Below are 60,948 nucleotides of genomic sequence, written 5' to 3' on the forward strand. Positions count from 1 at the left end.
TGTTCAATAAATGTATGAAAAGATGCTTAACCTCACAGGAGGCAGGAAAAGGCAAATTAAAATAACAATGAAATATTGCTTTTGGCCCATCGGTTTGGTAAAAATTAAACATTAATAATATTAAGTGCTTACACTGTGGGGGGAATGTAAATTAGTGAAGTATTTTTGGAAAGCATTTTGACAGTATCTATCAAAATAACAAATGTACATACACATTGACCCAGAAATTCTGCTTTTAGAAATCTTTTTCAAAACAGTGCTTGCATATGTGAGCAAAGATAGACTGGGTAGGCCTGGCATAGTGATTCATGCCTGTAATCCTAGCACTTGGTAGGAGGCTGAGGCAGGAGGATTGCTTGAGGCCAGGAGTTCAAGACCAGCCTGGGCAACACACGGAGACCCTGTCTCTACAAAATAAATAAATACCAATAAATAATAAAATAAAATTTAAAAAGACATACTGAATATACCTTGAAGCATTGTTTGTAATAGTAAAAAAAAATTAGAAACAACTTAAATGTTCATCAATAGAGGAAAGGTTAGAGGCACATGTAGATTATGCCTCCATTCAATGCCTCCATTTATCTTCAAGAAGAAGATAAATATCTACATGGTTTGTCCTGAAAATCTCTCTGAGCCACCTTGTTCGTGGTTGGAAAAAAAGTCAAATGTAATGACACACACACATACAAACACACAGGCATGCACTATACTGTATACATATATATACACACACATATACACACACACTTGAGGCCAGGAGTTCAAGACCAGCCTGGGCAACATAGTGAGACCCCGTCTCTACAACATACATATGTGTGTGTGTGTGTGTGAGAGAGAGAGAGAGAGAGAGAGAGAGAGAGAGAGAGAGTGAGAGAGACTGGCTATTTACATGTTTTTTGTAAATGCATAGAAAGAGCTGGAATGGTTATTCTTTTTTTTTTTTTTTTGAAACAGGGTCTTGCTCTGTCATCTAGGCTGGAGCACAGTGGCACAATCATGGCTCACTGCAGCCTTGACCTCCCTGGGATCAAGCAATCCTCTCACTTCAGCCTCCTGAGTAGCTGGGACTACAGGCATGCGCCAGCACGCCCAGCTAATTTTTGTGTTTTTTTTAGAGACAGGGTCTTGCTATGTTGCCCAGGCTGGTAACTCCTGGGCTCAAGTGATCCACCCACCTTGTCCTCCTAAAGTGCTGGGATTACAGGCATGAGCCACCGTGCCCGGCCAGAATGGTCATTCTTAACATTGGCTGCACAATGTAATCACTTAAGGACTTTTTAGAAATAGTGATACCTGGAACCCACTCTGGAGATTCTGAGGCTGTTGGTCTGGGGCACAACCTGGGCAACAGGAATTTAAAAATCTCTCCATGTGATTCTAATGTACAGCCCAGATGGGGAACCACTAGAAAAAAATGATGCTCTTTAAAACATGGTTAACTTAAAGAGGAGGAATAAGAGAAGGATGAAGAAAAAGGTTTTTTGTTTGTTTGCTTTGAGACGGAGTCTTGCTCTGTCGCCCAGGCTGGAGTTCAGTGGTGCGATCTCCACTCACTGCAAGCTCCGCCTCCCGGGCTCACCCCATTCTCCTGCCTCAGCCTCTCGAGCAGCTGGGACTACAGGCGCCCGCCACCACGCCCCGCTAATTTTTTGTATTTTTAGTAGAGACGGGGTTTCACCGTGTTAGCCAGGATGGTCTCGATCTCCTGACCTTGTGATCCGCCCGCCTCGGCCTCCCAAAGTGCTGGGATTACAGGCGTGAGCCACTGCGCCCAGCGGGTTTGTTTTTCAAACTTGTATAATGTTTGAATCTTCCACCTAGATAATTACTACTTGGTAATGATAGAAAAATATATATAAAAGAATCAGAAATATTTCCCTGTTTCTTTCTTTTCCTCTGCACACAGAGTTCATCATCCCTTGGTGGTAGCTCTAATTCATTCATTCAATCACTATTAATTGAAAACTACTCTGCGTCAGGCACGCAGTTCAGCGCTTGTGTTTTTCACGCTAGTTATCATTAATCTCATTCTTGGCCAGGTGCCCTGGCTCACACCTGTAATCCCAGCACTTTGGTTATCTCTGTGTCTCCTGCATCTAGTACCTTGTCAGTCATTCAGTAAATGTGAGTTCCCCGCCAGATTCTCCTCTGGCCTGAAGATCACCCCCAGCATCATGCAGGAGTGATGGTCAGGGACAAGGAATCTTATTTTTGTTTGTTTGTTTGTTTGTTTTGAGAGGGAGTCTCACTCTGTCACCCAGGCTGAAATGCAGTGGCCCGATCTCGGTTCACTGCATCCTCTGCCTCCCGGGTTCAAGTGATTCTCCTGCCTCAGTCTCCTGAGTAGCTGGGACTACAGGCACGCAAATATGCCCAGCTAATTGTTGTATTTTTAGTAGAGACGGGGTTTCACCATGCTGGCCAGGCTGGTCTTGAACTCCTGACCTTGTGATCTGCCTGCCTCGGGCACCCAAAGTGCTGGGATTACAAGGGTGAGCCATCGCGCCCGGCCTAGGGACAGAGTCTTTAACCTGTGCAGAGAGACCGTAAGAACACGTAGGTAGGTGAATGGGGATTTCACATTTTGCGTTTCAAATCCTCTTTCCCCCAAGCCCAGAGAAGCTACTTCTAGCACCAATCACCTCAGCCTCAGCAAGGGTCTTGTTACTGCGAGGCCACTGTCAGCCAGCAGGTGGCAGGCCTGGTCAGGAATTGGAAGAGCATCCCCACCCCACAGGCTTGAGGCTGTAGCTGAGGTTTCTAGGGTCAGGTGCAGTGTCTGGGTCTTGGCAGGGCAGATGCACAGGAGGGTGGTGGGGTTCTGTTTCTGGCTCAAAGGAAAGGGATTATTTCTGTAGATCAGCTTTAGCCAACCTGGATGGGTACTCCAAGTGTGAGGATTTTTTTTTTTTTTTTCAGAAGGAGTCTTGCTTAGTTGCCCAGGCTGCGGTGCAGTGGCACGATCTTGGTTCACTGCAACCTCTGCCTCCCAGGTTCAAGTGATTTTCCTGCCTCAGCCACCCGAGTACCCGGGATTACAGGCGTGAGCCACCACATCCGGCTTACCTTTGTATTTTTTTTTCTTTTTTTTGAGACAGAGTTTCATTCTTGTAGTCCAGGCTGGATGCAGTGATGCCGTCTTGGCTCACTGCAACCTCTGCCTCCAAGGTTCAAGCGATTCTTCTGTCTCAGCCTCCCGAGCAGGTGAGACTATAGGCATGTGCCACCAAACCTGGCTAATTTTTGTATTTTTAGTAGAGACATAGTTTTACCATGTTGGCCAGGCTGGTCTTGAACTGCTGACCTCAGGTGATCCGCCCATCTCAGCCTCCCAAAGTGCTGTGATTACAGGTGTGAGCCACGGTGCCTGGCCAAGTGTGAGGATTCTTCTACCTTCTACCTGCATTGATGCCCTGTCTTGAAGTGCCCTGTCCAGGCCTCCCTCCTCAAGAGGACTCCACAGGGATCCCTTCCCAGCCCCTGCCAAGTTCCCCAGGCCTGGTCTTGACCCTCTCTGTGTATGCCTTTGTTGATAGAAATGACTGTGGTAGTGGGGCGTGGAGTTGCTGGTTAATGTGTAAAATAATGGATAGCTCCTGGATGATACAGGTGCACTTCAGCCAGGGCCTTCCACAGTCTCAGGCTGTGGTCTTAAGGATTAAAAGCAAAGGCCCTTTATGGATTACCCTCCTTTGGACCTCTCAGCCACTGGGGTCTGACAGGAGTTCACAAGGATGTTCCTTTGCCTGCCGCTCCTATTTCTCAATCACTCTCTTCAGTGTCCTCTGCTGGTACTCCTCTTTCTGTCTGCCTGTCTTCCCCTTTTCTTCAGCTTGATCTTTCTCATCTCGCCATCTGGCTCTTTCCATCTCCGTCTCCCTCCGATGCTCTCTCTTAAGCCCTGATAACATACACTGCTTGCTCCCTAACTTGCTCTCTGACTGCCATATGTAATCTCCAGCCATCTAATCCTTTGGGCTGGATTTTTGCCCAGAGTCTTGACTTGCGGAATTCAATCAGAAGAGAAGGTGGTGGGGCAGGGGGGTGGGGGGGGCAGTGTGGGGGCAAATCTACAGAGAAGGAACTCAGGAAACTTTTGAGTCTGCTTTGGGAACCAAATATTGTGTCATCTCATCCCTTTCCTTTCTTCTGGGATCTTTTTCCAGCAGAAGCCCCTCTCCTCCCAGCCTCCAGGCTTGGTGGCAGTTACAGCTGGAGCCAGCAGTCAGTGGGGAAATGGCCCAGCCTAGCTGAAGGACTAGATGCAGGATGGGACCCAGCAGAGCAGGGCAGAGAATGGAGGAGGTGGCCCCTTCTAGGGGTCCTGTGTGACCTGCCACAGGTCATGCCCCCTACTCCCCAACCATGATCTACATCACAAAGACCACAGCTCGTAACTCAGAGCCAGCCAGGAAGGTCTGGGATTGATTTAGGGTCCACTCTGACCAGCTCGTCCTCACTGGACTATGACCCCTTGGGTGTGGGTGAGGACAAGGGTCATGGGTGAAGTTCAGGCAGGGGTGTCCTGACCACCACTACAGCATACCTGTTGCAAATCCTTCTGCACTCCTAGTGGACTGGAGGGGAGGTCTGGGTACATGAATTCAAGGTTCTCACTGAATAACCCATTCCCTCTGGCACAGCTCAGGGCCATGGTGAGGGAGCCATGGTGATTGCCTAGTGGGCGTTCAGGGACAGCATTCTCAGGAATCAGGCTCAAGGTATCTTACAAAGCAGAGACAGCTTCATTGCCCACCAAAAGGGCAGTCAGTTAAGTCCTAAGTAAGCCCTTCCACCCATCACCACCAACCGCAGTTACACTGAGCTGCTCAGAGCCAGTGTACATTTTTGTTTACAAAAATTTTTACATTTATGTTTAGCCTGGTATATTTCATGTTATCAGTTTCCATTCATCCACCATTCTCTTCTGGAGATATCACTGAAGAATATTCTCTACTCTGAGTATTTCACTTTTTTGACCGTCATCCACAGTAAATACATTTACTTCTGGACCCAGGACACATGAATGCACATGTAACTAAAAGCAGCGTTTCCTAAAACTGTAAAGTGCTGTGATGTTTTCTACTCTATTCTATTTTGTTGTAAGGAAAAAAAAGTTTTTAAAATGATTCCGTCAACAGTAGTGGGCTGGCACTGAGAGTTTCCAGTAAATAACCTCTTACATCTTTACACCTTTGCAAGTCTTTAAAGCCCATTTTTCAAACACAGAATCCATATAATCTTCATAAAAGCCAGTGAGGAAGATAAGGTAGGGTTTTTCACTGACCCATCTTACAGATGAGAAAACAGAGACTCTGTGAGATCTGCTGAAGATCACCCAGCTGGTGTGTGGCAGGGATGGGATTCTGAGTCAGGTCTTTTGTACACCTGTTCATGGTGCCCTAATGCCCCGTCGTTTCACTCTTTGCCTGTCCTCTGAAACCCTCCTGATTGAGGTCATTGTCCGTTTCCAGTCTGAAGGCCATCCCCTTCCATGGGGAAGATGGAGAGACATGGCAGCTGAGTAATTTTGTTTCCCGTCATCTGTTAACACCTCACCATCTGTCAATTCCACCCTCAGCCTCCCACCCACTACCCAGAGGCCAGCGTGGGGGAAGAGGCCATTTTCTTAGAGTCTGAGCCTTCAGGCCCCCTCCCACAAAGAGACTCAGAATACCCACAGAAAGCTCATTTTTCAGCTCAGAACCAACAGCTGTGGACTAGAATTACAGGGGGCAGCACAGGAACAAGATTAAGGACTTTCTGAGGTCAGAGGTATAAAGCAAGGTGAGTCACCCCTCCCTGACCACCAGGTCTTGTCTTCATGCCCCCCGCACCTCCACCCTCCATCTTGCTGAGGATCCAGAGCTGTGAGGAAGGTGAGCTGATCCCAGCAGCAGGAGCCCTGCAAGCTGCTTCAAGTGTGGCAAAGCGAGTCCATCTTACAGGGGCCTGGGCAGATTTATGGGGCCTTGGGTGTGGCTAGCTGTTGCTCAGCTTCTGCCTTTCTAATTCTCCCCTCTCCTTGCTCACCCTGCCCCCTCCTCAAGAAGGCCTTTGTGCAGGACAATGAGGAATCCATAAATTCCAGGGGACAGGGATGGGGGGAGGGGAACACTGGTCACTTCAGCTCCCCCCCGTCCACCCTGGGGGCCCTGCATAGATAGCAAGGAGGGGCTTCCATGGAGTGGCCCCCTCTCATCTGATTCACACTGGAGCCCAGAGACAGAAGTGGGCCAAGCCCCACCACTGGCTTTCACAGATGAAGAAACTGAGGCTCAGAAGCAGAGGGCGTCTCCAGACCCTGCTTCATTCACACTGCCTCTCGCTCATGTATTCATTCTCTTCCTCTTACCTATGCCCTGGTCCTTCCCTCACTCAGGCATTCACTCCACAAATACCTATGGAGTTCTAGATGAGCACCAGGCCAGGTACAGAGGGGGCAATGGTTGGTGAGACCCAGCCCCTCCACCAGCCCCCCACTCTGGAGGGTCATACAGCAGTGAGCTGTGGTCCCAGAAGAGCCAAAGCATAGCTCCATCCCCAGTTTTCCCAGCTGGCAACCTGTACTCTTTCATCAGCAAGCCCTACACGGCTTTCATGAGCATTTTGGAGTTTGATCCTGGTGGGGGCCCTGGGAGACGGGTATTATGTACGTCTCCCCCACCACTTTGCTAATGTGGTCTCAAGAGGGTTAATTGTCGCCCTCAAGAGGGTAAATGGTGGGCAAGATCACCCCTCTGGTGGGTAGCAGAACTGAACCAGGAACCACCCTCTGCACCACTCCAAGTGCTGTGGGGACCCAGAATATGGGCGTGGGCTGAGGCTCAACTTCCTCTTCTACCACTTCCCCAGCTGGCCCTGTGCCTGACCCCCATGCCGAGCTTTCCCTGGTGTTCTTCCCATCTTCCCGCAGTAGTTATTAAATGTCCCAGGCTCACCCTGATTTCTTTACCCCACTCATCTATCTGTTGGATAGTAATAATGAATTCAATGCTTATGCTGCCTGTGTGTTGTGGTGTGGATCTGTGTGTGTGGTATATCTGCTTGTAAACTGAGGCTATTAGTGTCTACTTCACAGGAGGATGGAATGAATTAAATTAAACTATGTAAAGGACTTAGAATGATGTCTGGCACAGTCAGCTGATTAGCTGTCAGCCAAGATTATTGTTCTAGTAAGCCACGGGTCTGCCCGTGTGTGCAAGGCATCTAGGTGTGTACCAGGTGAGTACAGGTGTTTGTAACTGGCCCCACCCAAAAAGAAGCCCTCTCGGAGGTGACCAGATGAACTAGCATCAAATTTGGTCCCAGGGACTCCTTTCCTGGAATGTATGGAGCATGTATTGAGTGCTTCTTGGTTTGCACCAGCCTTTGTACTAGAGAACAAGAAAGACAAATTCCCTGCGTTCATGAAGCTGACATTCTGGTAAGTGAAACAGACCACAAACCAAGTGAATAAGAAAGATAATTACAGAATGTGGTGAGTCCTGTGGAAGAAATATATAAGGTTAAGTGACAGACTGGATCGGGCAGATGGGGCTGCTTTATTATTGTGGTCAGGGATGATGGCGACGTTCCTGGGAAGGATCTGGGCAGAGCGATCCAGGTAAAGCACCAGCAAAGCCAAGGCCAGAGGTGGGGGAAAGCTTGTCAAGTTCAATGGACAGAAAGGCAGCCAGTGTAAGCAGCGTCTGGGCAGTGGGGAGAAGGATAGGAAGAGAGGTCTGTCTGTGCAGGTAGGGGCTTCCTTCGCAGGGAAGCTGTGGGTGGCTGTTAAGCGAGGAGGCACATGCCCTGGTGTTTTCCTGATTTGTATTTTTAAAGGTCTCTTTGCCTGCAGTGTGAACCGATTGTTGGGGACCCTGGAAGTGCGGACAGGAGTCTTTTCGATTGTGCAGGGTGAGGGTGGGAGAGGAATTAAAGAAGAAAGAAAGGCCCAGGGAGCCCAGTTGATCCTGTTGTTTCTACTCTGGGCCAGGAGAGTCCCCCTGTCCTCTTTGGCCCTGGCCCTCACCCACAGGGGCCAACCCTAGCCATTTGCTCTCCCGCTGTGTCCACCCTCAGCAGCCCTCAATCAAGGGCAAGCCAGGCTGGCTCATCCGAGACCTTTTTGAGAAACGGTGCCCCCTGCCCTCCTTCAGAACGAGTTGGCACCTGCCCAGGCCCAGCTTGGAATCCCGTTCACCCACAACCACGCCTCCCACCTCGTATAGGTCACAACCTGCACAACCGTACAGCTCCCCTCTCCCTAGCCTGGGCCACTGGCTCGACCTGAAAATCTTCAGAACTTTGAGGACCTGCAGGCCCGGAGCTGGTTGCAGCCGGCCCTGGCCTGAAACAACTCTGGGGGTGGGGGCGGCTGAAGACTCGGCCTTTCCAAAGGGAATCTCTCGGCCCTCGTCCCGGGAGAAGGAGGTGTCTCCACCGGGCCCTCACCTCACTCTCCCCTAGAAGCTGGGATGCCTGCGCCCCAGCGGCCACAGCCGCCCCTCCCGGACCCCCTCCCCGTCGGTTCCCGGCGAGGCCGCCGCCTCTCCCGCAGGAGCGAGCTGCGGAGCCGATCTTCCGGCCCCAGGCTACGGCGGGGGAGGGTCCGAGCCGTAATTGCTGCCATCTGCTCCCTCCTCCCTCCTCTTCCCCCACAGCCTGGGGGAGGCTCCGAGGCTCGCGCTCTGGCCCCGCGCCCCCGCTTCCGAGCGTCCGCCTTTTACGCGCAGCCACCGAGGGGCGGGAGCTCCAGGTGGCCCGCGAGCCCCCCTGGGGCGAGTGCGGGGGTGAACCGAGAGCACCCATCAGCGTCTCTGGTGGGGGGCGGGCCCTAGTCGGAGCCACACAGCATTGCGAGGCGGGATCCCACCGCTGGGGTTCTGCTCCTCGTGGAGCCAGGCCTTGGGAAGCACGGGGGTGTCCCTCGGCCACTCGCTCGGCCGGCGTGCACACGGGTGGGTAGCTCACGCCCGCCTCGGGATACGGATGCGTGGATCTGGATCTCGGATCTGGACAGACGCGTCCGGGATGTGTGTAGGAGGGAGGCGCAGAGCCGAGGCCCGAGCCTGAAGCCGGTGGGGAGGAGGCAGGACTCTGCTCTTCGGGCCCGGCGGGCTGGAGTTATCGTCGGCTGGGGAACCTTGGGCAGCGCTCAGAGCCGTGTCCTCATCTGTAAAATGAGGACCCAGTACCTGCTTCTTGGGTGCATCCAGAGGATTTGATTCCACAGTCTGGGAAGCAACACCTTCGGGTGGGAGAATGGTTAGGCCTGGGGAGACAGGGGCATCAGGACTGACCCTCGCCTTGGGAAGGTGCTGTGACAGAGCTGCGAACCCGGAGGCGGCAGGGACTGTGGGGGAAGAGGGAGTGTGGGCTGGGGATGAGAGGCTGGTATCAAGGCCATTTCCTGGGGTCTCCAGCAGCATGGGCTTCAGGGGGTGAAGATGTCTGATGACAGTGCTGGGGGGCATTGGAGGAGATCTGGAATGTTTATGGATCACCCTCAGAGCTATCAGAGTCTCAAATAATCTGTCGCATTTTTCTCATAAGAACACTTTTGCCTGGCACCCTGAGTTCTGATGTTTTGCTCCTCTTTTTTTCTTCTGGATTTCTGCTCACTAGAGTCCTCACAGGGTAGCAGAGAGCATCTGACTGCCCTGGTACAGGAAGCCACTCACCCCGGTCCCCTGGTGACAGACAGCCGTGCTGCCCAGGACCTAGAAAACCTCACCTTGTGGCACAGAAGGTGCCTGCTGCCTCCCTCTCCTGTAGCCTTGCTGACTCCAACAAACCTGTGTTTGTCTCAGAGGCCAGCTCCTGCAGGACTGAACTATATCTCCTTCCCCTAACCGTCACTGCCACCAGTCTGATGGCCTGACCCGTCAGCACAGTGAGCCTTGGGGTGCCAAGAGCAGGCCTCCTCAAAACCCTGGAGGGGCTGTCACTGTAGGGAGGGGATACATCGTGAGAATTCTGGAATCACAGGGACCATTGGACAACCCGAGGGTAACTGACTTCTGCAGGGGTCAGGAGGATGCCCCAGAGTCAGCGGCTTCTGGGCTGGGGTTGGAGGGAGGAATAAAATAAAAGTTCACCAGGGCGGGAAGGCTCGGCTCCAGGGAGGACTGTTTGAGGCCTGAAGTTCTGGACCAGCCCAGGCAACATAGTGAGATACCATCTCAAAAAAAAAAAAAAAATTAAAATATTAGCCAGCTGTGGTGGTACGTGTCTGTAGTCCCACCTACTCTGGAGGCTGAGGCAGAAAGATTGCTTCAGCCCAGGAGTTGGAAGCTGCAGTGAGCTATGATTGTGCCACTGCACTCCAGCCTGGGTGACAGACCGAGACTCCATCTCTAAAAAAGTTTAAAAGTTCACCAGAGAAGGAAGAGAAATGGTGCTCCAGGAAGAAGGAGCAGTGTATGCAAAGATGGGAGTGTGAAAGTGCAGCTTCCCCATGGGGAAGCACGGCAAGTGTGACGTATCTGCAGGAAGAGTGTTGGAGGGGAGCAGTTGACTGGGATATGGAGGGGAACCATGTGTGAAGGGAGTCTGAGGGACACAAATACCAGGTCAAGGAATTTCGACTTGAGTGTGTTATAACAAATTGAAGCATCTGCAGGAAGCGGTGGACAGGAACAAAAATGGCCAAAGACATGAAGCTGACAAGAAGTAAAATGAAAAGGCAAGGGCCAGCCTAAGTGATAAAAAGGCTATTCACTCATCTGGGCCTCACACCTGGGAGACAATAGGGATTGGCCAGGTTTCTAGAATTCCCTCAATGATGCATAGGTAAGCCCCAGGGATCCCTCCTAAAGGCCGCAGTTGTTACTCAGCCCCAGCCAGTTGTTGCCATCCAGGAATGCAAACATGTTGCCAGTGTTTTCAAGAAAATTTAAAAATAGAGCCATGTGCAGTGCCTGGAGCCTGTAATCTCAGCTACTCAGGAGGCTGAAGCGGGAGGATCATTTGGGCCCAGGAATTAAGGCTGCAGTGAGCTATGATTGCACCACAGCACTCCAGCCTGGGGGACAAAGCAAGACTCTGCCTTAAATTTTTTTTTTTTTTTTTGAAACAGGGTTTCACTCTGTCACCCAGGCTGGAGTACAATGGCACCACGCCACTCAGCTTAGTGCAGCTTCTGCCTGCTGGGCTCAAGCGATCCTCCCACCTTAGTCTCCTGAGTAGCTGGGACTACAAGCACGCACCACCACACCTGGCTATGTATTTTTTTTTTGTTTTCTTTCTTTCTTTTTTTTTTTTTTGTAGAGACGCAGTTTCGCCGTGTTGCTCAGGCTGGTCTCAAATTCCTGGGCTCAAGTAATCTGCCCACCTTGGCCTCCCAAAGTGCTCAGATTACAGGCGTGAGTCACTATGACCAGCCAAAAAAATTTTTTTAATAAATGTAGATTTTTGTGTTGCCTCCTGGCTTTTAAATCTTGACAACTATTTTTAAAAAAGTTTAATTATGTGAGTGCCTTAACTACACAGGACACAAACATAATGGGACTAGATTTGGCCCACTAGCCACCAGTCTTCAATGGCTTCAGAGTTGCTGGAAAGTTATTGGAAGTCTTGCAAGGAGGGAAATAATCTGAATAACAGGCCTGTTTTAGGACACTCGCTCAGGGGCAGTGTGGAGGAATGGACTGGTAGCAGAAGGTCAGTGGGGGCAGTTGCAGTTGTCCAGGCCAGAGGGGCTGAGGCCTGAACAAAAGTGGCTGACCGGGAGACGGGGAAGACTCCCCAGGCGCACTGTAGGGATCTTCAGGGATTAGCCCACCCTGGGAAGTTAAAGGTTTAAAGTCTCCTGTCCCTTTGTCCCCTCTGAGGGATTGCAAAACATCATCATCTAGTGGGTGGAGAGGCCTATTTAGAGTTGGATACCCCTGGAAATCCCCAAGGGTGGGTGCTGGCAGGCCACCCCATGGGGCTAGTAAGACATTCCAAACTGCCTGCAGAGGGAGGGGTTGTCCTGGGGGAGGGGCTCAGGAATCTGGCCTGGCCTTCAGGAAGACCCCAGCCAGCCCTAATGGGAACCACACGTGGGGTGAGTTTGGAATCCCGGATTGCCTGTGACGTTTGGCTTTGGAATCGGACACTTGGCTGGGGTCACTCCTGACCTGCTGAAGTCTGAGGCCTCCCAGCCCCAGCTCTCCTAATCGCTGCCAGACGCATTCTGCCCTGGGGCCTGCCTGGTTTCTGGAGAGAGGGTGCTTCTTGGACCCCACTTGCTGTAAGAAGATCATCATCTATGCCCTGGGGGAGTAGGGGTCCTCAGGCAGGAATTCCAGGCTTCCTGCACGGCCAAGGGTTGATGCCCTCAGAGATAGCTGACCAAGAAGTTCCTTCCAGTGTCCATCAAAACAGTATTCCCTGAATTTACAACCCTCTTGGAGTCCTGATGGCTTCTGGCCTTGTAGAGACCGGTACCCTCAGCCTCCACCCCTCCCCTGCAGCGTCTGCGAGTGCTCTGTGGCTCTGGCAGTCGGAGCCTCCTCCCCCCCATGCCCCACAGGGTTAATTCCTTGCACCATCCTCAGGCACTAGGAGCAGGGAGCAGTCCAAAGGGCAGGGGACAAGCCCTGTGAACAGGTGGTTTGCTCCTGAGGAGTCCCTGAAAAACAAGAGGAGGGAAATGAGTCTCTCCTAGCACACTTCCCAAGACTTTCTCTTCCTCCCAACTCAAATACCTCCTTGTCTGAGGACTAGAGCTGCCACGTGAAGAGATGTGTCAATACATCATAGAGGGTCTAGAAAAACTCTTGGTCTTTATTTGAGTGGCTCACCCAGTCCTTGAGCCATGGCTGTCATCACATCTGCTAAGCCCTCTTCATAACCCTCTGACTATTGTGTGTGTGTGTGTGTGGATGGAGGATGCACTTTCTGCTTAAGTCCCTGACACTCCCAAGGGCCCCCTCAGGCCCAGCCCCCTCCCCCTTGGTACCCTCTTTGAGAACTTCCAGGCAGCCTGCTCAGCATCAGGCCAGGGGCCCAGGAGCTTGGACAGGCTGCATTCCTGAGGGCAGGGAAGAGGAGGGGGGGACTGTACAAAGCCCACTCCTCCCTTCCAGCACAGACCCAGTGCTGCCCGGACTGATGCTCTCTCTAGCCACGCTGAGGATGGCCAGTGTAGCTTCATAAAAACCCGGCAGCAGGGCCGGGGAAGTAGGGGCTCTCCTAAAGATTAAGCCTTCTGTGCCCTGGAGCTCTTCCACTCCCGGTGGGACCTAAGGTTCCAGCATGAATAGGAGCTCATGGTGGGCACTGGGTAAAGGGTCGTGCGGTGAGGTGACCAGGCGTGGAGGTGACACAGCCCGCTTGGCATAACTTAACATTCCTTCTGCAGGGCAGCTCAGTCTCCCAAAAGTCTCTAGAGAGGGCGCAGGGACTTCCAGAGAGAAATCAGGCCCAGCCGAATGGAAGCTCGGCAGCCGCTGCAGAAGCTGAGAGCGCGCTGGGGAGGAGCGGCACCTCCTCTGGAGCTGAGGATTGGGGTAGTCCCTCCAACCCAGTCCGTCCCCATCCCCCAGCCCGATTTCGGGAAGCGCTCCCAGTGAATATTTAATAGCTCAGCGCTAGGCCTGATTGAATTTTAATGCTGGCGACCCGAGCCCGGAGCCCAAGTCCAGGCAATTAGTCAGGAGCCATTAACGCTGACGGAGCTGATTTACGGGCGGGACCGGGCCCCGGGCCGGGGGCGCCCAGGCTGGCGGGCGGCCGGGGATTGGGCGGACTGAGCCTTTGCGGCAGCCAATCTTCGCGGCTGCCTCAGCCTACTTTGCATCTCATTTGCATAGCGCTCCCAGGGGCAGCCCGGGGCACGGCTTGGGGAGGCCCTGGGCCGGGGGTCTGGGAGGCGGGCGGGTGATGGGGAGTGGGGCCCAGGCGTGGCCCTCCTCCCGGGGCCGGACTAGAATTTATGGCAAAACCTCTCTCGGTTTGCACGTGGACAATCCCGCTGTTCCCTGGTAGGGTCCAGGTCTGAGGGCAAATTCCAAAGGAAAAGGAGGGGAGCAGAGACCACGGCCGACCTGGAAGCCAGGCAGCTCCGCTGCGTCTCGGGACCTAACAAAGAGCTCCGCGGTTAGCAGAGGGAGGAGCCTTTCCCGCCCTCGCTGTGTGCCAGGCGCTGTGCCTGCCTAGATCTCCACCTTCCTGCCCTGCTGCCCACCCCCTCCCGGCCCCGCCCTCCTCCCCCGGCCTCTCAGAGGGGGCATCTACGCTGATGGGAATGGAGCTGGTGGTTTTCAGGGTTTTTGTGGTTTTTAGGTTGGATTATGCCCCAGAAGGCTGCCCCATAATCTCGGAGGAGACGGCCCTCCTCTCCGCCTTGCCCCTCATCCCTCTGACCTGTGTGAATGAGCTGGGACTCAGCCTGGAGTGCTCTATTGAACTATGCCCGACCCCTTAAATCATAGGTCAAGGATTTAGCTGGCCTGTCTGCTGCCACTCTGGCAGGTGGCCTCCTCCTCGCCAGCCCCACCCCTTTCCCAGCGGGTCCACGGAGCTGTGGTGGTGCCGCGGTGGACGGCGGCATCCTTCCCTTTGCAGGCAGGCGTCCCCATGGGTTCAGGCCTCCCTCGAGCTGGCACGGAGAAAGCCCACGGTTTGTATTGGGGGCATGGGCAATGGAGTGGGGTGGATAGAGCTCTGGGCTGGAAGGCCAGAACCTACACGGACGCAGTGGGGAGGTTGGCAGAGAATGGAGAGACATTAGTCAAGGAAGGCTTCCTGTTAGAGGCAGGGCAGAGTAGAGACTGGAAGGGAGGGAGGGAAGGGGTCAAGGAAAAAGGAAAGGAGAAGAAATCTTTCACAGGGGATCATCCTGTTTGAGGCAGGAGAGAGTAAGCTGAAAGCCCAAAAAGCCCCACGCTGAGTTTGGTATTCTAGTGCAGAGGTTCAGCAGGAGGCTGCCCTCCTAGGCCTAACCCAAAGACGCAGGCTGTGAAGGGATGAAGGGATGCTGACCTTATTATCACCGTTTAAGGAGTACCTGCTACGTGCCAGGCACTATGCTAAGCACTGCCAATATATTGTTTCATCTAATCTTGTTTTTTCTTTTTGTTATGTTTCATCTAAAGTTTTGTTTTGAGACGGAGTCTCGCTCTGTCGCCCAGGCTGGAGTGCAGTGGCTGATCTCAGCTCACTGCAACCTCTGCCTCCCGGGTTCGAGTGATTCTCCTGCCTCAACCTCCTGAGTAGCTGGGATTAAAGATGTGCGCAACCACGCTCAGCTAATTTTTGTACTTTTAGTAGAGACAGGGTTTCACCATGTTTGTCAGGCTGGTCCCAAATTCCTGAACTTGTGATCCACCAGCCTCAGGCTCCCAAAGTGCTGGGATTACAGACATGAGCCACTGTGCTCGACCTCATCTAATCTTTATAGCAACCCAATGAGCTAAGTATTTTTGGAATTCCCATTTTACAGATTAGGATACTGAGGCTCCGAGAAAGGTGGTAGTTTGACCCAGATCACTTAGCTAGTGGGTGGCAGAATGCTTGCTCTTGTCCACTACTCCACACTGCTCACAGATACCTCAAATTACACTTTTTTCACCCCCCTAACCTGTTTCTCCTACTGTGTCTCTTCTCTCCTTTTACCGGCACCTACCCGGTGATGAAAACAGATCCTGCATGTAATCTTTGCCAAAAGCCTGAGAAGTGATCCCATCCACATTGCCAGCCATGCCCGAGTGCTTGGTGTTATTGATCATTTACAGTCCCAAAGGTTTCTAAGTTCTGTTCCCTCCTCTCTGCCTGCCCCTGCTTGGTTCAGGCTCAGGTCATCCTTGCCAGGGCGAGGGGAGGTACACCACATTGAACTTCCGTCTGTGCCAGGCTCTGTGCTAAGAGCTTTCAGGCATTGTCTCTGCATCAGCCCTCTCCAGAAGCCTAACACTAGGTCCTTTGATTACCAGGGTCTCCATTTCACAGATGGGCTGGGGAAGGTGGGGAAACTGTGGGAAGAAATCCCCAGCTATACTGGGCCTGATGGTGGAGCAGCGAGCAGACCCCACCGGATCAAGCGCGCTTCAGAGTCTCTCGCCTTCTCAGCTGCTCCTCAAAACCCACTTCCCCAGGCTGGTTCTGGATGCCTCTCCTCCCCCTTGACATAAAGGTGTTTTGGGCTTCCAGCTACGAGAGACCCAACTTAAAAATGGCTTATACAGCATTTATGATGTCGCACAACAAGAAGTCCCAAGGCTGTTGGTGAAGTCAGTGGCTCAACAGTGTTATGAAGGACCTAGGTTACTTCTGTACTTCTTTGTTTCTTGTTTTTTTTTCTTTTTCTTTCCTTCTTTCGTCAGCTTTATTGAGATACAATTTATATGCAGTAGGATGCACAGATTTTATTTTATTGTTTATTTATTTATTAAGACAGTGTCTCCCTCTGTCACCCAGGCTCGAGTGCAGTAGCACAATCACAGCTTACTGCAGAATTGACCTCCTCGGGCTGAGGTGATCCTCCCACCTCATCCTCCTGAGTAGCTGGGACTACAGGCATGCACCATCATGTCTAGCTAATTTTTGTGGTTTTTGTAGAGACAGGGTGTCACCATGTTGTCCAGGTTGGTCTCGAACTCCTGGACTCAAGATACCTGCCTGCCTGGGCATCCCAAAGTGCTGGGATTATGGGGCATGAGCCACTGTACCTGGCCAGGATGCACAGATTTTAAAATTACAGTTTGATGAATTTTGACAAGTGTTTACCTGGTCACCACCATTCCAATCAAGATGTGGAATATTGACATCATGCAGCAAGTCCCCTCCTGTCCATAGGCAGTCAGTGCCCCCCACCCCCGGCCACCTCCTGCTACAGGTAATCTGATGTTTATCTCTAGATCAGTTTTGCATATTCTAGGCAAAATATTGTATGTACTCTTCTGTGTCCGGCCCTTTGGCTTCAGACAATGGTTTTGAGATTCACGCGTTTTATTGTATCAATAGTTTTTTTTTTCTTTTTTTTTTTTGAGATGGAGTCTCGCTCTGTCACCCAGCCTGGAGTGCAGTGGAGCGATCTCGGCTCACTGCAAGCTCCGCCTCCTGGGTTCACGCCATTCTCCTGCCTCAGCCTCCCAAGTAGCTGGGACTACAGGCGCCTGCCACCACGCCCGGCTAATTTTTTTGCATTTTTAGTAGAGATGGGGTTTCCCCATGTTAGCCAGGATGGTCTCGATCTCCTGACCTTGTGGTCTGCCTGCCTCGGCCTCCCAAAGTGCTGAGATTACAGGCGTGAGCCACCGCACCCGGCCTCTTTTTTTTTTTTTTTTTTAGATACAGGGTCTCGCTATGTTGCCCAGGCTAGTCTCAAACTCTTAGGCTCAAGCAATCCACCTGCCTCAGCTTCTCAAAGCGTTAGATTCCAGGCGTGAGCTCATGCCCGGCTCATTGTTATTGCTGAATAGGTTTCCGCTCAAAATATTCCACCACATTTCTTTCTCTTCTTTCTGCCATGCTTATCCTCTGGATTTTTGTCCTTGTATCCTGACTTCCTTCAAAGTCACAAGGTAGATGCTGCAGTTTCAGACACCACAGGCAGACAATGACATTCAGAGGCCAAGAAAAACTGTTTCTCTTTCAGCCTCTGTGAAATCTTTTTAGAAGCTCCCCACAAAACATCCCCTTATGTCTCATAGGCCAAATCATGCCACGTGTCCATTCTTAAATGGAATTTTAGAGACCAGCCTGGGCAACATAGGGAGACCTCGTCTCTACAGAAAACTAAAAAAATTAGCCAGGCATGGTGGCACACACCTGTAGTCCCAGCTACTCAGGAAGCTGAGGAAGGAGAATCACTAGAGCCCAGGAGGTTGAGCCTGCAGTGAGCGGAGATTGTGCCACTGCACTTCAGCCTGGGCAAGAGTAAGACCCTGTCTGAAAAAATAAATAAATAAATTCTGTGATGTCGCTTCTGCTATTAGGTTATAGAAAGACTATGGCTGCCGGGCACGGTGGCTCACACCTGTAATCCCAGCACTTTGGGAGGCCGAGGCGAGTGGATCACCTGAGGTCAGGAGTTCAAGATGAGCCTAGCCAACGTGGTGAAACCCCGTCTCTACTAAAAATACAAAATTAGCCAGGCATGGTGGGGCATGCCTGTAATCCCAGCACTTAGGGAGGCCGAGGCAGGCAGATCACCTGAGGTCAAGAGTTCAAGACCAGCCTGGCCAACATGGTGAAACCCCGTCTCTCCAAAGACACAAAATTTAGACAGATTAGACAGGCATGATGGCGGGTGCCTGTAATCCCAGCTACTTGGGTGGCTGAGGTGGGAGAATTGCTTGAACCTGGGAGGCGGAGTTTGCAGTGAGCTGAGATTGAGCTATTGCACTCTTGGTTGGGTGACAGAGCAAGACTCCATCTCAAAACAAAAACAAAAACAAAAACAAAAAAACTGTGGCTTCTGTCTTGAATGTTTACTGATGCTTTCTCTTGGATCATTTGCTGTTGGGGTGGGAAGCCAGGGCCATGTCATAAAGACAGTTAGGAGGCCTATAGGGAGGCCCATGTGGTGAAGCCCTGAGGTGGTCTCTAGCCAGTAGCCAGCTAGGAACTGAGGTCTATGCACAGCCATGTGAGTGAACTTGAAAGTGGGCTCTCCAGTCCCACATGCCTGCAGCCCCCAGAGGACAGCTTGAGTGCAGCCTCATAAGAGACCAGGAGCCAGAACCACCCAGTTAAGCCATACCCAGAGTTCTGACCCACAGAAAGTACAATATAAAATGTTGATTGCTTAAAGCTGCTAAGATTTGGGGTAATCTTTTTTTTTTTTTTTGAGATGGAGTTTCGCTCTTGTTGCCCAGGCTGGAGTGCAATGGCGTGATTTCTGGCTCACCGCAAACTCTGCCTCCTGGGTTCAAGTAATTCTCCTGTCTCAGCCTCCTGAGCAGCTGGGATTACAGGCATGTGCCACCACATCTGGCTAATTTTGTATTTTTAGTAGAGACGGGGTTTCTCCATGTTGGTCAGGGTGGTCTTGAACTCCCAACCTCAGGTGATCTGCCGGCCTTGGCCTCCCAAAGTGCTGGGATTACAGGCGTGAGCCACCGCGCCCAGCCGATTTGGGGTAATCTTTTATGCAGCAATAGATAATTTGGTAGAGCACTTTTTTTTTTTTTTGGAGACAGTCTCGCTCTGTGGCCCAGGCTAGAGTGCAGGGGCACGATCTCGGCTCACTGCAATCTCTACCTCTTGGGTTCCAGCGATTCTCCTGCCTCAGCCTCCTGAGTAGCTGGGACTACAGGTGCCCACCACCACGCCTGGCTAATTTTTGTAATTTTAGTAGAGACGGGGTTTTACCATGTTGGCCAGGCTGGTCTCGAACTCCTGACCTTAGATGATCTGCCCACCTCGGCATCCCAAAGTGCTGGGATTATAGGTGTGAGCCACCGCACCCGGCCCACTTTTTTTTTTTTTTTTGAGACGGGGTCTCACTCTGTCGCTCAGGCTGGAGTGCAGTGGTGCAATCTCAGCTCACTGCAACCTCCGCTTCCTGGGTTCAAGCAACTCTTGTGCCTCAGCCTCCCGAGTAACTGGGATTACAGGTGTGTGCCACCATGCCAGGCTAATTTTTTTGTATTTTTAATCTCTATTAAAACCATCTCTACGGGGTTTCACCATGTTGGCCAGGTTGGTCTTGAACTCCTGACCTCAAGTGATCTGCCCACCTTGGCCTCCCAAAGTGCTGGGATTACAGGTGTGAGCCACCGCGCCCAGCCTGGTAGAGCACTTTTAAGAAATGTTCTGTATCACCAGTACTTGTAAGATGGCCCAGATGCTGATTCTGTGTGGAAAAACAGATATTGACAGCTGGGAGTTGAAAAGTGATCCAAGAATCAGACTCTGAATGGGGTAAAGTTTTAGGAGAACCTTAACCAGTTTATTTCACCCATGTTTTCCTTGTTACATAAGTACAAAAGTAGTAAGTCTAAGAGAACCTTTTCAGTAAGTGTAAAATAAAAATTCTAAAAAAAATTCTAAGTGATAAGAAGTCATCGTCACTTTAATCAGCAGTTTTAGTGTTTTTTCTCTCTCTTTTTTTTTTTTTTTCAGATGGAGTCTTGCTCTGTTATCCAGGCTGGAGTGCAGTGGCGGGATCTCGGCTCACTGCAAGCTCTGCCTCCCGGCTTCAAGCAATTCTCCTGCCTCAGCCTCCTGAATAGCTGGGATTACAGGCACCTGCCGCCACGCCCAGCTAATTGTTGTATTTTTAGTAGAGACAGGGTTTCACCATGTTGGCCAGTCTGGTCTTGAACTCCTCACCTCGTGATCCACCCGCCTCGGCCTCCCAAAGTGCTGGGATTACAGGCGTGAGCCACCGCGCCCGGCCAGTGTTTTTTCTTTCTAAAGTACATGAAGTATGGTGGTTCATGCCTGTAATCCCAGCACTTTGGGAGGCCGAGGCTGGAGGACGGCTTCAGCCCAGGAGTTCAAGACCAGCCTGAGCAACATAGCAAGACCCTGTCTCTGAAAAATCAATCAATCAATCAATCAACCAAGTACATGAAGCAGCAGTGCTTCTTAATATCAGTGGTGTCTAAATTGGATGAAATACGATCATGTATTTTCCTTATTGTAGGAGCCATTATGAGAGGAGTTTTCTGGCACTTGCAGCAGAGGATCTGAATTCAGGGGAGCACAGGAATAGGGCTGAGGAGGAGGTGTGTAAGGGGAAGCAGGGAACACGTCTATGAGGGAGAGTGGGCAGAGATTTGTGGCAAAAAGCTCAGGAATATTTCCAGGGGTAGCTTTGTGAATGGGTCCCTGTTGAAGTGTGTTTGTTCTAACCCTCCAATAGGTTAATAAGAGCCTGGGGTCTATGCCACCCATGATGCCTAGCAATTGCTGGTGGCATTGGAAATGCCTGCATTTCCCAAACAAAAATAAGGACATATGACCTAACATAAGAGTTTTCTGGTTGGTGCAGTGGTTCATGCCCATCATCCCAGCACTTTGGGAGGCCAAGGCGGGCAGATCACTTGAGGTCAGGGGTTCGAGACCAGCCTGGCCAATGTGGCGAAAATTCGTCTCTACTGAAACGAACAAACAAACAAAACTCACAAAAATTAGTTGAGCGCGGTGGCTCACGCTTGTAATCCCAGCACTTTGGGAGGCCGAAGAGGGCGGATCACGAGGTCAGGAGATCGAGACCACGATGAAACCCCATCTCTACTAAAAATACAAAAAAAAAAAGTTAGCCGGGCCTGGTGGCGGGCGCCTGTAGTCCCAGCTACTCGGAGAGGCTGAGGCAGGAGAATGGCGTGAACCCGGGAGGCGGAGCTTGCAGTGAGCCGAGATTGCGCCACTGCGCTCCAGCCTGAGCGACAGAGCGAGACTCCGTCTCGAAAAAAAAAATAAATGAGAGTTTTCCTATATTTAAAATTTTGGTGTGCACCAGTAAGCCTTTACCATTTACAGCTTTACGGCCTTATGACTGATGCAAGGGAAGATGGAAACACGCTGGGGAAGGATGCTTCCTCAGGGGCATCAGGCGCCCGTCGCAGCTCCCAGAAGTGTGGCCAGTTGTTGGGCAAATGTCCAGGGGCCAAAATCCGCACAGGGCACGAGGGGGCCTGGGGTTGGAGATCTGGTTAGTATTTTGAGCAGAGTTACACATGGATCGGGATTCATAGACTTTGAGGAGTTTGCCTTCCCATCGGGAGGGAGTGGAGCTGTATCAACAAAGCACTTTGCAGAGAGGGAAGAGGGCAACCCAGGGGCTTAAGTTCCCTGGGTAAAGGGCAGCCCAGGATTTGAACTCGGGCAACCTGGCTCCAAAGCCTGTGCATGCGATAGTCACTACGTTTTGGCCTTTGAGATCTGTGGGGAGTTTTGCAACCACTGAATCCAAGCTCCTGATTTTACAGTTGAGGGAGCAGGACTCGCCCAAGGTCCATGGGGATGGGGTGGCTGAGCAGGACTCTGCTGGGCGTTGTGGATTAGTGTTGGTAAAAGGAGGGGCGGGGGCTGTAGGCATGGATGCTAGCTGGCCTCCCCACCCTGCCGCAATGCAAAGTGCCCCTGCTTTCCATCCGGGGAAAGGGCGCAACTTGATGGGGGTGGAGGGCGCAGGTTCGGGAAGCCGCCCGCCTACTTCATTCCCGGGATTCCCAAGGCAGCCATTGTCCAAGAGGAATGTTGGGCCAGCAACACGGAGGGCGGGGCCTCTTCCCGTTCCCCAGACAAGCCTGCTTTGTGCTCTCCACCCCGGCCCCTCCTGGCCCTCACCAGCCAGACCTTCCCAGCATTTTTCAGGGGTCTCAGGGCAGGTCTCTAAGAGATGAAGCTACTTGGAGAGGAAAGGACCATGGGAGATGTACTCAACCCTGGAGGTCTGGGAGGGCTGCCTGGAGGAGAGGTGAGAGCACTGCCCAGAGGCCTGGGCTCCTGTCTCCTCAGAGATAAAAATATGCATTCCTAGCCTCTGGTTACTAGAACTTTATCCTAAGGCAATAATTAGACACGTGCACAAAAGTGGAAGTTACAGGTTTGTTCATGAAGCTTTTATTTCTGGAAAAAAATCAACAACAAAGGAAACTTTTTTTTTTTTTTTCCAGAAGAGTCTTACTCTGTTGCCCAGGCTTGAGTGCAGAGGTGAGATCTTGGCTCACTGCTACCTCTGCCTCCCAGGTTCAAGCTATTCTCCTGCCTCAGCCTCCCTAGTAGCTGGGACTACAGGAGTGCGCCACCATGCCCACCTAACTTTTGTATTTTGAGTAGAGATGGGGTTTCACCATGTTGGCCAGGCTGGTCTCAAACTCCTGACCTCATGATCCGCCCGCCTTGGCCTCCCAAAGTGCTGGGATTACAGGCAAGAGCCACTGCGCCCGGCCAGGAAACTTCTTAAATTAATTTAGACATGTCCACTTGATGGAATATTAAGCTGTCATTAACAATTGTGTGGTATAAACATATTATAGCCAGAGAAAGATGTTCAAAATATTTGTCCATTGGCCGGGTGCGGTGGCTCACGCCTGTAATCCTAGCACTTTGGGAGGCCGAAGTGGGTGGATCACTTGAGGTCAGGAGTTTGAGACCAGCCTGGTCAACATGGTGAAACCCCGTCTCTAGTAAAAATGCCAAAATCAGCCAGCTGTGGTGGCACATGCCTGTAATCCCAGCTACTTAGAGGCTGAGGCAGGAGAATTGCTTGAACCTGGAAGGTGGAGGTTGCAGTGAGCCGTGATCATACCACTGCACTCCAGCCTGGGCAACAGAGCAAGGCTCCCTCTCAAAAAAAAAAATTGTCTATTAAGAAAAGTATATTATAAAACACTGTGGAGATCTCTCTCTCTCTCTCTCTGTGTGTGTGTGTGTGTGTGTGTGTGTGTGTGTGTGTGTGTGTGTGTGGAGAGAGATAGATAAATAGAATAATATCTAACTGACTCCAAAATGGTTTTTTTGTTTGTTTTGTTTTGAAATGGGGTCTTGCTCTGTTGCCCAGGGTGGAGTGCATTGGCGCAATCACAGCTCACTGCAGCCTCAATCTCCCCGGCTCAAGCAATCCTCCCACCTGGGTCTCCCAAGTAGCTGGGACCACAGGCCCCCCACCACTGTGTCCGGCTAACTGACTCCAAAATATTACTGGTGGTTATCTCTGGGTGGTGGGATTAAAGGCATTGGATTTTTAATTTTTTTTGTTTTCTGCTTATCTATTTTTTCTTATGAGTATTTTTTAAATAATAGAAATGGGTTTTACTACGTTGCTCAGGACTCATGCAATCCTCTTGCCTCGGCCTCCTGAGTAACTGGGGCTGTAGGCACATGATGCCTTTCGAATTTTTGTAAAAGGTGTTCTGCTTGTGTAACTAAAGTGTGTGTGTGTGTCTGTGTGGGCAGCTTAACTGCCCACTGCTCTAGGGTGGGTATCCTTCACTCTCAGAAGTTTCTCCAACGTGGTACCTGCCCTGGGAGGGTAAGAGGGACAGCTGTTGAGGCATTAGAAAAATGAGTGTCAAATAGGCAGCCCCTGAGCCTAATCATAATAGCAACAACTCACTTAGCACTTTGCAAGGCGTTTTCACACACATTATCTTATTTGAATCCAACCACGACCCTGTGAGGTCACATCATCATCCTTTTCCAGGTGGGGAGACAGGCTCCCCAAGATTAAGTGGCTCCCCAGAGACAGTGCAGAAAGTGACAGAGGTGGGATTCAGTCCAGGGTCTCTGACCTTCAACCCTGGCACCCCGCTGCCTCCCTGACTCATGTCCATTACAGCATGCAGCATTTGTTCTTCCACCTGTCCCTGTCCCCCACTGACCCTGGGATCTTACTTGAGTCATTGTTCCTAGAACTTAGTACACTCAGGCATCAGTACATGCTATTGAATAAAAGAATGAATGAACATTCAAACCTGGAGCCCTGGTGAAGCAGGTCATGGTAGGTTACAAACTTGTTCTTTAGAGCCCGTGCATTCTTTTTTTTTTTTTGAGACAGAATCTTGCTCTGTCGCCCAGGCTGGGGTGCAGTGGTGTGATCTTGGCTCACTACAACCTCCACTTCCAGGGTTCAAGTAATTCTTCTGCCTCAGCCTCCCAAATAGCTGGGACTAGAGGTGCCTGCCACCACACCCGGCTAATTTTTGTATTTTTAGTAGAGATGGGGTTTCACCATCTTGGCCAGGCTGGTTTCAAATTCCTGACCTCAGGTGATCCATCTGCCTCAGCCTCCCAAAGTGCTAGGATTACAGGCGTGAGCCACCATGCCTGGCCTAGACTGTGCATTTTTATACTTGCTATATTCTCTGTATTTATTTCTCTTTTGTTCTTTAACATTTTGCAAAGCTCTTTGGAAGACAGCTGACAGCAAGAGTTGCCAAAGGAATGGCTCTCCCTGGATCTGAACTTGTTCCTCCCCACTGTACACACCCATAACTGGAGACAGCCACCCCTGAGGCCAAGGGAGCAGAGGGGAGGCTCTTGGGTGTCTCCCTTCCTTACCTGAAGGGAGGGTTTCTATCTAGAACCAATGCTCGGGAAGGATGAGATTCTACACACTGAGTCATGCTGAGCACACACCCTCCCTTCCACACCCTGGCAGACTCCAGGCCCAAAGAGGTGGAGGTTCAAGGGTGGGGTGCAGATACCGAGGCTGGGCGAGTTAGGGAAGGCATGCTGGAGGAGAGACCTGGAAGGCTGGTTTAGGAAGGGGAGGAGGTTGGGGCTGAAGGGAGAGAAGCAGGGAACCTACTCCAGTAGTGCTGGATGATTTAAGTACAACCAGATGTGCTGGGAATCTCTTGTCAGGCTCAGGCCCAGAGAGGGCAGAGTGGGGGTGGAGAGACCGCTGGGCCACTTGGATTTGCAGTTCCCTATTTTGCCCTGGGTCTGTAAGCTTTAGGGAGCAAAGAAGCCCAGTAGGATTCCAGAGGTTCCAGATGGGCTCGCATGTTAGAGGGCGGATCATGCACGACTTGGGGGAGGCTTCTGCCTTTGGACAGGGTGGAGTGGGCTCAACCCCTAGAACCTGGGGGGGACAAAAGATTGGAAGTGCTCTGTTAGGATGCAGGACAGATAGGGAAGACTTTACAGAGAAGGGCATACCTGAGTTGGGTTCTGAAGGATGAATAGGAGCTCACCAGGCAGAGTAGGGAAATGAGATTCCAGGCAGAAAGATTCTGAGGTATTAAAAAGGTATGCATGTTTAGTGAGAGTTTCTGTGTGACTGTAAGGTACATCGTGGGATCAGTTTGGGGTGCTGGCTGAAAAGCTGTGCTGCAGGATGGTGCAGGATGTGCCTCTGCTCACAGAACAAACAGCAGGGCCATGTGTGGGGCAACGATTTTGGAAGCGAGGTATCAGGGTCCTTGCCAAGTGTTGGGCCCCAAGGAGTTAGTGGTGACTGATACCCACCCAGCTCCTCCTCCCAAGTCTGAGCTGCATAGAGGGAGGAACATGTTTTCTAGTTTGCCTACAGGCTTTCGAGGGCTCCTAGGCTGGATGTGGGGTGGGGATAGGATCCAGACCAGACACAGCTTGTAGCACAGTGGGAAGGCAAAGCTGGTATACATTCATGAAGAGTAAGAGTTTTGGAGGTGGTTTGATCAGGGTTGGGGAGGCACTGGGAACTGGGCCTTGATGGGCAAACAGCAAGAATGAGAAGGGCTAGAACTTCCATTTGTGGGGACAGCAGCCTGAGTCCCGGGCAAGTGTGGTTGGGGGGAAGCCCAGCTGGGTGTGGTGCCCTCTGGGCACGCACCCCAATTCCCCAAGCCAGGACACATTTCCTTCCTTTCCTGCTCATAATGACTCCTGAGTGGCCAGTCCAGAGGACCACAAAAAGGCCTCCCCGCCCTTTCCTCTTCCTCTCTTCCATTTCTTTCTCCCTTCCTCCCCCCACCCCATCCTTCCCCCAACCCGGGGCCCTTTTCTTTCCTTCCTCCTCACCCTACTTGCTCCTCCCGCCCTCTCTCTCTAGCTTTTACTTCCTCCCTCTAACTCTCCCCCCTCCCTCCAAAATCCTTAGTGCTGATTCTCCCTAGACCCATGGAGTTATTTTTCTTCTTAATGTTTTTAGAAAGCCCTTGTTGCAGGTCTCTGGACCAGGAAGGTCACACACTCCCACACTTCTGCTGCACACCCACAGGCATGCGCCCGCAGCAGGTGCCTGCACTCAGCCACACAGCCAAGCATAGCACCTGTCTCCCCTGGGGGCGGGATGGGGGTGGGATTCTCCACCTTGGATGTGATACCAGCAAAAGGGCTGGGAAAGAATGGAGGGCCCTCTGCAGAAGCCACACATTACCACCATCATTACCTCTGTTATTATCCAATCCGTTGCCAGGCACTTGACCTGCCTGGGGATGATCACAACCACCTCAGCAGGGGCTCTCAGGGCACAGAGCCCTTGACTGGGGACAGCCAGGAGTGAGGTCCGCCCAGAGTCCTCAGAGATCAGTCTCTCAGGGCCCCGCCCAAGAGGGCAGGAGGTAGAGATGTGATGAACGGCCTTCTGCCAGGACGGAGGATTTGTCAGCCCAGGAGGCTGGATGATGTATTAACAGGACTTTAATGAGCTCTGGGAGGGGCAGCCACACTTCATCGCCTGAGCACTGGTGCAGGGTGGGAGGTGGAGGGGTGAAGTGATCAACCTCACCCCCACCTGCTAACTAAACCTCTTAATGTCACCCACAGCAGTCTGCCCACTGGAAACAACTCAGTACTGCCAAGCTGCTGGCCTTGCCCCTGGAGTCCAGCCTTCTCCAGCAGGCTGGTGTCTTCCACCAACTCACTAGCGAGGCCTTCCTTAGCTTTAAGCTTGTCCTTCCTTTACTCCCGGACTCCTAGAAGATGAAGGAGAACTGGATCCCCGTTCCAGGGGAGTGCATGATCAATTCCTTCCTTCACGCTGAGCCCCTCAGTCCAACCCCACTCCTGTCATCCCCCCTTCCCTGGAGCGTGGTGGAGCAGGATCCCCATTGGCAATGCCATACTTGGCTTCCTGGCACTAATCCTGCTGGCTGAGGCACCCAGCTCATGAGGATATTAGTCTTTCCCTTAGTTCCTGTCTCTGGCTCTCGGGGAACCTGACAGGTAGGGGTGGAAACAGTGCAGTGGATTCTAGATCCAGCTTTGCTGTGTGACCCCAAGTGTGTCACTTCTCCTCTCTGGGCCTCCAGTGCTCCAACAATAAGGAAATATTCAAGGAGTTCCTTCCAGCTGGTATCCTGGGATTGTCCCTCCAGCAAGGGTTCCAGTCTCCTAGCATGGTGGCTGTGGCTCCCTTCATCCTGCCGGATTCTGAAGCCAGGGGCTACTCTAGCACTCTGAGCCTTGACACATCCCTCCTCCTGTGCCAGGGCAGGGCCCTGGGGGTGTGGAGTGGCAAGGAAGAGAGAATTCTGGAGATGGAGAAGACACTGACCTTGGCAAGTTCCAGAACCTGCGTAGGTGCTGGTTGCTTCCATATGTGGGCTGGGAAAGAAGTGGGAGCTACTGAGGCCCTCCCCTTCTGTTTTCCCGAGTGGCACCTAAAGGAGTGCTCCAGATCTGTCAGACCCTAGAGCCTGCAGGGGAATCTGCATTAGAAGAAGGGAGGGGGTAGTGTTTGGAGTTCTACAGGCTAGTGGGTGAGAGCCAATCTTGCCCTACTGACACTCAGGCTAGGCAGCCACTCGAAAGGAAAACAAGCTCTCAGGAGAGAGGACCCTGAAGCACTGCCCTTGGGTGGAAACACGATTGCCTTGGGACCTCTGGAGGCTCAACATCAGGAAGGTTCTCTGGACCCTCCATCATCAGCACAGCCCTCCTCCTCCCTTCTCCTGGGGCAAAGCCGGTTCCTGGCCTTTATCCCTCATGAAGCCCTGAGTGTGTGTGTGTTGGGCAGAATTCTGTCTACCCTTCGACTGGGAGCTCCAGGAAGACAGGGCTGTGCCTCTTGGACTCTCTTGGGTATCCCTGGTGCCCAGTCCAACGTTTGGCACAAAGTTAACACTCAGTATGTATCTGTTGAACGGATGTCTTTGGACACTCTCAGTGGACTAGAGGTCTGGGACTCATCCCTCATCTTTTCTTCCTGCCAGTCATCCTGCTTGGCCCAGTGTGACTGCCGCCTTCTGGGGAAGCCCTCCAGTGGAGCCCTCTGTTTAGATCTCACACCCTACAGTCCGCTGCCCCCGTCCAGTGCTCGCCCTCCTCCCCCGCAGCCACCCGCTCCCCGAGTGGCATCAGCGCAGAGCCGCGGCCTTGCCTGGCGGTGCGCCCTGCCCTCTGCAGCCCGGGAGGGCAGGCGCAGCAGAGTCCCGCGCGCAGTGGGTTCTCAGCTCACCTGGGGGCGGAGGAAGTGAGCAAGAGTCCTCCAGGCTGTGGCCAGGGGGCCAAGGCAGTCCTGGGAAAGGGGGTCTGGGGCGGCCCGCGGACGGGGCGGGCCCAGGCCGGCTGCCTTCCCCTTTGCCCTTCGACCCAGGAAGCCGCCCACATCCAGCGGACGCGCTCGACGGGCTGGGCTGCTCAGTCCCGGCCTCGGCCCCGTCCCCGGGCCGTCCCCCACCCCTACCCGCCGGCCCGACCCCCACCCCTGCCCCAACTTCCCGCTCCGACGGCCGAGAGAGGCGGGGCGGACGGGTCTGAGAGTGGCGAAGGACACTCTCCACACCGAGGGTCATTTGCTCTTTTTTCCCCTCTGTGGCTAATTTATTTTAGAGCCAGGGGCGGGAGGGGGCGGGGCCAGCCGGGAGGGTGGCGAGGAGGGGCTGGGCAGGCCCAGGGGAGGTGGGGGCGGGGCGGGGGCGAGGGGGGGGAGGGCGGGGAAGAAGCCGGGAGTGGAGGGGCCAGAGAAGGGGCGGGAGCTGGGGGAAGAGAGGGGCACTAGGAGAGGGAGGAGCAGGGAAAGGGGAGGGGAGCTAGGGCCTGCGAGGGAGGGCGCTGGGGGCGGGCGAGGGGAGGCGGGGGTGGGGGTGGGGGGTCTTGCCTGCGGGGGGAGCCGGGGCCGCCCCTTGTCCGGCCACCCCCACTGCCCAGTCCCGCTCCCGCCCGCGGCGGCCGCAGCAGCCGCAGCAGCAGCGGCTCCAGGATGGTGAGCGCCACTGCCCCCCAGCCCAGGCCTGTCGCCCCCGGCCCGCGCCGCCGCCCCGGTCCCCGGGCCGGACGCGCCCCCAGGCCGCGCACACTCACCTAGGACGCGGCCGTGATGCCGAGGTACGGGGCCGCGGGCGGGCCGGGATGGGGCGGGGGGAGGTGACCGTTCGGTCAGGGTGTCCGGAGCTTTGTCCGCCGGCGCGGGGCCGGAGAGGGCGGAGAGGGCGGGGGCTGCGGGTCGCGGGGTTCAACTCGGCGGGGGTCGGAGGGCAGGGCCGGCGAGAGACCCTAGCGGGTACGTGGGAGCCGAGGGTCACTTCCCGGGGGGAGGGGGCGGGAAGAGCAGGGGATCGCCGCCCGGCCGCCGACGGGCACCCGTCTCGCAGCCCCCTCTGGTGCGGAGGCTGCAGCGAAAGCGAGCAGCCGGCTCGGGGGCGTCTGCTGGCCTGGGGGTGGGGAGCCAGGGTTTGCGGGTTCGGGTCCCAGAAGGATCCAGCGTCCGGAGCCCGAGGGCCGGCCCGCAGGCCCCTCCCACTCCGTCAGGTCTTTGTCCAGCGGCCCCAGTGTGTGTGGGAGGGGTGGGGGCTGGGTTACTGGCCCGGAGATTCCCCAGCATGGTGACGGGGCAGTGACAGGAGACCGAGGCTACTTAGGGTCCCCGCGCCCCTAACGCCCACCCTCTTCATGTCTTCTCCCCTGGCCCGGGAGAACAGAGCCCGCGTCTCAGAGTCAGGGGGTTGTAGGAGGCTGTACTCACCTTCACCCTGGGGCTACAGGCAACGAGGGGGACCCCCGGAGCGGCCAGCTCTCCAGAGAGAGGGCCCCTCAAACTTCCCCACCGCAAGAGCCCCCTCTTGTTCTACACGGAGATTCGCATGCTAGCAACCCCCCTCTGCAGAGGGTCCTTCGCAGATTGTTGAGCCCTGTAGGTGATCAGCAAATGCTGGTCCCGTTCCCCAGCCCCGCTGGTCCCCCTGCCCCCCGCCGGAGGAGGAGGCCTGGGAAGGGGTCTGCGCGGGGCAGAGAGCGCGCGGCCTGGACCCTGCGCCCAGCGGCGGCCCGGAGCGCAGGGGTGGGTGGACGGGTGGGTGGGCTGTTAAAGGGACGGTCACTAAATCAGGATTAGGCCGTAGGGCTGTCAGGCTGCCGGCCCTGTCTCCATGGATACCTAATTTGGAGGAGAATAGAGGACGGAAGAATGTTTGTGTTGTCGTCCGCACGGGCTGTGGCGGCGGAGCGGTCTCCCGCTCTCCGCCCGGCAGCGAGGAGTGGGGACCAGGTTCCAGCCCAGCTCTGGGCTTACGGCGCAGGGGGGCTTCCCGGTTCCTGGGCCGTGGGGCCATCCCTGTGGAGTCGCCCAGTCTCTCTGGAGTGGGCTGGGCCCGCAGATGCCACAGTGCGAAGCCCTCTGACCCTGCAGAGGGAGTCCCGGACCCTCCAGGAGCCTACCCCGAAATCCCATAGCATCCTCCTAAAGCCTCCCCGAGCCTCTCAGTCCGGAGCCGACGCCATTCCCCGCTGTGCCTTAGCCCCCAGGGACGGGCGCGCCGGGCAGCCCGGTGCTGTGGTGCCGCCGCCACCCAGCTGTGGGACGCGGGTACCGGGCGGCCGCGCGAGCCGTGGGCAGGGGGCGGGGCGGGACTTCCTGGGGTGGGCGGGGAAAGGGGCGGGGCTTGCCGGGGTGGCTGGGCTGGACGGGTGACAGGCCTCGTAAATCCTCTTTGCCATGTTTAACACCATTTCATTTCTTTCCACTTGATTCCATTGGCATCCAAGGCAGACGGGAGCGACCCTCGTGTCCTCGCTGTAATATCTTCTGGGCGAAGCCCTTTTGGGCCAAAGGGAATTGGGCTGTGTGGGGCAGAGGAGTTGCTCCTGGGGAGGCCTAGATGACCCGCATTCCTCGGGGGGGTTCCTGTTGCCCCCACCCCCGCCCCAGAAGAAGAAAAAGAAGGGGCTGAGAGACACAGAAATGAGTTTGGCTTCCCAGGCCCTGCCCGATTCTCTGGCCGTGGTAGGGCTGAGGGCTGGGCTGAGGATCCCCTGACTGTCAATTCCAGCACCAGCCTGGGGGAAGGCTGGGGAGAGCCACCCAGACTGAGTGTGGCGTGGCAGAGCCCTTTCCTGCCTTTCTTCTGCTCACTCATGGCCACAGCTTTTTATGGATCAGGACTCCCCTCCCTGCCCTGCCTGGGCTGCAGCTTTATTGCTGAGATCTAGGGCTCTCTCCACGCAATTTCACGCCTCTGTGCCTTTGCTCCCGCTGTTCCTCCAGCCAAATGCCTTCCCCATTGTCCCTGTCTTTCCACAACCTCCTTATTCTTCAGGGCCCAACTCGGATGCGCGCCTTCTCCGCATCACCTCCCCAGCCCCGAGCTTCTGTCACTTGCTCCTCCCTCCGTAGCCTGCACCTGTGCTCCCTTACGCCTTTGTGGCAGGGTCCACTGTGGGCTTTGACTGAAATGGAGCATGTACTCCCTGGCCCTGCCCCCACTGGGCTTGCCACAGGGCTTCACACCTTGTGGGTGCTCCATAAATATTGGTTGGCTGAATAAAAGGGGTTTTGTAAGGGCCTTTAGCCAGGCAGTCTGCATAGCATGGAATCTGGCCACCTTCAGGTAAACAGCTCTGTGCTCTTGGGTGGTGGAGACCCCTGGGTGGGGCTCCTCCTCTCCCTTTCCCTTCTTCGCCTCCTCCTCTTCCCCGTGACCCTACCCCACCCCCCCAAGTCCGGGGAGGACTTTGCCCCTTCCCTTCCCCACAGACCAGCATTCTTTCCCTGCCATTATCATTCTGTTAAACAGAGAGGCCAGTCAGGATCCATATGGATCACATTAACAATTGCTTATTATCTGGGCCAGAACTCCCCCGACTCTCCCCCCAGCTCCCACTGCTACCATTGCTGGACCCTTAGGAGCCCTGCCTTCCCCTCCCCCTGCCGTCGGTCAGCCAGGGAGGGCAAGAGACAGGCTGGTCTCCCTCACCTTCCCTGTGCCTTCTAGCAGAACTTTGCCTCTTCTGGACTTGGCGGTTATCGACTCCTTTACCAGATTTAATGAAAACCAGGTTCCTGGAAGGAGTATGGCTCTGTGAAGCTCCAGGGCTGCAGCAGGGAGATGTGGACTCCAGGCCCCGGTGCCCCTGTGCTCTGCAGCCCTGAGACCCCCTTCAGGGGACAGAGACTGTTGGGGGGGGGCGGTGAGCCACAAGAGGTCAAGCATGGGGTGCTGGCATCTGCCACCCTAGCCTTGGGCTGATCCTGCCCCCTTTTGGGAGCTGGCTGTCTGGTGAGGGAGATCAGGGCAGACAGACCCTGCCAGGCTCTGTGGCGTTGGGTTCCCAGCCTTCCCCTGCAGTCAAAGAAGCAAGAAATCTGTTAGAGCTTCCCAGAGCAGCCAGTGAATTGGCCTTGAAGGATGGGGAGTGTACTTCACGTTTAAACCCATATATAACCCAGGAATACTAGGGCATGGAAGGAGCCTCCAAGATTACCCATTCTGGGGGTCCATAACTTTTTTTGATTTACAGAGCCCTTGGAGGCACTGATGAAAGCCATCCCCAGAAAAATGCACTTCCATTAATCGACACTAGACTTTGCATTCTGCTTTAGAGGGTTCTTGGATCCCCTGAAGCCCATGGGGACCTTATGTCAAGAAACCCTCACCCTAGTCCAGCCCTCTCTGATGTGCTGAGGGCAGAGTCATGCCTGCAGCCTGGGTTTCCTGACCTCCCCACTCAGTGCTCACTCCACAGCCTTATTACTGGCAGTGGGACCGCCAGAACCAAGGGACCAGGGGTATGAGACCAAGGTGCTAGGCCTTTGACCGACGGCAGGGGGAGGGGAAGGCAGGGTCCTAAGGGTCAGCAATGGTAGCAGTGGGAGCTGGGGGAGAGTCGGGGAGTCCTGGCCAGATAATAGCATTTAAGTGGGAAGAGTTCACACTGGCTGGGTCAGGGTCTGGGCTGGTCATCTCATCTCTGACTATGTGGCTTGGAGAGAGGCTGTCCAGCTTTTTTTTTTAAGGGTCCACTTGTCTCCAGGAACAAGTGGCAATTGCTCTTCTCCAAGCAGTTTCATAAGCATCTTGATGAATCATAGTTAACGCTTCCACACACTTGTTAAACACTCTGTATCTCATCTGTGAGGTGAGAAAATAGAGTGAAGAATGGTGTCCACCTCCTAAGCAGGATATTGTGAGGATGAAAGGAGTCAGAGCTGGGAGACCTGAGTCCTAGTCTTGAATGACTCTAGGTGCAGGTGTTCAGGGCTGTGGTTACTGTTGAGGCCGGCATTTCCCAAGTTTGCTTAGCCAAGGAAAGGGGACTGCAGTGCGAACCCCCTGAGTGCCTTCTGTCTTTTCCTTTAGTACCAAGGTATGGACAGTGTCAGCCTTTGGAATATTCATCTTCAGGGCTGGAGGCAGAGTGGGGGTTCTCAGTGAGTGGGAGAGCTGGACAGTGGCCATGGCCTGCCTCCATAGCCCCAACCCCATCTTATGATGACCAGTCATGACCCCTACCCTAGAGACCAAGCCTTGTGCTTCAGCAACACCTTGCTGCTAATCAGATGTAACTCCAGACAAGTGACTTCATCTGTTTGGGTTTCAATTTCATCATTTCTAAAATGGGGATAAGAACCTCATGTAATGGTGATGTGGCCCTGGTTTCAAATAGTCTGCCCCTTTGATTCTGAAGCCTACCTTGGGGACCCGCTTAGTGACTCAGGGCCCAGGGACTCCAGAGAACGACCTTCTGGCATAGGAGTGAGGATGGGGAAAGGATATGTGTGTATGAAAGTCCTGGCCCACAGCAGTGCTTGCCCAGGCCATCTTAAAAAAAAAAAAATTGCAGAGGCGGTGGTCTCATTATGTTGCCCAGGCTGATCTTGAACTCCTGGCTTCAAGCGATCCTCCCATCTTGGCCTCCCAAAGGACTGAGATTATAGGTGTGAGCCATTGCCACCAGCCTTCCAGGCCATATTTGAAGCCGCCTCCAACATGGAGTCAGGGCAGAGAGAGGGTGGGCAGGTGGATGGGAGGAGAAGCAGCATTGATGCCTGCAGGAATCTGGAAGGTAGCAGCATACCTTCCTCTGTCCCCTCTCACTGCCAGGGCAGACTCAGGCCACATGGTTCCCAGCCCAGTGTTGTGATTAATCAGGGATGGATGTGAAGATGTGACAAACAGCCTGCATTGACTCTTTTTTTTTTTTGAGATTGAGTCTCTTCTGTCACCCAGGCTGCAGTGCAGTGGCATGATCTTTGCTCACTGCAACCGCCACCTCCTGGGTTCAAGCAATTCTCATGCCTCAGCCTCCTGAGTAACTGGGACTACAGGTGCATGCCACCATGCCCAGCTAATGTTTTTTTTTTGTGTGTGTATTTTTAGTAGAGATGGGGTTTTGCCATGTTGGCCAGGCTGGTCTCGAACTCCTAACCTCAAGTGATCTGCCCACCTCAGCCTCCCAAAGTGTTGGGATTACAGACATGAGCCGTGAGACTTCACTTACTATTAACAAACCTGTGTTGAGCACCTATGCACTGTGTCCAGTACTGTGCAAGGCTCTGGGTGAACCTCAGCTGCTCCCGCGAGTGCCCAGCCAGGACTGGCCTTCCTGGGCCTCCCCACACATGCAGTGGACACCTATGGACCAGGCTCTGAGCTGGGGCTTTTATGCTTTGGCTTCCTTAACCACCTGCAGCCTCCCACACGGCCAGGGAGAGCCCAAGGGTGGCCCCCAGATTTGGTGTTGCTTTGCCACAAGTGCCTAGCATGTATTATGGCTGTGAGGCCTTGAATATTTTATCCAGGCAGCTATTCATCCAGCAACCATTATTTTCTGATGTGGTGCCACCTTCAAGGAGCTCACAAGATGTTGGGGACCAGCGAAGAGGCAAAGGGACAGTCTATGCTTTTAGGACCACTGTCCCTGCATTCTCTAAGCAGAAGGAAGCCACAGAGGGCATGTGAGCTGGGGAATGGCAGCCTCTGGGCTATGGCGAGGGTACAGGACAGGTTTCAGAGGCTGTAAGGGGGAGGACCAGCATCTGACAGCAGGGGCTTGCCTCCGAGGAGTCCTCAGCAGATTGCCTTTTCCTGGGGGAGGCTGTGTTGGTGGGCATTAGAAGCAAAGTGAGACAAGGGCCACTGCTTGGGGAGGGTCCACCTGCAGCCGACTGCCCTATTTGACCCTTGGATGCTTAAGAATCTGGAGGTGTTTGTTCTTTCCAGGCCAGTGGGGAAAGAAAACTGGTAGGATTTAGGTTATACCTGAAAAAGGATCCCGCTTCCCCAGCCCTCATATCATGCGGCTCCCTCCCCACCCAGCCTGTCTGTTGGCTTCTGCTGGAGCAAAGGGGCTCCCTGGGAACTCTCTGGACACCAGGAGAAACTGCACCTTCCTCCTTGCTCTCTGGAGAATCAGCATTTCATCAGTGGCCGGGTCCTCGCTCCTCTAGGAAGGGGCTTCCTTTCCAGGCACACTGTCCGGCATGGGCTGGCCATTCTTGTACCATCGTCTTCCGTACTGTGGCCCTCTTCAGGCCTAAGTTTTGGGGACTGAGCCCCTTGTTGAGAAAAAAGGAGCTGCCTAAAATGGGGAAGGCAGCTGGGAGGCTGAGGTAGGAGGAGGTCAAGAGTCCATTCTGGGACTTGTTGAGTTTGTAGTGATCGTTAGATATCAGAGAAGAACTGTGGAGAGGACGGGAGAGCCCTTCCACCTACCGGGCAGTGCCCCTCCCGGGAAAGGCATTCTCTGGTGCTGAGTGCCTCCTCTGATGGGGACTCAGCACTTCTAGAGATGGCTCACGTGTTCTCAGATGGGGCCAAGTCCTTCTGTGAAGCCAAAAATCTTTCATGGAGGATTTGCTTCTTTTGAGGAAAAGGGGAGGAGGGGCTGTGCAGAGCTGCAGGGGCCGCCACAGTGGGTCGTGCAGAGGTCTGGTCCTCGGGAGCCTTTCTCCTCCCCACTCCTCTGAGCGCAGTCTCAGGCTTGCCATCCTTTCTGATATCTCTCTGCAGAGTCTGGCTGAGACCCTAACCAGAGCCCTGGGTCCTAGCCCTGAGGCCAGCGCCTCTCAGACCTGGGCAAGGATTTATTTGGTTCCAGGAGAACAAGTTTGAGATATGCTAAGCTCCGGGGTTGGTGGCTAAGTGTGGGAGGGGGTTCAAGAAAGGAGGGCTGGGGCAGCAGGGGAGGTTGAGGAAGAGTGTGGGAATCAACTGCTCCCTCGGTTTTCTCAGCTGTTCGATGGGAACACCACCACCTGCTGTGGCAGGCAGAGAAGTATCTGGAGCAAGACTGCTGGGGGTGGCATCTGTCCCAGCTTGGTGACTTAGACAAGTTAATCGAGCCTCAGTTTCCTCACCTGCAACATGGGAATAACGTCCTCGCTCAGATTAAATGAACTGATGTGTGTGAAGCACTCAGGGCCGTACTTGGCTTGTGTTGAGAATCCCATACGGGAGCAGGCAGACAGGAGCTGCTGTGGTTTTCCTAGCACCCTCCCCCAGTATCTTTTTCCCTCTGTGTCCCTGTGGCCCTGCAGGTGTGGGGGGCCACCCCCTTGAGGACAGCCCTGCCCACTCACACCCAGGTGGACCGGCCAGGCTGCATAGCTGGAGTTACTCGGCTCAGCCCCCCCAGGGCTGGGAAGAGGGCAGAAGGGGCTGAGGCAGTTGCTGGGGACTCCTGGGTAGGCTGCCTGGGCCTGTTTCCTTGCTTTTGGTAAGGCCTGGCCCTGTGGGGGCATGTCTCTCTCCCACCCCCATGCATGGGAAGGGGCCACATTTGGGGCCAGGGCATGCAAGATCACCCAGATTTTAAAGCTTAAGCCTTTCGGAGGCCACATGCCACCCAAACAGACTCAAGTCAACCTTGGATCCTAAAACTGGCTACAGGGAGGGCAAGTGTGGGGCCCTCCAGGAGACTCTAGGCTCTTGGGCTGAGCCTTGTGGTCCATGACCCCAAGCAGTTCCTGCAGATAACTGTATTCCAATGTTTTTGTTTTTGTTTGAGATGGAGTTTTGCTCTGTCGCCCAGGCTGCAGTACAATGGTGTGATCTTGGCTCACTGCAACCTCTGCCTCCTGGGTTCAAGCAATTCTCCTGCCTCAGCCTCCCAAGTAGCTGGGATTACAGGCATGTGCCACCACACCCAGCTAATTTTGTATTTTTAGTAGAGACGGGGTTTCGCCATGTTGGTCAGGGTGGTCTTGAACTCCCGACCTCAGGTGATCCGCCTGCCTCAGCCTCCCAAAGTGCTGGGATTACAGGTATGAACCACCGTGCCCAGCCAATGTTATTAATTCCCTTCGTAGTCCCATGTATTTTTCCTTTATGCATTGAGAAAGTGTTTTTGAGAACAGGTCATAGGTTTTCCAGACTGTGAAAGGGGCCTAAGGCTGAAAGTGGTGAAGAGCTCTGGCCTCACCCTCCATCTCACGCCCATGCAGGGCCAAGTCCCAAGCAGAGGAGCCCCAGATGCAGACCCAAGAGGAGACACAGGCACTGGAAGGACCTCACCAGCCCCAGATCACAGGGGCACCCCAAGTGGACAGAGGACAGTCCACGGCGGCCTCCACTGAGCACCTGCGCCGTCCCCGCCGTGCCCGCTCACTGAGTGCACAGGTGTGAGGCTGCGCTGTGTGCTAGAAACAGAGCCTCAGGGAGGGGAACTGACTCCGGAAAGGGCAAAGCGCAGAGTCAACTGCAAATCCCTGTTCCTCAATGAAAAAACAAGTCATCTTTTTAAAAAATAATTGCTGACAAAAAGTCATGACTATCACTAAAAAGTCCAGGTCATCCTCGTTCCCAGTGGCCCTGCTCTTTCTACCACTGTGTGTCAGGGAATATTTTCTGAGGGAGGGGACTTTGGGAAGGAGCGGGTCAGGGTAGAGAGAGAGCTGCAGAAAGGGCTAGAGAGCTACTTGCACCAGGGCTCACAGACAGGGGCTGGCTGAGCAGCGGAGGGAATGGGAACCTAGTTAACAAGTGATGTCACCTCTACATTGGGCATTGGAGCGGAAGGGCAGAAGTGCCCGGAACATGCTTTGGGGCACCAAAGAGGGAGACAGGAACAGCCTCAGAGAGAATGGGCTGATGTGACTGGAGGAGCTGGAAGCGGCCCGAAGCTGGAAGGAAGGACAGACTCATCCACCTCTGGTGCCAGGCTGAAGGGTTTAGCATCGTCTCCGTGCTTGGTAGGAAGCTGATTCTGTTTTAGACAGAAAGACCACCCTAGCAGCCATATAGAAGAAGGATTAGGAAAGCAGAGAACAGAGGCAGAGTTCAGAGGTGGGGCCAGCTGTGGTGGGGAACATGAGAGCTGTGGGTTGTTTTAGAGAGAGAGTGTTAACCTGACTTCATGGCCAGCTAGATGAGTGGAGGCCAGAGAGACAGACACAGGGCTCCTAGGTTTCCAGCCTAGCTGAAGAGATGGAATCAGGGGAGAGGAGGTGGAGATGTTTTCCTTGGGCATGTTAAGTGTGAGGTCTTAGACCTCCCAGAGGGTTCTAAGATTCTCACCTAGATTCCTACATCTCCTGTTAAGATTCCCGGGGACAGTGAAGAATGTGGCTCAAGATCAACTTATGTCTGGGCACAGTGGGCTGTCAAGAGGGACCTGAAGCAGGAGCATGAGACTTGCCTGGCAGTTTCTAAGTGGCAGAGGGTGGGCTGGGGGGGTCATGGGAGGGCCCTGGTGCTCCTCCCTCTATTAGCAGAGGAGAGGCTGGTGACAGATGTCCCAGGACACAGGTCAGAGCAGCCAGGGGTCAGGCGAGGACATCCTGGGAAGCTGTGGTTTGGGACTGCATTTTCAGCGATGGTCAGCTGGTCAGGGCAGGACAGGGAACGCACTCCTGCAAGGCAGGGCTCTTCTGGGGCCCCGCAGGCAGCTCTAGGATTGCGTTTTCTCTTTGGAGTCTTCTGTCAAACCAGTCGGGTCCTTCTGGGCCTGGAGAGCAGCCCCCTACCTCTTTCCCAGGCCGCTGTACCTAGCCAGTCTCTAGGAGCGAGTTGGAGCCTGCCCTGGGTCCTGCACAGGTGGCCCCTCCAGCCAGTCAGGGAAGTTCCACCTCTCCTTCACTGCCCTCAGGCCAGCCTGGGAGGGGGATGCTGCCTCTCCACCCCCCATTTCACAATGAAGGAAACAGATCAAGACATTGTTCCACATCTCAGAGGCTGACTCTGAAGCCAGTGCTCACTCCCTGCAATGCCTGAGTCATGGGAGGGGGGAAGGGCTTGTTGACTGGGCTCAGAGACCCCTGCAAGCCATGGGTCAGTCTTTCAGGTTGCCCTTCAGACACCTGCCTTACCCAGGTTACTAATGGGTCCAGGCTCTATTGGGGTGGGGTACCTGGAGCAGCCAGTGAAGTGGAGAAAGTGGAGAAGGGAAGGAGTGTGTCTCACCGTAGAGCAGGCTCACACCACAATCCTCCCAGCAGCCTGCTGAGGGGACTGAATGAGACAGTGGAGATCCAGCCCCCAGCCCAGTGCGCAGTGGCCTCTGGGAAGCACAGAGACAGGGCAGCCCTTACTCCTTTCTTCCCCCAGGGCCCAGGAGCTGACGTCCATCTCTGACCTGCTCCAACATAGCTCATGTGTAGTGAGAAGTAGGATGTGGTGTGGTGGGCAATTCCCAGCCCCAAAGACTCGCTTTCCCCGGCCTCCACGAACACTTCTAGTGGCCCATGCAGCTCACTTTGAGCAGCTGGGAAGGAGAAGGAGAATCAGCCTTGCTAATCCTCCTGGAGGTGTGACTGGCTGACAGCCTGGAGCCTCCCAGAGGTTCCATTTGGCTTAAAAGAGAATCCTTGTTAACCAAAATGGTGTTCTCTTGGTGAAATTGCAGGCAGCCTAACCAAGGGGAGCAAACACCTAGGCAAGAGGGAGACACGCTGTGTTTTCTTTGGCGGCAGGGACTAGGGCAATAACAAGGCTATTTTTCTCTACCTGCTGTCTCCCAGAAGATGGGCTGGGGACAGAGCACCAGCCTGGAGCCCCTTGTGTTCCTGGATATTGCCTAGCTTTGGGGTGAGATGAGACAGTGGAAGGAAGGTGGTCTGAGCATCCCAGGGCAGCTTCTGGCGGAGGGTCCAGAGAAAATATGGAGGTGCTGTTGGGAAGAAGGGGGCGGGGAGGAGAGGAGAGCTGGAACAGTGATTAGCAGCTCTGATGAGGTTGGAGTCAGGCCTGGCGGCCCCAGGGCAACAGAAGAGAAAAAAGGAGCTGTTATTCACAGAGGGTGAACAAAGATGGCTGCCTGACTGAGGCAGCCCCCCAGCCCATGCCAAGGCAGCCAGGTCACAGGGGGTACCGGCAGGCCCCATGCCCTTGGCATGGATGCCCCTCATGGGGATTGGGAATGGGACTGAGTCTGCAGGGAAAACATCGGGAGCCTGCATCCTATGTCCAGTTCCCAGCTCCCCCGGACCTTCTTTGAGAGCAGAGGAGGCCCAGGAGCCACCCCCAACCTCCTGGGGTAGTAGATGGGCTGTTTGATCAGTGAGTGTGTAAATTGGGATTTTATGGATCGCTTATTCACGGCTGGAGCTGGGGCCCCCAAATTCCTCTGTGCCCCAGAATGCTTAATCTAGTCTTGAGCTTCCCCCTGAGAGGCAGACGGGAGGAGAGCTCCCCACAGGCCCCCACCCCTCCTGCTGTGTCCCCTCCCAAGGCCCCAGGCTTTGTCAGTTGCAGGTTGAGCGGTTCAAATGTGCTAATACACTCCCTGGGGGCCACCGGACAGTGGGACTTCCTCCTCAGTGCTGTGATTGGCCAGAGAGACCACAGGAGGGGGGTTTCTGGCAGCAGCTGGGAGTGTGTGTGTCTGTGCACCCACCCGCTTGTGCGCCTGTGTGAGGGGAGGAGGGGGCTGGAGGTGTCCACCCTGCTCAGACCACTGGGCAGAGACAAAGGACCTTCATCTAGCCTGGGACGAGGATTAAGCCCACCAGCCATGTCCCTACCTGGTCAAGCTGGTTAGGAAGTCCACTGCCCACCTCCACATCCTCCTATTACATTGTGACATGGTGGGGGCTTATTCAATGTGTGTTGAATGGATGGATGGATGAGTGACCACAAGAGTGACTGCATTTCTAACTGGGGTGTGTCTGCTGGAATAATCCGGCACCAACAGATTCCTCCATCTCCCCTTAGGATTCTCAAGTATCCGACCCCCACCGAGACTCACTTTAGCCCAGGCCTGACCAGACATCAAGGCTGGACATGAGAGACTGGCCAGGCCTCGGGGGACACAGCTGTGACCCCCAGACTGTGTTACCACTTGAGAGTGCTTTCACTGTGGTCACATTTCTCCCTCTCTGCTGGCCCCCATCTGTCCTTGGGATTGGATGAGGATGAGGATGGTGGGTGGGATGGGGGAGGGGCGTTGAGCAGCTGATGGGGGAGGGCAGTGTGGCCCAAAGGCCAGATGACAAACTGCCCTGTCCTACCTTCCTCTCCTCCTCCTCGGCCTGTCCCTCCTCTCCTGAGGCAGGGCAGACAGGCGGGGCTGGGGCAGAGGGAGTTGACTCAGCTAGCCCATCCTCCCTCCCCTGGTTCTAGGGAAAGCTCCAGTCCAGGGTAGCTGTAAAACTGCCTGGGAATCCTAGGAAAAGAAGCCTGCAGGGTGAGGTGGCTCACTCCTGTAATCCCAGCACTTTGGGAGGCTGAGGTGGGTGGATCACCTGAGGTCAGGAGTTCGAGACCAGCATGGCCAACATGGTGAAACCCTGTCTATACTAAAAATACAACAATTAGCCAGGTATGGTGGTGCATGCCTGTAATCCCAGCTACTCAGGAGGCTAAGGCAGGAGAATCAATCACTTGAACCCAGGAGGTGGAGGTTGCAGTAAACGGAGATCATGCCACTGCACTCCAGCCTGGGTGATAAGAATGAAACTGTCTCAAAAAAAAAAAAAAAAAAAAAAAAAAAAAAGAAGGCTAAATCTGAAGGAAGTCCTGAAGACCTTAAGAAGCGAGACTTCTGTAGTCCCAGCTACTTGGGAGGCTGAGGCAGGAGAATGGCGTGAACCCGGGAGGGGGAGCTTGCAGTGAGCCGAGATTGCGCCACTGCACTCCAGGCTGGGCGACAGAGCGAGACTCCGTCTCAAAAAACAAAACAAAAAAAGAAGCGAGACTCCATGGAAGTTCAAGATAGAGCAGCTCCGTCCCATAGAACTTTCTGTGGTGATGGAAAGCTTCTGTGTCTGTGATGTGGCCACTTCCACATACGGCTGTTGAACATTTGGAATGTGGCTAGTACCACTGAGGAAGTAAAATTTTTATTTTATTAATTTTTAATGACTGCAAATTTAAATAGTTACATGGGGCTAGTGGCTGTCATTGGACAGTACAGGATTAGAGGCTGTGTTCAGGGCTGAAGCAAAGTCCTTGGGTGCAAGTGCCAATTCTGCCCCTTTTTGGCTGGTGGCCTTGGACAGGACTCTTCCCGTCACACTGTGTTCCTTCCCCAGGTTGCTGGGCTGCCTCGAAGGGAAATGCAGTGTGGGCCATCTGCAGTTAGAGAGTCATCTGTTCCTTTGGGTGACTGGGCTGCCCTCAAGAGGTCCTGGATCACAGAGGAGATAAACATTCAGGGACAGCATGGCAGTCACAGTGGGAAAGAAGTGGCTGCAGGGAGCTCTAGACTTTGAGGCATCTAAAGAACTTCCTTGGGAGTCAGTCCAAGAAGTCTTCCTGGAAGAGGGGGCAGTGGGGGAGGGTTGGGCAGGAGCTGAGCCAGTGGATGGGTGGGAGGCTGTGCCTGAGAGCTTGGCCCTGGAGATCTGCTTATTTTGAGCTTGAAATGAGGACCCTGTGCTTTGAGGCACCTTGGAGAGCATCACTGCCCCTAGGCTGGGGTAGGCAGTTGCTGACACATGGGCTGAGTCCCACTTCCCCTCTTACGGCTGGTATGACCTTGGGGGAATCTCTTTCCACACTTGCGTCTCCATTTCCTCTTCTATAAAATGGGAAGAATAATGCCTATCTGGCAGGGACGTTGTGAGGACGAAAACGATGGATAACTATGAAAGTTCTTTGCAAAAACTAGAAGGCTGGGTGAAAGGGAAGGTTCATTCCTCAGGGGTGCTGGGCCCCTGGCCTGGCCTCTCAGAACAACAACAGATGGTCACAGCTTGGCTGTGGCCCTGACCGCGGACACAGGCAGGGATTTCTGTGCTGTCCCCTCCCGCCAGCGTGTGCACGCACACACAGAACCCAGATGGGGGCCGCTTGGCCAGCTTCTCCCAGGCCAACTTCCTGCTGTTTGGCATTTGACATATGAGGAGACCAGAGCCAGAGCACACCCCTCACCACACCTCCCACCCCAGAGAGGAGCCAGACTGGCGGGGCGGCCTCTGCACCTCCAGGAAGCAGGATCCTGAGGCCCTGATCTCTTTACCATGTGTCCAGAGGCCTTTGATGGGAATTCCAGCACCCCTTTTGTCCTCTCCCACAGAGGCCTGATGGGGTGGGGGGTAACAGAAGGAGAGAGATTTAAAGAGAAGGCGGCCCTGTGGAGTCTCTGGGTGGCTGAGATAGGTGCCTTTGGGGGCTGGACACTTTCCTCTGGTGTTCACAGACACAAATGCCCCTTCTGGACTCTCCTCCCCTATCCATTCCTGAGGTGATTCCCTGGCTTCACCCCTTGCCACCCTCACCATCACAAGTGGACTCAAATTTAGTCACCCTGATTGCTTTCTTTACTTGGACACAGATGCCATTTCAAGCCTCTGGGCTCATCCATCCATCCATCCATCCATCCATCCATCCATCCATCCACCCGTCTGTCTATTCATCCATCCATCCATCTGTCCATCTGTCCATCCATCCATCCATCCGTCCATCCATCCGTCTGTCCATCCATCCATCCATCCATCCATCCATCCATCCATCCATCCCGTCCATCCATCCTGTCTGTCCATCCATCCATCCATCCATCCATCCATCCATCCATCCACCCGTCTGTCTATTCATCCATCCATCCATCTGTCCATCTGTCCATCCATCCATCCATCCGTCCATCCATCCGTCTGTCCATCCATCCATCCATCCATCCATCCATCCATCCATCCATCCGTCTGTCCATCCATCCTGTAGTCTATTTAGAACTTACTCCGTGCCAGGCACTGTCCTAGATGCTTGGGATATAACAGTGAACAAAACAAAGTCCCTGCTCTCATGAACTTTCTAGTGGGTACGCAGACAATAAAGCAACAAATAGGATTGTCCCCTTCAACCTGTTGTTCCATAATCTGATGGATGAGTGTTACAGGGAACATCAGGTTGAAGGGGACAATGTCTGCCGAGGCAACAGCTAAGCAGAGACTTGATGCTAGGAAGGGTGCGAGCCCAGGGAAGGTGTGCTCCAGACAGGGCAGAGGCAGGGGCGCTGAGGTGGGAGGCAGCTTGGTGGGAGGAGCTGCGAGGAGGCCAGGGTGTGGAAGGGAGGGAGGAGGGGCAGTGGCAGCACGTGAGGCCGAGAGGTAATGGAAGCAGACCATGAGGACCCTGCATGCCAATGAGAGGACTTTGGCTTTTATTCTGAGTGAGATGGGAGCCACCGGAAGCTTTTGGTGGAAGAATGACTTATGGAACATGCTTTCAAGAGTTACACTGGCAACTGTGTTAACAGAGGACAATGTACAAAAGGGGAGGTGAGATGGAAGTGAGGCCGGGCATGGTGGCTCACGCCTGGAATCCCAGCCCTTTGGAGGCCAAGGAAGGAGGATTGCTTGAGCCCAGGAGCTCAAGATCAGCCTGGACAACACAGTGAGACCCCCATCTCTACAAAAAAATTTTAAAAACTAGCTGGGTGTGGTGGCTCACCACACCTATGGTCCCAACTCCTTGGGAGACTGAGGTAGGAAGACTGCTTGAGCCCGGGAGGTCGAGGCTGCAGTGAGCTGTGATCACGCCACTGCACTCCAGTCTGGGCAGCAAAGTGAGACCCTGTCTCCAAAAAACAAAACAAAACAAAAAAAAAGAGAGAGAGGCTGCTGCTGTCATCCAGGTGACAGCATCCCTGGAGGTGGTGAGAAGTGGTTGAAGAATCTGATTTGCTGTTCTGAAGAGTGAAAGAGAAGTTAAGGATGACCTCAGGGTTTCTGGCCTGAGCAACTAGAAAGGATGCAGCTGCCATTTCCTGCAGTGGGGAAGACTGAGGGAGGGGCTGGGTTGCGGATGTGGGAGCCCGGAGTTTCACTTTTGGGCATGTTGATTATGCCAATTAAATATTCCAGTGGAGATGTCAGGAAGAAGGTTGAATAAAGTGCGGAGTGCAGGGGAGAAATCTCAGCTGGAGAGCTATGTTTAGGAAACATCAATACACAGGTGATGGTCAAAGCTAGGAGATGGGATGGGATCATGCAGGGATTTACTATGGAGAGGGAAAAGAAGGCTGCAGGACTGAGCCCTAGGTCCGCAGGGTTTAGGAGGGAGTGGGTGATTGGAGGACAGCAAAGAGGCTGTGGAGGGGAGGGCAGCAGGGGCCAGGAGAGCGCAGGGCCCTGGTTTTGCAAGAGGAGGGCAGAGCATCAGATTCAGCTGTGTGGTTATGAGGCAAAGGTAGTGGAGTGTTGGGGGTAAATGCCTGCTTGGAAGGGGTTCAAGAGGAAATGGAAGGACAGGAATCAGAAATAGTAGCATAGAAAAGGTAAAAGCAAGCAAAGAGAGAGAGATAGAATGTAGCTGAAGGGGGATTCAGGAATTATTTTGGGGCCCGGCACAGTGGCACACGCCTGTAATCACGGCACTTTGGGAGACTAAAGCAGGTGGATCACCTGAGGTCAGGAGTTCAAGACCAGCCTGGCCAACATAGAAAAACCCTGTCTCTACTAAAAATGCCAAAATTAGCTGGGCGCGGTGGTGGGCACCTGTAATCCCAGCTACTCAGGAGGCTGAGGCAGGAGAATTGCTTAAATCCAGGAGGCAGAGATTGCAGTGAGCCGAGATCGTGACACTGCATTCCAGCCTGGGCATCAGAGCAAAACTCTGTCTCAAAATAAATAAAAAAAATAAAATAAAAAATTAGCTAGGTGTGGTGGCATGTGCCTGCAGTCCCAGCTGCTCAAGAGACTGAGGTGGGAGGAATGCTTGAGCCTGGGAGGTGGAGGCTGCAGTGAGCTATGGGGACACTACTGCACTGTAGCCTGGGCAACAGAGCAAGACCTTGTCTCAAAAATATATATATATTTTGGGCTTTTTTTCCTAAAACGGGAACTATAACAGCATATTTGCGAGCTGATGGGAGTGACCCAGCAGAGAGGGAAATGGATCAGGCAGGAGAAGGGGGAACTGAGGGAACAGTGTCTTTGTTGAAAGAGGGTGGGATCAGTGCACAAGGGGGAGACTTCAGACAGCTCACCCGTCCTCTGTTCATCCTTTGTTCTATCCCCTCTCCCGCCAAGGAGCGAGCTTAGGGACAGGGAAGGAGAGCGTTCGGCTCTCATGCCCCGCTCAGGGATGTGCTCCCTGCCTTGTATCCTTGCCTTTCCACAACCTGTGGAAGTGGGAGGAGATCTGCTTTCAGGTCCCAACTTGGCCTCCAGAGGATTGTGTGACCTGGAGCCAGCCACATCTGTCTGGAACTGTTTTATCTGCAAATAATACCTGTTTAACTGGGGCGCTGTGAGGAGTGGGTGCCAGTGCTCACTGCTCAGCTCTGCACTTTCCTTGTTTTCTCCTGCAGCCTCCAAGCTGGGACCTGCTGTCCCCTCCATGTCCCAGTGCTCTCCATGACTGCTGCAAAATGAATTCCTGACTCCCCAGCGAAAAGTACCTCAGCTGTCTCTGAACCTCCAGCATTCTTTCTTTTCCTCTTTTTTTCTTTTTTAGCTTTATCACCTTATTTTTTTAAAAATCTATCAACTATATTTATTCCTGTAATTCTCCATTTGCACAGCAAATCAACAGTTGTCTCTGTTTTAAGGGTAATACAGGCTGGGTTTGGTGCTCATGGGATTACATGCCTGTAATCCCAGCACTTTGGGAGGCTGAGAGAGGTGGGCTGCCTGAGCCCCGGAGTTTGAGGCCAACCTGAACAACGTGGTGAAACTCTGTCTGTACAAAAACAAACAAACAAACAAACAAACAAACACACACAAACATTAGCCAGGCTCGGTGGCATGTACCTGGCACCTGTGGTCCCAACTACTAAGGAGGCTGAGGTGGGAGGATCGCTTGAGCCTGGGAAGTTGAGGCTGTGGTGAGCTGTGATCACGCCACTGCACTCCAGCCTGGGCAACAGAGTGAGACTTTGTCTCAAAAATAAAAGAGGGTAGGCCGGGCGCGGTGGCTCATGCCTGTAATCCCAACACTTTGGGAGGCCAACGCGGGCGAATCATGAGGTCAGGAGTTTGAGACCAGCCTGGCCAACATGGCGAAACCCCATCTCTACTAAAAATACAGAAAATTAGCTGGGTATAGTGGTGGGCACCTGTAATCCCAGCTACTCAGGAGGCTGAGGCAGGAGAATCGCTTGAACCCAGGAGGGGGAGGTTGCAGTGAGCCGAGATCGCACCACTCACTGCACTCCAGCCTGGGCAACAGAGTGGGACTTCGTCTCAAAAAAAAAAAAAAAAAGGGTAATTCAATATTTTTATTTTAAAATTTCTTTTTTTAAAAATAAAAATGGGTATATTTATGGTATACAAAATGATGTTTCGAAATATGTACCCATTGTGGAATGGCTAAATTGAACTAATTAACATATGCATTCCCTCACATAGTTATTTGTGGTGAGAACACCTAAAATGTACTCTCAGTAATTTTCTTTTTCTTCTTTCTTTTTTTCTTTTCTTTTTTTTTTTGAGATGGAGTCTGGCTCTGTTGCCCAGGCTGGAGTGCGGTGGCACAATCTCGGCTCACTGTAACCTCCGCCTTCCAGGTTCAAGTGATTCTCCTGCCTCAACCTCTCAAGCAGCTGGGATTACAGGCACCGGCCACTACACCCGGCTAATTTTTGTATTTTTAGTAGAGATGGAGTTTCACCATGTTGGCCAGGCTGGTCTCGAACTCCCGACCTCAGGTGATCCGCCTCCCTCAGCCTCCCAAAGTGCCAGGATTACAGGCACGAGCCACCGCACCAGGCCTACTCTCAGTAATCTTCAAGTATACAATACACTTTTATTAACTCTAGTCACCATATTGAACAATAGATCTCTTGAACTTATTCCTCCTGAAATTTTGTCTTTTGACCAACCCTCTCTCTTTTTCCTTCCTTCCTCCCTCCCATTCTCTTTCATTCCTTTCTTTTTTTCCTCTCTTCTCCTCCCTCTCTCTTCTCCCTTCCTTCCCTCTTTTTTCCTCTCTTCCCTTCCCTCCCTCCTTTCTGAGGAAACACTTTGTTTTCTCTTCCCTGTTAGCTGATCAAGTCTGCAGGCATGGGTCCCAATGTGGTCCGGTTTGCCTCTCAAGCTGGGAGTCATAGCTGGCACACAGTGGCTGGCACACTGAAGGTATCATGGAAGGAAGAATCATGCAGCCACCCCATGGCATCCTCTAGCTCATCCCTAAACATGTGTTGAGCCCTACTCATGCTAGGCCCCTTGCCAGCTCTAGGGCAGCCCCCAGGCAGGTTTTGAAGGCTATTCTCTGGCCCAGAACTGGGGGAGGAGGTTCCTGTATGGTAGGTGCCAGGGCTGTGGCAGATGACCAGTCTTCCAGAGTCCCCTTGTTACCCCTCCCTCTCCTGTCCTCTTGCAGTAACTGGGGGGTTGGCATGAGGGAGAGGGCCTAGAGGAGGGGGCACAGTCCTGTTCAAGCTCTGCCAGGCAGCCAGAGACCCCCTGGGGCACCTGTTGTAAGCAGTAGACAAAAAGCCTGGAACAAAAGGCCTGTGGGAGCCTTGGTGAATAGATTAATGAGATTTCCATAAGGGAGGCCGACAATGGGATTCTCCCGTCCAGCCTCTTTGTTCCAGGCTAAGATAATGGAGCTCAGAGGAGGCTTGCCTAGAGGCATGGCCCCTTCTCCACACCGGCCTGGAGCCAACTCACAGCTGCCCCTTCTTGCCTACCCTGCCCCCAGCCCAGTTTGGTCCAATCCCTTCCCTCCCCTATGGGTGACGGAATCCAGAATCAGAGAATTTCTGGAAGATCCGGAAGGAATCTTAGGGGTGTCTTTCGGGGGTTCGAGGAGGGTGTTGATGCTGTGTTGTTGGGGTTTCTTCCTACCTCACCCTGTACAAAATTTATTTCAGTGTTTCTAATGAGAAAGGAAGGTTAGAGGTCCACCGATCTAAACCAACGGTCTCAATGGACAGATGAAGAAAGTGGAGCTTAGTGAGGTTAAGTGTCTTGGCCATGATCACAGAGTGACAGCTCAGGATATTTGCTGCCCCAGGAAGCCAGGGTGGGCTGGGGGGATACCTACTGCCTGCAACGGGCCCTGTGCATGGAAAGCCTGTGGTCCTCAGGGATGGGAGAGGCACCCACAGGACCCAAGGGCAGCAGGACCACGGGGGAGATCGGTGCCTGAGTGTTCTGGCCAGCTGTGAAGGCTGAATCATCTCTCATGAAACTTGTAAGACTTCCTAAAAATGAGGGGAGAGGTTTTAGGAATGACTTGACTCTTCCATCCAGTAATTCTTTCCGTAACTATTGATTGATTGCCTGTGAGTTTGAAGGACTGCGTCCTGTGGGTAGAGTCAAGCGGGGTTCCAGCTTCCTATGTGCACAGCAGCACTTCACCTTCAAGGCCTGCAGAGAAAGAGCTGCCTCAGGAACAAGACCTTGCTCCCCAAACCAGGCAGTTTGAGAGAGAGAGAGTTTTCTCCACAGAGTCCCAGCTACCACCTGGGAAAGCCACAAAACCCAAATAAGGAACTGTGTGCCCAGCCCAGGGGTGTGTCTGGTTATCTGATGGCCCTTCACAGGGAAAGACAGGCTCTACTTGGGCGTTTTACCGGGAGGGGACACAAATTCTCCTGCCTGCTCTGAAGGGTAAATACACAGCACTTGGGGGGCATAGCCACTGTTTCCACAGGCCCAGGAAGTGAGTGTTGGTGAGTGTAGGTGTGCAGTGTGGAATGACTCAGGCTCTTCTCTGGCTGTAAGAGCAAAGGGCTGGGCCAGAGAGCCCTTGCAGGCAAGTGGTTCACGGCCTGGGCTTTGAGTCGTGTCTCTACTCTGTAATAGCCATGTGACCCTGAAGATGTGTTAATCTCTGTACCTCGGTCTCCTCCTCTGGGGAGGCGATGGGGATGACAGTAACAGTATTGATCTCAGAGCTGGCACGAGGGCTGCATTAGTGATGTAAAACATAGAACAGGCGCTGGTTCTGTACGCAGTGCTTGGGTTCCGGGGAAATGGCGTCAGCTACTGGCTCGTCATATTATTACTGGAAGGAACCTCTTTTCACAGAACATTCACCAAGTTTCCCCAGCACCAAGGAGAAGTTACTTGTTTAGTGTCACTCAGCAAGGTTGAGGCACTGCTTGGGTTCTGAATTTGTAATTTGTGCCCCACACTGGACTGTGTCCATTATATACATTATCTTTAAATCCTCACCGCCACTCAGCATGACATACGTTATGCCCTTTAACAAATGGAGACATTGGCTGGGTGCAGTGGCTCAGGCCCGTAATCCCAGCACTTTGGGAGGCTGAGGCAGACAGATCACTTGAGGCCAGGAGTTTGAGACCAGTCTGGCCAACATGGCAAAACCCTGTCTCTACTTAAAAAAAATATATACAAATAGAAATGGGGAAATTGAGGTTCACTGAGGTCAGGCAACCTGCCCAGGGTCACACAGTGTGTGTTTGGGCCTGGATTCAAATTAGGTCTCTGGCATTCAAAGCCTAACTTTCCGCCATGTCCTCAGGGCCTTTCATCACCTCCGGCATCACTGATCATCGGAGTGTGACTTGTGAACCTGGACAGAGGACAGGCGGTCCCCGTCTTGGGGAGATCCTTCCTGAGGCTCCTGCGGGAGGCAAACTGGCAGCAGGCCCAGGGTCTCTGTGTCAGAGCAAGAGGGCTGTAACTGGCCTGGGGGTGGGGGCAGGGAGACAGCATTTTTCACCTATAGCGGGCTAGGGCAGGAAGGCAAGGCCCGGCAGGCCTGGGTCTGTTAGGAAGCATCTAAGTGAGATCGCACTTTAAACATGTGCCTGCAGCTGCGCACATCTGTACACATCCCTGGTGGTGTGCACCTGCATGTTGGTGTGTATTCAGACTCACGTGGGACATCGTTCTGAGCCTGTGTGCAGGTAAGGCAATCTCACCCACTCTTCTCAAACTTCTGCCCTCTTCCTGCCCTTAGGTTGGGGCTGGTCCTTTGGCAGCTGAGTTCTTTCTCTTGGAAGGGGTCAAAGGAAAATGTAGCGCTATGGAACTAAGTTTAGCAGAAGTTGCTGACCTGGTGCCCTGCTTCCCGGTTAGATTTTTTTTTTTTTTGAGATGGAGTTTCGCTCTTGTCGCCCAGGCTGGAGTGCAATGGCGCAATCTCAGCTCACTGCAACCTCCACCTCCCAGGTTCAAGATATTCTCCTGCCTCAGCCTCCCAAGTAGCTGGGATTACAGGTGCCTGCCACCATGCCTGGCTACTTTTTTTTTTTTTTGTATTTTTAGTAGAGAGGGGTTTCACCACGTTGGCTAGGCTGGCCTTGAACTCCTGACCTCAGGTGATCCACCCGCCTCAGCCTCACAAAGTGCTGGGATTACAGGCGTGAGCCACTGTGCCCGGCCCCTGGTTAGATTATTGAAAGGATCTCTAGTAGATGTCATGTCACTGCATGTAGACAATGATGCCTTAAAGAAGGTTGAAGAAGGGAAAAAGGGATGAGCTGGTAGCTAGTGGGGAACCCAGGGTCAAGAGAGGTCATTTTGAGGATGAGAATTAATCAAGCTAACTGGGGGGGGAGGGGGCGGAACCTAGGAGAGATAATTGATGGGGCGGAGGACTGGGGTGGATGGACTCTGAGGCCTTCTGGGTGCAAGATGGATACAGATGTAGATAAAGGTAGAAAGAGGGCCAGAGGTAAGGGAGCTTTGCCCAATGACTTCATTTTTTGCCCTGGCTAAAATGGGAGGAAATTTACCTGGAGTGGAAGGGCCAGGTAATGAAGGGCCAAATGAAGATGGAGAATAGAGATCAGTTGGTCTAGATAAGAGTGTCATGGACAAGGTCCCCTCTCTGGAAAGGCGAGAGGGGCTGAGCCGTGGAGTAGAGGAGACATTGTGGGTATGAAGCTGGGAGGACGGGGTGGAGGATTGGAGGTGGCTTACTGGAGTCCACAGTTTCCAGGGTGGAGCAGTTCTCAGTGATGGCCAGGGCCAGAGGATCTTCGTTCGTGGGTGGAGGTTTCAGTAAGGATTGCTGAAGGCCAGGCCAGGGGCTGGTGAGAGGGAGCCTGGCCCAAAATTCTGGGGGATGAGGGACATCACTGACAGCTTTAGGAGCACACGGGCTGGCGGTGGGGAAGGAGATGTGTGTGGACAAGTCCAGATCTGAGCCTTCTTCATTTACTGTGTCTGTGCCCTTGGTGGGGAGGGTGTCACTCTTTTTCCCCAGCTTGTCCAGTTTAATATGTTCAGGGTAAATGCTATCATCAAGGTCAAATCTCTCTTTCCATATTAAGTAAGGAAACAAAGCACAGAAAATAGTAAATAGAAAAAAAAAAAAAACAGATTTGTGGTCTGGGTAGTAACACAATACTTGCATTTGTATAACTTTTGTTTGTTTGTTTGTTTTGAGATGGAGTCTCGCTCTTGTCGTCCAGGCTGGAGTGCAGCGGTGCCATCTCAGGTCACTGTAACCTCCGCCACCCGGGTTCAAGTGGTTCTCCTGCCTCAGCATCCTGAGTAGCTGGGATTACAGGCGCCCGCCACTATGCCCGGCTAATTTTTGTATTTTTAGTACAGATGGGGTTTCACCATGTTGGCCAGGCTGGTCTTGAATTTCTGACCTCAGGTGATCCACCAGCCTCAGCCTGCCAAAGTGTTGGGATTACAGGCGTGAGCCACGGAGCCCGGCCAATAACTTTGATGTTACCTCCTAAGACTGCAGCCAGAACCATTTGTGATTTTTGATGTTCCAGGAAATTTCCCTCTTTCACACCATGTAATGCCTCTGATCTTTGGAGATCCTTCTCAGCAAGAGCTGGAGGGCTGCATATCTGCCCCCAAGGACCTCGCACTCAGCTCTGTTACTCTGTTCTCCCTCCTGCCCAGTGGCCAGCATCACCTCTCAAATGGGGGCAGGACAACCTCGAGAACTCCACGTACCTTCCTTTTTAAGCTACACTTTTATGGCTCATGCCTTCCCTAGGCCAGTGGGGATGAGAGTAAATAGCTTTATTTTCAAATGTCTTCTCCCATTGATGTCAGGTCACAGCCACATGAAGTAGAGAGCATCAACAGGGGTGGGGTGCTGTCAACAAGCTGCTGCTAGGAAGGCCAGCTGTGGAGAACTGAGAAGCCAGCAGGTTATCTTCAGCTTCCTTTTCTACTATATACACCCACTTTCAAAGCTCTGGTGACCCAACACTTCTTGGTGTTCTCTATGGACTCGAAGTATATGGATGGTTATGTAGGTTGTGCACAAGCCTTACTTCCAACAGGGCACAATTCACAATTCCAGTGCAGCAGACACTAGATTTATGAGCTTTCCAGAAGGTGGCAGTAAAGTGCCTTGAGGAAGGGAATATGGCACGTGAGCCAGCACAGCCCTGGCTTTCTGAAGGCACTGTGCCCTGCACCTTTGAAGGTGCTGTTCTTGTGATCTGGGATGCCCTGCTCACTTTGGTCGACTTGATCCCTCACTTTTCATGGTCCAGCAAAGGCACCACCTCCTTGGGAAGTTGCCCTGAGCCGCAGTACCCTTGGCACATACCTCTATTTTCTCACTTCAGAGACCATTGTCTACCTACCTGTCTTCTCCACCCGGCTGACCCATTCTATTCACCTTTCAATCTTTCCCCATGCCTAGCAAAACACTTGGGATTTGCTCCATAAAAATCCGTTGAAGAAAGAATACTGAACCTATGAGAATATGTGAACCTGTTAATTTGTCTTATCAAAAGCTTAGCTTTGAGAAATCATCATCGGCATCAACTGTTGCTGGGTGTGCCATGGGCCTCTTAGTCTTTGAGATATTTTATCAGGCTGGCCCACAGGAGCCCTGTGCCCGGGTAGAGCCATTCCCCAAGCCCCAGATCCCCTTACCAGAGTGTTTGGCTCATGCTGGAAGGTGCTAAGGGAGTGTCAGGAACAGTCACGGAACATCTCTGCTGTGTTTACAGCATGGATGGCAAGAAGGATGTTGTTTATTACATCTCACAGGTCTGCTTCCTGAGGACTACGAAAAAAAGTTCTATGATCTCTAAGACAGGAACACTTTTGCTTTGAGTAATGCTGTTTTTTTACTTTGCAGTGAGTCTGATGACCTCTCCCTATTTGGCCACTAGGAAGCTCAGAGACAAATTGGTGGCCCACATCCTATGATGTGCATTGTTGTGTATTAACTTTCCCCCATCTTCTCCAGCATATGACCTATTTGTTCTATATATTTTTGTATTGTGGTGAGACCTATTGGGAATAAAGCAGGTGACAGCACCTGCCCCAGGCACACAGCCATTACATGCAGCTGGGTCTGGAATCCAGGTGCTCTGACTTCATCAGGCAGAAGCCAAAACCAAGTGGGAAGGAAACGAATGCTCTGGGTCAGCCACTGAGGTTTCCCATGGATGAGGCAGTGCCACACACGCCAGCATCTCTGACCTCAGGCCCAGAGGGGGCCTTGGAATCTCAGGAAAGGCTGAGGTGAACAGAGCATTTAGGAATAACAAACTTCTGGGTCACTAGGCCAGGGACTCTGGGCAGGCCTCATACATCTCTTTACATAACCCTAGTGCCTCTGTAGTGGCCAGCACACGGTGGGTGACAAACATCTCTTACTGAGCGAGCTTCACTTGAGTTTGACTATTCCGAGGGCTGGGGTGTCTCGCCCACTGTCCGATCCTTCACTAGAAAGCAAGGATCACGTGTCCTACAGAGAACATGGCTGGAGTGGCCAGGACAAAATAATAACCATTGCCTACAAGGTGAAGTTAGGGCCAACCACATCGTTTCCACACCCCTTTGGGCGCTGAGGAAAATATTTTCAGACAACTTTAATCCTGGGACATAAGAAGTGTATTTGGTGCCTGGAGGGAGGGCCCCAAGAGAGCGGGGCGGTAGGTGGTGGATGCCGGAAGCCCAGCCTGTCCAAGCCGCATTATAGGCGGACTGGCCTATGGCTAGCAGTGGCCCACTGGGTCCTCGGTGGCTCAGCCCTCACCAGCCCTCCCGTCTCTTGCCCGCAGCTCTGTCGAAGATGCACTGGACACCGGAACACGCCCAGCCCCTCAACCAGTGGCCAGAGCAGCACCTGGACGTCTCCTCCACCACCCCGTCGCCGGCCCACAAGTTGGAGTTGCCCCCTGGGGGTCGCCAACGCTGCCACTACGCTTGGGCACACGACGACATCTCCGCCCTCACTGCCTCCAACCTCCTAAAGCGCTATGCAGAGAAGTACTCTGGGGTCTTGGACTCTCCCTACGAGCGTCCGGCCCTGGGCGGGTACAGCGACGCCTCCTTCCTCAACGGCGCCAAAGGGGACCCCGAGCCCTGGCCAGGGCCGGAGCCACCCTACCCCTTGGCCTCACTCCACGAAGGCCTCCCAGGAACCAAGTCGGGCGGTGGGGGCGGTTCTGGGGCTCTGGGGGGCTCCCCAGTTTTAGCCGGGAACCTCCCTGAACCCCTCTACGCCGGCAATGCGTGCGGGGGCCCGTCGGCGGCGCCCGACTACGCGGCAGGCTACGGCGGGGGGTACCTGGCCCCGGGTTACTGCGCGCAGACGGGCGCCGCGCTGCCCCCGCCGCCCCCGGCCGCGCTCCTGCAGCCCCCACCGCCTCCGGGGTACGGGCCCTCAGCGCCGCTGTACAACTATCCCGCAGGGGGCTACGCAGCGCAGCCCGGCTACGGCGCGCTCCCGCCGCCCCCAGGCCCGCCCCCGGCCCCCTACCTGACCCCGGGCCTGCCCGCGCCCACGCCCCTGCCCGCGCCGGCGCCGCCCACCGCCTATGGCTTCCCCACGGCCGCGCCGGGCGCCGAATCCGGGCTGTCGCTGAAGCGCAAGGCCGCCGACGAGGGGCCCGAGGGCCGCTACCGCAAGTTCGTGTACGAGCCCGCCAAGGCCCCCGCGGCTGACGGGGCCTCCTACCCCGCCGCGGACAACGGTGAGTGTCGGGGCAACGGGTTTCGGGCCAAGCCGCCGGGAGCCGCGGAGGACGCGTCGGGCAAGTACGGTGGCGGCGTCCCCCTCAAGGTCCTGGGCTCCCCCGTCTACGGCCCGCAGCTGGAGCCCTTTGAAAAGTTCCCGGCGCGGGCCCCGGCTCCCCGTGGGGGGTTCGCCGTGCCGGAGCCTCCCAAAGGCGGGGACCCCGGGGCCCTGGAGCTGGTGACGAGCAAGATGGTGGACTGCGGGCCCCCAGTGCAGTGGGCGGATGTGGCGGGCCAGGGCGCGCTCAAGGCGGCGCTGGAGGAGGAGCTGGTGTGGCCCCTGCTCAGGCCGCCCGCCTACCCGGGCAGCCTGCGCCCGCCGCGGACCGTCCTGCTCTTTGGGCCGCGGGGCTCGGGCAAAGCGCTGCTGGGCCGCTGCCTCGCCACGCAGCTGGGAGCCACGCTGTTGCGCCTGCGTGGCGCGACCCTGGCTGCGCCCGGCCCCGCCGAGGGCGCGCGCCTTCTCCAGGCCGCCTTCGCGGCCGCGCGCTGCCGCCCACCCGCGGTACTTCTCATCAGCGAGCTGGACGCGCTGCTTCCCGCCCGGGACGACGGCGCGGCGGCAGGGGGCGCGCTGCAGGTGCCGCTCCTGGCCTGCCTGGACGCGGGCTGCGGCGCGGGGGCTGACGGCGTGCTGGTTGTGGGCACCACCTCGCGGCCCGCGGCTCTGGACGAGGCGACCCGCCGGCGCTTCTCTCTCCGCTTCTACGTGGCGCTGCCCGACAGCCCGGCCCGCGGGCAGATCCTGCAGCGGGCGCTGGCCCAGCAGGGCTGCGCGCTCAGTGAGCGGGAACTGGCGGCGCTGGTGCAGGGCACGCAGGGCTTCTCTGGGGGCGAGCTGGGGCAGCTGTGCCAGCAGGCGGCGGCCGGGGCGGGCCTCCCGGGGCTGCAGCGCCCCCTCTCCTACAAAGACCTGGAGGCGGCACTGGCCAAGGTGGGCCCTAGGGCCTCTGCCAAGGAACTGGACTCGTTCGTGGAGTGGGACAAAATGTACGGCTCCGGACACTGACAGCGCGCTGGGGAGGCCGCGGGAGCCGGCGTCCCTCCGTCCCCGCCGCCTCCGCGTGGGAGGGATGTCACTGACGAAACCCGGCTGGCAGGAGCCGGAGTGGTGAATGTGGGATCGGGGACAGGAGGGGTCTGCCGGTGGATTTTTTTTTTTTTTTTTTCGTGGGAAGGAAAATGCTTCTGCCAGGCAGATAGATGCCATATGCGCCGTGGACTCAGGTTTTTCCTATTTATTGTGGACTGGAAGCCACAACGCTTTTGTCTCCTCGCTATCTGAATGGCACCCTCCTTCTCCCTCACTCTCTCCACCCCATTCTCTGCATTCTCTCGGTTTTCTCTCCCTTTTGCTTTGTCGCTGACACCCCTGCCCCCCATGCTGGCCCTGTTTCTCTCCTGCCCGTCCCTCCCCAGCTCTCCATCCCTCACCCTCTGTGCTTCTGTCTCCATCCCTGGCTCTCCAGCGTCTCTGGTCTTTTGGTCCCTGAGCTTTAATGCCTCTCCCTGCCTTCTGTTCTTATTTGGACTGCAGTGGCCATTTGCAGGAGCTCTGGAGGCCCAGGGGCTGAGGAGGAGGGTTACCCCTCTACCCATCTGAAACCTAGGGTCTAGGGGGATCAAGGAAAAAAAGTCCCCAAAGAAGGGGAATTTTTTGTTTGTTTTTGAGGGGAGATCCCAGAAATGTAGCTTGTTTCATATTTTAGGCTTCTTATTTTTGTAAAATGTGTAGAATTTGCTGTTTTTCTTTTTATTTTGACAACTCAGGAAGAAACTGACCTCAGAAAGAATGTTAGACTTTGGCTGCTCTCCTGTGTGCCCCTCACATCTGCCCTCCCACCTCCACCCTCCCACTCCATCCAGGGGACCAGATTCTCCCAGACACTCAAAAAATGAGACTTTTGGGGAAGGGGAGAGGAAGGCCCAGAGGCCTCAGTTCCTTGTCAGAAGCAGAATGTATTCCTAAGGGCTTCCTCCCCAGGGTGGAGGTCTAGGCATGAATGTGGGGAGTGGGCTGTGGGGTTGGAGAGAGGGGAGGCCTTACTCCTCTCCTGCCGCTCCCCACCCCCTGCCCCACCCAACCCCTCCGCTGAGTGTTTTCTGTGAAGGGCTATCCAGAGTTAGGATGCTCTTGCCCAATTCCTTCCTGAGACCCAGAAAGTAGGCTGGGAGGGCCCAAATGGGAAGGTGACCTAAGCAGAAAGTCTCCAGAAAGGTCATGTCCCCTGGCCCTGCCTTGGCAGAGGTCCCCAGTGACTTATGCTAGGAGGATTCCATCTGGGTAGATGGTCTGGCCACACAATCAGCTACTGGACCTCAGCCGCCTCTGCTGGAGGCTCTGAGGAGGAGTGAGCATCCCTTACTTGGGGGGCTCTGTGAGGAAATGTGCCTTCCCCATTCCCCCGGAGTCCTAGGTCTGGAGCTCCAGGGCTGGGAGAGGGTGAGGGAGATGGGCAGGGGTGTTTTCTCTGACCTTAGGGGCTTAGTGTCAGTCCTGCCTGAACTTTCCACTAGGCTTGGAACCCTTCCGAGAACCATATTTCTCTCCTTCCCACCAATTTTCCGTTGATGAGGCTTTAGCAGTTTGCTCCCACCACCCCCAGCCCATTTCACAACTCTGATCTTTGTCCAAAGCAGGGGACACGCCCCCCCCCCACCACTTTTTCTCTCTCCCACCTCAGCCTCCCATGCAGTTCCTTGCCTGCCCGTGCATTTCCTAGAGTCTACTGCCTCCCCTCCTGGCTGGGAGGGTGTCTGTGGGGGACCTTTCAGGGGCCCTGGCACCCAGGGCCTGTGCTGGCCTAGGAGTGCTGACCGGAAGGCTGCTCTGTTTCCCGCCCCCCCCCCATTGCTTTCTGACCCCCTCTTTGGAGCTAGCCGCCCGCAGGGCTTTGGTGCCTCAGAAGCCGTGGGCTGCAGGGTCACAGCCGCAGGCTGCAAAAGACCCAAGGAGGGACCATGGAGTGAGGGGTTCTCTCTCAGGTGTGTATGTATTGGGGGTGGGGGGGTGGAGGGTGTCAGGGAAGTTGGGGTGGGATCCCAGCCTTCCCTTCAAGAGGCAGGGAGCTCTGGGAGCTGGAGTCCCCACCGCTTCCTCTACTAGGATCCTCCTGTTCTCCAGGCTTGGGGAGCTTTGCACAAGGAGACTGCCCCCAGCCTAGTGGCACCTACCTCATGGGCTCTGGGGTGGGTAGGGGAAGGGCTGGTCCAGCTCTAGTAATGTTGGGGGGAGGCATACCAAAGAATCCAGGGGCAGGGAGTGGGGAGGGTGACTTCCGAGCTGGCCTCTCCCCTTCCTCTACCCAGACTGGGGCTGGGATCCTCTCCTCCCGCTGTAACCATTTCTACCTCATTTTGCTGCGTGTTGTACATGGACGTATTTATCTCCTGTCTGACGATGCTCTGCAGTTGTGGTCTGTCTACCTCAGAAGAGACTGTATTTTAAAAGAAAGTATTACACAGTATTAAAGTGATGACATGTGGTTTGCAGAAGATTTCTTGGGGGCAGTGGGGTGTGGGAGTCCTCTGGGAGATGTCTGGACACCTGGGTATGCTGGTGCCCTGGGCGGGGTGTTCCTAATGCCTTAGTAACAAGGAGCAAGGACTCCTGTGACTCGCTGTGATACAGTGAGTACCTACAGGAAGGGGCACTGAGGCTATGGGGAAGAAGCCATGGGTAAGGGGCCTTCCTGCCGTTCTGAGCTCTGACATTCAGCACTGGGGCAGGCTCATTGTATCCCCAGAGCCACAAAATAGGGGGGCAAGGAAGGGCTCACATATTTGTTGAATGAGTGAAGAAATGAATGCATGGAGGAAGGGGGTTGCTGAAGAGAGGGAGGAGCCATCCAGAACCTGCAGCAGCCTTCATTGAATAGAGCTAGGGTTATACTTGTATTCCATTCTCAGTGGAGATAAAGGGGGCAGAGGGCGGGGTGTGGAGATGGCCGAGTTCCAATGTTTCAGGTCACGTGGTGTCTTTTGTCTACCATCCCCCCATCCATCAGTCCCCTAACTCTATCTGTGACAGCTCATCATAAACTGGGAGACTGAACAACCTAGGAACACTTGCTGAAAAAGCTCTGTAGAGATGCCAGTGAGAGATTTGGACCCACAACTCCTAGGTCCTTGAATACTCTAGGCAAGATTGCAGAGCATTCGCAAGAGCACAG

The 60,948-nt window shown here is 54.0% G+C and overlaps 1 protein-coding gene and 1 non-coding gene across 2 annotated transcripts; one reads left to right on the forward strand and one right to left on the reverse strand.

Annotated features, from left to right (window-relative positions):
- Positions 1-25,423: 25,423 nt before the first annotated feature.
- On the reverse strand, positions 25,424-30,063 carry LOC105740116. The gene is made up of 3 exons (XR_004031248.1): positions 29,605-30,063; positions 27,857-27,906; positions 25,424-25,459 (listed from the first exon to the last, which is right to left on the reverse strand). It is a non-coding gene; the product is annotated as an uncharacterized LOC105740116 (transcript).
- Positions 29,600-57,934, forward strand: FIGNL2 (fidgetin like 2). The gene is made up of 2 exons (XM_030816523.1): positions 29,600-29,628; positions 55,819-57,934. The coding sequence occupies exon 2, from the start codon at positions 55,830-55,832 to the stop codon at positions 57,783-57,785; it is 1,956 nt and encodes a 651-aa protein (XP_030672383.1). The 5' UTR covers positions 29,600-29,628; positions 55,819-55,829; the 3' UTR covers positions 57,786-57,934.
- The last annotated feature ends 3,014 nt before the right edge of the window (positions 57,935-60,948 follow it).

Source organism: Nomascus leucogenys, chromosome 8 (assembly GCF_006542625.1).
Source record: "Nomascus leucogenys isolate Asia chromosome 8, Asia_NLE_v1, whole genome shotgun sequence".
NCBI lineage: Eukaryota > Metazoa > Chordata > Mammalia > Primates > Hylobatidae > Nomascus > Nomascus leucogenys.

What these genes read in the sequence shown, in the direction of transcription:
- FIGNL2 (XM_030816523.1), top strand. Translation starts at nt 55,830, where the DNA reads ATGCACTGGACACCGGAACACGCCCAGCCCCTCAACCAGTGGCCAGAG.